Raw genomic sequence first — 72,089 nt, 5'->3', positions numbered from 1 at the left:
CGGAAATCGAGGCAAGATCGTGAGAGAAAAGAGAGAAGTGAGCAAAATTTCCGGAAAGCCTCGCATTCTATTTATAGGAAGGCTGAACCGCCTCGGTACGCGGGGCGTACGCCCGTACGCAGCGCGTACACGTACGTCATGCATGACTGAAGCCTCGACTGCCTCGGCTTCGGATGGGACGGGTTGCTGGGGAGGCGGGTCGGACGGGACAGCGGGTCGGATGGGACGGCGGGTCGGACGGGTCGGGCGCTTCGGACGGGTCGGACGGGTCGGAAACCTCGGATAGGGCGACGTGGACGATCCGAGGCCCTTGATCTCAGTACGCGGGGCATACGAAGGTACGCTGGGCGTACTTCGGTCCTATCCAATGACTCCCCTTCGGATAATACCGGGAGTTTATAATTAAATTTATATTTATTTTAAATAAACTTCAAGAATTCATATCTCCCTCATACGAACTCCGTTTTTGACGTTCTTTATATCCACGTGAAGGTGAGACCAAGATCTACAACTTTCGTTTAGATCCCATTGGCAAATTCCAAAATTATTTTTATTATTTATTTATTATAATGACGTGATTAAGGAATTTCTTCAAAAATTCATAACTTCCTCATCCGAAGTCAGATTTGGACGTTCTTTTTATGTACGCAAACCTTGATATGATTCCTACTACTTTATTTAACCCAAATAAGATTTTAGGAAGGTTATATTTTGACCTAAATTTGATTGGTTTTACATTACATTGACTCGAAATATCGGGTTGCCACATGCAGCGTCTTGTTTTCCTTCCTAATTGAAAGTTACACCCTTCTGTGTCAGGGTGGTGAGTGGTTTAGCAATTTTCGAGAAGTTTTGTATAAATCTATGGTAATAGCCAACAAGGCCCAAGAATTGTCGGATTTCCATTGGGGTTCTTGGAGCTGACCAGTTCTCGATTGCTTTGATTTTGGAAGGGTCCACGTGCATTCCGTCTTTGCTAACCACGTGACTTAGGAAATCTACCTTCCGAATCCAAAATTCGCACTTGGAGAATTTTGCGTATAGCTTCTCTTTTCTTAGCGTTTCCAAGCCTTGTCGGAGGTGCTGACTGTGATCCTCTTTAGTCTTCGAATAGAGGAGTATGTCATCTATGAATATGATCACAAACTTGTCTAGAAACGAACGACACACCTGGTTCATTAAGTCCATGAACACTACTGGTGTGTTTGATAATCCAAAGGGATCACTACAAACTTGTAGTGACCATAAAGAGTTCGAAAAGTTGTGTTGGGAACATCTCCTTCCAAGACTCGTAGTTGGTGATACCCGGATCTTAAGTCGATCTTTGAGAAATAACTCACTCCCTGGAGTTGGTCGAATAAGCTGTCGATGCGTGGTAGTGGGTATCGGTTCCCGATAGTAAGCTTGTTAAGTTCCCGGTAATCAATGCACATGCGGAAAGATCCATCCTTCTTCTTTACGAACAAGACTGGTGCTCCCCAAGGTTAGAAGCTTGGCCTGATGAATCCTTTGTTGAGTAGTTCGTTCAATTGGCTGGATAACTCCTGCATCTCTGCCGGTGCTAGACGGTATGGTGACTTAGCTACTGGTGTAGCTCCGGGAATTAAGTCGATTCTGAACTCGACTTGACGTTCCGGTGGAACTCCGGGAAGATCTTCAGGAAAAACATCGGCAAAGTTGCAGACTTCCGGAATGTCCTTGATGTCTTTCGTTTCTTTTTCCTTGTCTACTACATGGGCTAAGAAGGCATGGTACTCCCTACGTAGATATTTCTGGGCTTTGACACAAGAGATGATTTGTAAATTTGTATTGGGCTTGTCACCATAAATGACAAGAGTTTCGCCATTTGGCAGATTCAGGCGAATGGCCCTTTCGTGACAATGTATATCGGCATGGTGTAGGCTTAACCAATCCATATCGATGATGATATCAAAGCTCTTTATAGTTATCGACATTAGATCAATTTGAAATGAATGTTCGTTTAGAGTTAGTGTGCAGCCAATGTACATACCGTTCGTGCTTTTTGTTCTACCATTTGCCATTTCTACTGTAAATATCTTATTGAGTGATTTAGGGTTCTATTTTAGTACGTGCTTGAATTTATGACTCACGAAGCTCCTCTCTGCACCACAATCAAAGAGTATGCATGCATAAATGTTATTGAGGAGAAACGTACCCGTAACCACCATGGGATCAGCTATCGCTTTGTTCTGACCTATTGCCAACACTCGTCCCGTGCCGCCCGCATTCCTTGCCTTAGGGCAGTCTCTTTTGTAATGCCCAGCTTCACCACACCCATAACATGCTCGACCCACACCGACTCCTTGGACTTGGGTGATCGGTTGTGCTGGTGCTCTACAAAAACGGGCTATATGCCCTTTCTTGTTGCAATTGTTATAGTGCATCTCCCGGCAATTTCCATTGTGGTGGAAATTGCATTCGGCGCACTGCGGCAGGTTTCCAGCATATTGCTTTGCTGGTGTAGTGGTAATTGGAGCAGCAGTAGGGGCAGTAGCGGCATGGGCTGCCATAATCTGTTGTTTCTTGGAAGATTCTTGTGAAGGCTGACTCTTCCTTTTGTTCCAGAACTTCTTCTTCTTGTTGTTGTTGGTATTGTTTTTTTTGTTGGTATTCTTTTTGTTGTTGTTGCTTCCTCTGGGTTGCTCCGGAGTGGTAGTTGCGAAGCCTTGACAGATTCCATGGTCAACGAGGGCTTGTGCCAGCTATTTGGCGCTATTGAAAGCGACTGGTTTGGAAGCTAGTACACTTCCTTGAATCTAAGGGGACAGTCCTCAAATGTACCTCTCTATTTTCTTGCTCTCTAGAGCAACCATCCCTGGGCAAAGGATTGCCAAATCACTGAACCTGTTGGTATAGGTCGTGATGTCTGAGCCTACCATGTTAAGGCCCCAAAGTTCCTCTTCAAGCTTTTGTAATTCGCCCCGTGGACAGTACTCTTGCAGTAATATTTGTTTTAAATTCTCCCAGCCCATAGAGTTAGCCACTACTAGTGTTAGTGACTTGACATGGCCATTCCACCATGCCAGAGCTCTTTCAGAGAAAGTACAGGCAGCGAACTTCACTTTGTTCCCTGCCGGACAAGAACAAATCTCGAAGACTGCTTCAGTTTTCTCTATCCACTGTGATAGAGCCATTATTCCTCCGACCCATTAAAAGTAATGGGTTTTCTATTCATGAAATCCTTGTATGTACAATCTTCTGAACGACCTGGACGTTGGCCATTCGTAGAACTATTTACTCCCCCACCAGAACCATTGTTACTCATTTGGGCCATTGCCGCTGTTACTGTAGCTGTTACAACAGCTATCAATGCAGCATTTTCCGTCGATGGAGGCGGTGGTGGTGGAGGTATCGTGCCCGGCCTGAGTCTTAGGTTTGGACGAGGAGGCATCGCACTCCCAAGAAATAAAAATAAAAGATTATAAGTTTTGGTGGTTGAGAGTTGAATGATAATGATTTAACTATCTTTAATAGTTCGAGAATTTGGTTTGACCAACACAGGGCTTTGAGTTTGATTCACCAATGGAGTTTGAATAACAATAAACAAACTCATGAACTCGAATGAAATGCACAGAATTAACACACAAAAGAGGTATGCCCTATATATATTAAACATATGGTTGCGTTACATCCGAAGTTAGAAAATTTTGACCTTTCTAAAGGTCTTTGATTATAGGAAGTTTAAAGAAGGTAAGACTTTTAGCCGAGTTCCTATTCTATAACAAAATTTTGGGATTTGGCAAGCACTACTTGCGACGTAGGTTGCGCTTGGAACTTGACTCCGCATCCGATTGCTTTGCTTCCATAAGACGCCTATCGAAGGCGGTTTGCTGTTCCCTTATTTCAGAGAGGGCTACAATCAGTTGTGATTGGAACATGTTGGTTCGGAGTTGGGCATTATCATGTGCCCTGTCCAGTTGACGGATGTCAGAAGTGTGAACTTGTATTTCCACATTGACTTCACGAATCCGGTTAACTTGAACCCCGGAGTGATAGGACTGGTTGGCTAGCTTGCCCACCATGACTGGGAGTGCTCGATCGGCTGAACCTCCACCGCTGACATCATAGAAGTCTCGACATATGTCGTAGGGAGGGCGTAACCCTTGTTGCTGGCTCCAGTGGTGAAGGTGGCTTCCCCAAACGGGTGTTGGTCCTTGAAAATTTCTCCTATAAGCGGATGGCTGAGCAAGTGGTGGATTGATTATTTCTGGCTCTGAGTCTGTCCCAGATTCTTCCCCTTCTCCCAACTCTATAGGTTCCTCATCTTCTTCGGGATCTTCTTCAACCCATCCCCCGTTACCTTGGTTGAGATAGTAGGGGTCTCCGTGTGGGTTGAATCCAGCCATTTGACTATACGAGAATAGGGTTATAGGAATTGGACAAAATTTGAAACATGTAAAACTAAACATGTCGTTTAAACTATTGCATGTAACAAATACTCCTATAGTATTTAAATTTGTATGTTTGATACTAGTATTTATTTTTGTAAGTTTTGACTTGTTGCTCACTACGACCATTCCTCGGCATACGTTAGTCCAATCTCAGATAAATATAGTTGATCAGGCTATATTCGTCCCAAATCCGATTACATATTTCGAGGCCTAATCGTAGTGTCCAACTTGTCTTAATACTTCTTGTATAGCTCTAACCATGAAAATATATTGTTATATGCATGTATTTGTACTTTTATGACTCAAAATAATCTAAATTAAATGAAACGAGGTTTTAGGTGTAAAAACGTTTTGTCAGAGAGTTTTAGTCCCTTATGCATTTATAGTTTGTATATCTTATGCGGTTCGATATACTTAGTTCACTCTAAACGATGCTCTGATACCAATCTGTCACTCTTATGCGGTTCGATATGACTTCATGTAGTATCGAAATAGTTGAATACATAGTAAAGAAAGTAACACAACCATCATATATATAATTTGGAAGTTTACATTGTAGAAAAGTACTTGTTTCAAAAGAAATTACAATATGATGTCAGAATGAAATTTAACTAACGCCGCAACGTCCCTTCTTCAAAAGCAGAAGTTTACCTGTATTACTGAATCCCTGAGAAATACAAGTAGTTTTGAAAGAGTAGGTCAGCATTTAAGCTGGTGAGTTCATAAGTATTTAGTGACAATGTTTGTATGAAATAGAATGAAAATGGTTTGTACATGTTTAAATGTTCCTAGACAATCCCATATTTTCTACTATAGTAGATGGTAGTTTAATTGTTCCAAAACTGTAATGCAATAGTGCTTTTCATGCCTAAAATGGTAGGTTTATGTATAAATCGCTAAGGCAAATGAAAAACCCCGTAAATCAATGTGTTTTTAATACTCCATGTGAGTCTTATAACCATACTATTTGACCAGGATGCCTATAACAACGTTCTTCAGGCGTTGGAAAGTTATGACGTTTGTCACCCCAGGCCTGCCGGCCTAGCTGTAGCTAACAACTTAGGTGCGGGATTGTCAATCCCGTATAAATCTATACATAAGAATCACGCTCCCCCTACAAGGGATTATGATATACAATATAGGATTTAAAATGCATACTCGAAAGTACGTGAAATGTCTCACAAAACATAGTATAAAACAAATTTACGTATGAAAAGGTCCATTTGTTCTTGTGTATGAAAATATCTCTTTGATATAGTGTATCTAGTATGTAAATGTTCATGATTTTCTCGTAAACTATACCTATTATAGTTTTTCAAAGTGTGTGTTTCGTTCATATAGTAAATCATAGTGTAATGGTCACTTTTTATGTAAAGTATAACATTTAAAGTGACATAAATGATCACATATACTTAAAGTATAAATAAAGTGTTTGATTCGTATATATATATATATATATATATATATATATATATATATATATATATATATATATATATATAAATATGTTTTATTTCCAAAAGACAAGATGTTATCGTGAATATATATTGCATACAAAAGTTCTCATGTAGTAGTTATGAATCACATATGATTCACTTGATAAGAAGAGTATATAGTGAAACTCTGTGTTACACACGATAATAACTGCATGTTTACTTGTATTCCCCCCCTTAAAAGTGTATAAAAAGCATTGATAAAATATTTGAAACTGTAGTTTATAGGGGTATGAACTCACCTGATTGATTGGAGATCAAAGCGAGATGAAAATGGAACAAAATTTTGACTTGGAAAAGTTGATTTTTCTCGGGATTCTCGGGAATCTCGGGAGTATAGAACCTTCCTTCGGAACTTGAGTGTCAAAATCGGGGCTTCGGGAGGGCTTCGGGAGCTTAACCGCAGAGTTTTGGCACGAGAGATAGAAGAATGGAGCACCTAAACCCGACGCCGCAAGAGTTCTATTTATAGGGCACATTTTTGGGTGCCACGTCGTGGCAAAGGGTTGGCCACGTCGTGGTGGTCAAATCTTATCTCCTTTCGTTGATTGGACGCCCTCAGTCACTTGCCGGGCCGCGGCAAACTGTGCCACGTCGTCGCAGACCTGACAGCCTCGACGTTCTTTATATGCACGCATAGGTGAGAATATACTCTATAACTCTCGTTTAGACTTCATCGGCAAAATTTGACTTTATTCTTAATTATTTATTTTTAACGGGCCGGGACATGAAAAGTCCGTTAAAAATCCATAACTTATTCATCCGATGTCCGTTTTTGTCAGACTTTTCACCGTTGCGCTACTAGTGTTGAGACCTTTGATTCTCGTGAAGGTTGTTTCAGCCAAAGTCTCTTGATCTCTATTTCGAGTTTTTAGCTGTCTACTGGTATATCCGGATCTTGTAAAAATCATAACTTCCTCAGACAAAGTCAGATTTGGATGTTCTTTTTATGTACGCTCACGGTTTAATGATATCTACAACTTTCATTTAGATACTTAAGGCTAAAAACTATTGTATTGAAACTTCGTCTTTTTCGTTTAATCGGTGTTGCCGGTTTTGTCAGAACTCTTAGAATGGTCATAACTTCTTCGTTATAACTCGGATTTTAGTGTTCTTAGTATTTCTGTAAACCTTGACACATTATCTAGCATAATAGATATCCATATAGAGACTTTTGCACATTCTATTTTTCGAAGTTAATTTCATTATATCAAAAGTGGTTACAATACTTGACTTTTTAGGTCATTACATAGAGTCGAAATATCGGGTTGTCACATAAATGAACTTGGCCCATGCTATATATATAAGAGTCGATATTTAATTAGTTCCTTTTGATCACTAAATTAATTCTTGATCAATGCTAATTAAATAATATGATTCCATATTAATATATTAGAACTTATAATATATTAATATAAATCATAAACACACTATTCTCAAAAGATTATCCATGTAAATTGTTCCGGTGAAGTGCAACCCAAATGGACCATGGCAAATTGGTTCAAGTACATACCAATTATAGTTATGGACTTAGACACTAATCCAACAATGACCCATATCGAATCCACTCCGCTCACTGTCCGTGGCAACCGCGTTATAAAATCCATAGTAATCTCTTCCCATTTCCAAATGGGATTGTCTAACTGTTGCAGCTTGTCGTGAGGTCACTGATGCTCGGCCTTGACTTTCCGGAAAGTGTAGCACCTCTCAACATACTAGGCCATATCTTACTTCATGCAAGGCCACCAATAGTCAAGCTGGAGATCTCTGTACATCTTTGTTTCTCCAGGATGAATCAAGAACCTCAACTTGTGCGCCTCCTCCATCAAAACATGTCGTGCACCACCCAAAAATGGAACCCACACCCTCCGATGAAGGGTCAATAACCCTCTGCTATCATAATCGAAGGAAGCCACCAGAATCACTATGCGCTGAGTTTTCTGGTGCTCTTCCTTCATAGCTTCAACTCAAGCCTCTCGGATCTACTCAAAAAATTGAATAATCACCATCATCCTCAAACATATATCCCTGATCGGAGCCGAGATTGCCTTACGACTGAGAGCATCGACCATCATGTTGGGCTTCCTCGGGTGATAAAGGATCTATGTTAGGTTGAAGTTTCGTTTAAGGATTGCGTCATTGGGCTCGGCTATTAGTCCAATTGTTTTGTACTCCGGTTTGGGCCTGTCCAACCGTGAGCCTGTTAGGTTTACTATATAAGTATATGCTTGCATGCATATTAGGTTAACGATAGAGAAGTAACGATCAAGAATACAATAGAATTACGATAGCTTTTCTTCATCGTTCCTGTAAACCTTCCAACCCTCTACAGTTGATGTTCTTGATCGAGCTCTTCTGAGGGTTATTTTATAATCATTCGACACGTTTGATTCATTCTTGAGTTGTTCATTATTTTTGTGTTCTTGCTGTTTAATCTTTATTTACCTGTTTAAGATCTAATCGATCTTCTAGATTAAGTTTTAATCTCATCAATTGGTATCAGAGCAGGAGGCTGTGTAATCGATACACTTCTTTTCTGTGAAAAGGTTTCAATTAGGGTTTTCCGCAATTACTGATATTTATTGAGCCGTCATCTCATTATTGATGTATCTTGATATTTATTGTTTTGCCCTAATCTGATTTATTACAAGTCTGATCTTTGAACAGGTTATTCGATCATTATGGACGAGTTGCAATCGAATCCCATCAATATTTCCAACAGCATTGGATCAACCACGAAGATTCCCATCCTATACACCCATGATTATGAATTCTGGGCGCATCACTTTGAAGACTATGTTATAGGATCTGAGGATAATGGATACCTCATCTGGGAAGCAATTATCAATGGACCATTTTCTCACTCTGCAACCTCAAGGATTATTAAAACTCAAAAGGAGTATAATGATCTGCTGAAGGATGTCAAAGATATTGCGCAAGATGAAAAAGATAAGTTCCAGTGCAATATCAAGGCGTTAAGATTGATAAGATTCGCCCTTCAGTCCGACACTTTCAGGTTGGTAAGTTCATGCACGACGGCAAAGGAAGTTTGGGATAGGCTTCGTGAATTGTACTCTATAGACGAGGATCTTGAACACTCTATCCAAACCTTACTCTTGTCTGAGTTTGGAGAATTCAGGCAAGGAGCCGAAGAAACTGTGACCCAAACATTCGATCGCTTCAATCATCTTCTCAGCAAGATGATCAAACATGACATCGAAAGGAAGCTTATCGAGCAGAAGGTTATGTTTTTAAATGGTCTAAGATCAGTGTGGAGAGCAGTGGTGTCTACAGTTAAAGCCCATGAGCAGTTTAAATCATATTCTTTGGCGAAACTTGTGGGTATTCTCAAGTCTCAGGAGAAGATTGTGCTGCAGGAAAAGAATGTTGTCTCAAGCCTAGGTTCGCTGGCCCTCCTGTCAAAAAGTAAAGCTGTGATGGAGGACGAAGACCTCAACTTGGAGGAGTATGACCTCACGTCTGAGGATTATGCTATGATGGTGTCTAACCCCAAGAGGTTCATTAAGAAGAGATTCCCCAGCAACAAAAACCGAAACTGGCAGGGGAGTTATAGTTCAGAAAAGGTTAACAAGGAACCGAAGGCAGAAGGTGATTCTGGAGTAAGCTGTTACTACTGTGGAGGGAAAAACCACTATGCTAAGGATTGTGTCCTCAAAAAGATGGCTGAAAAGGATGAGGAAAAGGATGAGGAAGCTTTGCTGCAGAAAAAGCTTGATGAGATGAGGAAGAAGAAATCTACCGCTAAACCTTCCATGAATGCTCTAATTGTGCAGGGTTCGGTTGCTGATGACGAGTTCGGTGGCGTGGAAGTTTGGTCAACCGACTCTGAAGATGATGAAGTGAGGAAGCCTTCACATGGAAAGGCTTGTGTGGCAAAAGAGGAGAGCAGTGGAGGAAGGTGCTTGATGGTGTCTGAAGTATCTCAGATGAGGGGATACAACACTGATGGTGGAAGCAATGAACCGAAGGAGCAGCAGGATATGTGCTTTACAGCCAAACCGCTCAGCGTGCAGTTCAACGAGCTCGATGAACTGATCAAGAAGGTACAATCGGTTTTTGTTTCATTTAAAGTACCACAAAGCTCATATGAAAAAGAACTAAAAAGTGTTAATTCTTGAATCTCTCATCTAGATAGTAGTTTAACTCAAACTCGAGTCACCAATTCTAACCTAACTGATCAATTAAGCAGGGTGTCTTCGAAGAATGAGGAACGGCGCATGTGGATCGAGTTGAAGGAGTCAGAATTAGTTAAAATAAAAGACGAAAACATTTATTTACAGAGAGACAATTTAAAGCTGTTAAAACAGCGAAATGTTTTTTGTTTGATTGCAAAACGTGTTTACACTAATATTACTCAGCTTCACTTGGACTGTGAAATAGGTCAAAAGATTCATCGCATGATTTTTCCCTTCCTTGAGTTTAAGGAGGATGAAATTGATGCTGAAGCTTATAATTGTGAGAGTATGATATCATCTGATGACGTCAATCCGACCTATATGTATGGACTGGACAAAATAGAATCTTTCATTAAATCCAAGGACCATAAGGACATGCTTAAAAACCTTTTGGATGAAAATGATAGACTTAAACTGAGAACCGAAACCATACAAAAATTTGACTCTTTAAACGCCAACTTGAGCTCAGAAAACAAAATTGATGTTGAAAATGCATCTGAGCTTAACGAGGATGACAATATGAGTGAAATTTCTGTAGAGGACACGGTTGACTGCTCAAAATTTGTGAAAAGCGAACCTGAAAACCACAAGAATCTAATTTCAGAAAATTTAGTGGATTTCGCTCGATTGTCCCAACAAAAGTCCCCGATCTTAGCAGAAAAAGCCGTTGTATATCAAAAGGTTAGGACCACTCCAAATCAAGTGTACAAGGTCACAGGAGTAACTGAACATCAGACTGCTGAACTCACAGCAATTGTTAACGAAGATAATGTTGATGGCTGCGATGAGTTCTTCTGGTCAGCTCCAATCGATAATGCAGATGAAACGGTAGGCTTTTCAGAAAGGACCTCATGGATAAGTAAAGGTAGATACATACAAGAACCTTTGAACAAGCCAGATAATTTCGATGTGCCAAGTACCAGTGGTACGAAAGACATTCCTCAAGATAATGGAAGCTCGGCAAAAGATGAAGTTCCCTCTAGTTCCTCAGTTCAAAGTGAAACTTCCACAGTTCAAAGTGAACCAGCCAAAGAGAAACTGAAAATGAAAGCCAATATCCATCATCAACCGAAGCAGATGAGGAATCAGAAACGTCAAAGGAACCAGAGATACAGGAAGAATCTCTCTGAAAGGAAACAATTCTGGCAATCCCAGAATGCATATTTCTCACATCAAGACAAGAATCTAAAGTTTGAGAATAATCCTGTTAAAAGGCACGAGAACCACAACAACCGAAAGCCAAGGTTCGGTTCGGAAAAGAATACCAACCGAAAGCAAAGGTTCGGTTCTGAAATCAAAAGAGATCAAAACTCTAAGTTCAGTCCCACCAATGATCAAAAGCAAAAGGGTCACCTAGAGTCTCCAGCCAAGAAGTCATCTCAATCTAAGCCTTCTCCTTCTCACTCATCTAATTCATCTAATTCTTCTAATTCTTCCAATTCATCTCCATCTCGCTCTAAAGTTCACTCAGTTCATTCTCAAAAATCTCATTCGTCAGCTGAACAAAAGGGCAAACAGAAGGTTTCTGCATCCAAACCAGAGTCTAAAACGAACGCACCTAATCCTAATAAAATCAAAGTATTTACCATCAAAAAAATATGAATCAAAACTAATAAAACGAACATATCTTGTTGACATCTCTCTTACTATTCCTGTACCTGTGAAAGGCTCACGAGGACCCAAGAAACTTTGGGTTCCTAAATCTGCTTAATTTTTGCAGGTTATAAGTGACGAGCAGTTTGACGAAGAATGGTACATCGATAGTGACTGCTCGCGTCACATGACAGGGAGGAAAGAAGAACTCAGAGAATACAGGTCTCTTTCAAATGGTGGCAACGTCAAGTTTGGAAACAACTCTTTCGGCACCATAAAGGGATACGGAATGATTACTAATGGTGATTTTACTATAAGGAAGATGGCATACGTGGAAGGACTGCAACACAACCTCATCAGTGTATCTCAGCTTGTTGGAGGTACAGGTCTCAAAGTCTCATTCGACGATGAAGGTTCTGAAATTATTGAGAAGAAAACGAAGAAAGTAATTCTCAAATCAGAGCGTAAGGGTGAAATGTTTCCTCTAAACCTCAAACCCATCAAAGGAAACCCAGCTATATGCCTGTTATCAAAAGCACAATCTGACGAAAGCTGGTTGTGGCACCGAAGACTCTCTCATCTCAACTTTAAAGATATCAACAAACTTGTCACTGGAGGTCATGTTCGAGGTCTTCCATTGCTCAAGTTCGACAGAGATCATTTGTGTGCTGCATGCGAAATGGGGAAGCAGAGTCGTCAAAGTCATCCATCTATAATTAACACGAAAGTTGTTGAACCACTCGAATTACTTCATATTGATTTGTGTGGTCCATCATCTATCGAAAGCATCGGTGGTAGCAAGTATATTCTTGTTATTGTTGATGACTTTTCGCGATTTACATGGGTGTTCTTTCTAAAGCTCAAATTTGAAGCGAATCATAAGCTGAAAGTGTTCATCAAGCAGATTGAAGTACAGCTCAAGAAGGTCGTTCGCAACATCAGGAGCGACAATGGTCTGGAATTCAAAAACAGAGAATTCGTAGAATTCCTAGCAGAAAAGGGAATAAGTCACAACTTCTCAGCTCCCTACACACCTCAACAGAACGGGATCGTCGAAAGACGAAACCGATCTTTGTGTGAAGCTGCCCGAACCATGCTAAGTTTCGCTTCCTTACCTCTTTATTTTTGGGCTGATGCTATTTCTGCTGCTTGTTTTACACAGAACAGGTCATATCTCAACAAGCGATTCACGCTCACACCTTATGAGATTCTCAACAACAGAAAGCCAAATGTGAAATTTTTCCACGTGTTCGGTTCACGGTGCTTCATCTTTAACTCTAAAGAACACCGCAACAAGTTCGATGTCAAAGCCGACGAGGGAATCTTTCTGGGCTACTCTCTCACTTCCAAAGCATACAGAGTTCTAAACAAGCGTTCGAGAAAAATCGAAGAGACTTATTACGTGACTTTCGACGATAGCTATGTCAAAAAGCTACAGGCCAAAGAAGACACAACTGGGGAAATCTTTCCTCAAACTGGCCAAGTCACAGTCTCGATCGCTAATCTATTCGAGAAGTTTATAGAGCTATTTGACGAACCAGAGAAAGCTACTCTCTCAGAAGCAGGCGCAGAAGACAACAAGGTAGACCACATGAAGCAAATTGTCGAAGAAGCTGCCAGGAGAATGAATGAAGGGGGATCGAATTCTGACGAATCTCCATCCAACGATGCTTTAGTCGAGGGGGAGCCAAGCCCACATGTGGAGGGGGAACCAAGCTCTCCAACTGCTCCTGAAAGTACTTCTCCAACCGAAGGTACTCCTCAAACCGAAAGTGCTTCACCATCCGAAGGTGCATCAACGCATGAAAGCCCAGCACCACAAGAAACCTCTGAACCTCAAGTTTCTCAAAGCATTCCATAAAGCTCATCTATCGAGGGGGAGCAAGCTGATATGTCATTCGACTACGAAACCCAATCTGAACCAGAAGAAATGATCAATGCTGAACTGGACCCAACCTTTGATCCAAACTACCCTCCTCTTACCAAATGGACCAGAGATCATCCTGTCTCTCAAGTGGTTGGTGATGTCTCCGAAAAGGTTCTGACCCGATCACAACTGAAGGCAAAACAGACATCCTTATTTTCCAAAGTTGAGTTTTGTATGTTTAACTCATTCGTATCAAAAGTTGAACCGAAGACAGTTAACACTGCTCTCGATCACTCCGATTGGGTTCAAGCGATGCAAGACGAACTAAACGAATTTGAAAAGAACAAAGTCTGGCGCCTCATTCCAACTCCTCCAGATGCCTCAGTTGTTGGTCTCAAATGGGTCTTTAGGAATAAAATGGACAAGGAAGGGAACGTTATAAGGAACAAAGCTCGTCTGGTAGTAAAAGGATATTGTCAGGAGGAAGGGATTGATTATGAAGAGACTTTCGCTCCTGTAGCTAGGCTGGAATCTGTAAGAATATTTCTTGCTTATGCTGCCCACAAAAACTTTGAAGTTTTCCAAATGGACGTCAAGTGTGCCTTTCTTAATGGAGAACTCGAAGAAAGAGTGTACGTGGAGCAACCTCCTGGTTTCGTGAACGAAAAGTATCCCAATCATTGCTATATTCTGGATAAAGCCGTGTATGGACTCAAACAAGCTCCGAGAGCCTGGTATGAAACGCTAACTAAATTCTTAAAGATGTCCAAATTCAAACAAGGTTCGGTTGACCCAACCTTCTTTCGCAAAAAGGAAAGTAACCACCTTATGATCGTTCAAATTTACGTCGATGATATCATCTTTGGCTCAACGAATCCCAGCCTAACAGCTGAGTTTAGAAAACTGATGGAGACTAAATTTAAAATGAGCTCAATGGGTCCTATTAACTTTTTCCTTGGTTTAAATATTAGACAGGGACCCGAAGGCATCTTTATTAATCAGGAAGCTTACACGAAGACTCTCCTAGCAAAGTTTGGTATGATGGGAGATTGCAAAGTCAAAGTCCCAATGGCTTTCGGCACCAAGCTAACTCCATCCGTAGACAAACCGGCTGTTGATATCACGCTTTATCGTCAAATGATAGGCTCACTAATGTATCTTACTTCTAGCAGGCCTGACATCATGTTTTCTGTGTGTTACTGTGCTAGATTTTAGGCAAACCCACGCGAACCTCACATGCTTGCAGTGAAGAACATTTTACGCTATCTCAAGCGAACCGCCTCCTTAGGTCTATGGTATCCTTCCAACTCCGGCTTCTTCATTCAAGCCTACTCAGATGCAGATCTTGGAGGATGTGGACTCGACAGAAAAAGCACCACTGGCGGCTGTCAATTCCTTGACGGGAAGTTGGTTAGCTGGCAATCAAAGAAACAAACGTGCGTGTCGTTGTCTACTGCCGAAGTTGAATACATAGCCGCTGCATCCTGCACCTCCCAAGTGATTTGGATCCAGAGTCAACTTCGAGACTATGGACTCAATATGAAGAAGATCCCACTATATTGTGACTCTGAAAGTGCAATTAGGATCTGTCATAACCCAGTGCAACACTCTAAAACCAAACACATAGCACTGAGGTATCACTCCATCAAAGATCATGTGGAAGATGGAAACGTTGAAGTACACTTTGTTGGAACCACTGATCAACTGGCTGACGTCTTTACCAAAGCTCTTCCTGAAGCATCATTCAACAGAATTTTACAAGGGCTAGGTATGATGGAATCAGAGTCAGTACCTCAAACTACCTCTCAACCTCAAACGTAAGAAGCGAAATTGACCGAACGTTCAGGTTCGGTTAAATCATCTGACTCGCTCATCACTACATAGGTAGATTTCTTGGTTGTATATTTCTTGTACAAAGTTGTTTTTCTTATTGTCAAAAGTATTTTCTGATTGCATGTCTCAATTCATTGGTTTTCTAAAATTTTCCAAAACCGAAACCTACCGAAGGTTCGGGTTCGGTTTTCTAAAATTTTCCAAAATCGAAACCTACCGAAGGTTCGGGTTTGTTTTTTCAAAATTTTCTTAAACCGAAACCAACCGAACGCTCGGGTTCGGTTTTTCAAAATTTTCTTTAACCGAAACCAACCGAACGCTCGGGTTCGGTTTTTCAAAATTTTCTTTAACCGAAACCAACCGAACGCTCGGGTTCGGTTTTCCAAAATTTTCTTGAACCGAAACCAACCGAACGCTCGGGTTCGGTTTTTCAAAATTTTCTTAAACCGAAACCAACCGAACGCTCGGGTTCGGTTTTTCAAATTTTTCTCAACCGAAACCAACCGAACGTTCGGGTTCGGTTTTTCAAATTTTTCCAAAGTTTTTTTTTACTCTATCCAAGTCTTATTTTTTTCCTTACTTATTTATTTTATTTTATTTTATTTTCTTTTATTTTTTTTATATCAAAAACTCAAAAATATTTTCTTATTTAATTTATGTGTTCGTTCGTTTATGGGGATATAATTGTTGGATTACTTAAGTGTCCCTAGAAGCATGCTGCTGTATGTGTCCCAAGCCTCATAAGATTTTGAATAATAGCCTTAATGACTTGGTATAAACAAACCTTGTCTTCCCAATTAGGCTATCATATTTATTCTAATCATGAGCTACCTCACTCTCTTCTCATATGAGATAAGAGTTTTCTGCTTGGTCCTTATTTTCGTAGCAGAGATACTTTACTTTCTTACACCATCTCCATTACATTTCTCCATTACATTCGTTTCATCAACGTAACCCTTGAGACTCTCAGAAATTACCACTGAGGTTTATGGTTACACAACAACTGTGTTTATGATCTCAGTTTCGTGCCACTACGAGCTGAGTGAAACCCGAAATTCAACACCAAATCTGAATTGACGGTGAACAATAAATTTGCTCACGTTTTCACCAAAGAATTGACGGATATATCTTACTGAAATCTCAAATTTTTATTTTTGTGTGATTCCTATGAAATTGTTAAACACCATAACATTTCTTCCCTTGGGATCCAGTTTTTAATTTTTTTTGAGATTTTATACTTTCCAAGCCAATTTAAAATTAATTCCTACCTACTTGTTCAACAGACTACACCGGTCTCACAAGTACTTTGTTCACTTTCTTTCTTATTTCAAGATTAGAATTGTTGAATCAAAGCGAAAGCCACCCTTAAGTAGCCTAATTAAAAGAAGCCTTTCAACATTTATTAATAAATGTTTGATCGTCATTTAACGGGAAACCACATTAACACTTTAAGGTCTCTCTTGATCTTGAAGGAAGAGATTCGTGCCCGGGATCATTTGTTTCGTGTCATTATTGACATCACAGTCATTCCTAAAAAGAGTTGCTTTATTTCTTTTCTTTTTACACTCTTAGCACGAAAATCTTTGATTTTCCAAAATTCCAGTACTAATAATTACAGGCTGTATTATTGCTTTGGTGGTTAATTATCGATTTGTGGTCTAAAATCATCCACGTGGGAATTTAATTCGAAAGATTCCATTTCAAAGATAAGATGAAGGGTTGCTGACTCAGGCGGGAGATCAAAGGATAAAATTTCAAACGGCGGTTAAAAAGGGGACGCCTGCGAATTTCAAACGCCCATTCTTTTACTGACCTAATGGACGCGTGTGCGAATTTCAAGCGACTCCTCTCTGGCACTTAAAGGCGCGTGTGGATTTGAAACGGTTTTTTCTGAAACGGCGCTTGTTGGGCGGCGTGTTCCTAGGAATCTGACACTCTCTCTCCTACGTGATCATCGCATGCCTTAACTGTCACGCATCTGTCATTCCGGAAAACCTTTTCGTATTTCCATAGAAGATTTGAACCGATTTTTCTCTCTCCTTTCACCCACTATAAAAGGCAGTCTACACTCCCATTTACCTCTTTACTGCATCCGAATTTCCAAGAGAGTAAAAATTCCCAAAAGCTTTCCTGTTCATCTTCTTCTTCCTACCTTCAACAATGGCAGAATCATCTTCAGTCCATGTCACATCACACATCCTTCCCATTCGCCCACAACAGTGTTTGGTGATTGACCTAACCCCTCTGTCGTACGATTCCTATATGACTCCTATCATCGAGTGCCTGAAGTACTCACAGATCGCTCCTGCACTTTCTAGGGTTGAGTCTGTGCCCATAGAGATCCTATCGTAGGTGTATGCGACTGCACATTACGATAAAGCAGTCGAGCGGGTGTTCTTCGAGGTTGCTGATCACAAGACCTCCATTTCTCGACAACGATTTGGCACACTGCTAGGGTTGGCTGCTGACCCTTCAAGAATTAATCCGGAGACGATTCCGATTGGGCATCTTTACAACATGTTTTATAATATGGGGTACACGGAGGCGCTCACCTCCGTCACGAAGTTTAAGAAATCCTGCTTGCCGCCACAGTGGAACGGCATGTTTACAGTCCTCTTCAAGGGCTTATCTGAACGGAGCTCAGGATCCGATGGTTCTAGTCGACTGTTCTTGTCGATTATGTATGGCATCTACAACGGAGTCAATCTTGACTATGGGTTGGTTCTCTGGCAACAACTCATCCAGAGCCTTTCTTCTTCTTCACGACACTCTGAGGTGTCGTATGCCTGGTTCTGGGCACTCATCACAAAATGGGCGATGGATAAATTTGATGTTCCCACTGCTGCTGGTGCATCGATGTCTTCGATCGGTACTTTTCATACCACGAAGATCATCGTCTCTGATGCATCCAAATTTTCTTTCATTGGCTCCATTCCGGAGACAATGTACGGCGATGTTCCATCCGACAGCAGGATCATCCGGACCATTAAAGAGTTCAAGGCGTCTGGACCTAGGGTACTCACACAGGAAATGCTCAAGTCCATCCATGACGCTGACAAGCCTGTTAATAGGGGCAAAAAGGCGGATAAAGGGAAGCAAGTGACCAAAGCTCCTAAAGGTCCTTCTCCCAGGAAGAGGAAACCAACCAAACCTGCATCGTCCCCGCAGCCGAAGAGAAGGAAGACTCAACCGAAGCGAAAGCTTATCATCGCTTCCTCTTCGAGTGACTCAGAAGGCGAGAGTTCGGGTTCGGACGGCTCTCAAAGAGGCGAAACCCCTCACAGAGGCAACACCCCACCCCGATCACCTACCCCAGACATGGAAATTCATGTCTCACCTATTCCCTCTCCTACTCAAACAATCCCTACTTCCATTCCCACCATAAACCCCACTACCACCATTCCTAAAACCTCTTTCTCTATACCACCACCCATTTTTACAGATACCACTACAACAACTGCAAAGGTTACAACCAACGTATCTGATACGGGGGTTCATACCGATGCAACCGAAACCCAGCATACAACCGAACCTACCCACACTCAACCACCACCCGAAACTACCCCTACCAACACTCAACCTGAACTCACACATCCCACAACACCCTCACCTTCCCCACCCCCAACATCTCCAGATCATGCCTCTGATGGAGATAACCCTTTCCTTGGAGGGGAAAATATGACCTTTGATTCGGTCTACTTTAGTCCGTTTCAGGTTCAAAGCGACGATGAGGACGATGCTCCAGTAACAAAGAAGCATCTTAAGGAGCTAAACGAGAAGGTTGACTTGCTTCTTGCTTCATCCTCCAACACTCAGTCCTCTCTCTCTGAAGCCGCTCTTCAGAAGATTGTTGATGCCTTCTCCAGGGCTCAGCATGATTCTGTCGCTTCAGCCACAGCCGCCATAGACGCCTCCACAAAAGCTTGTGAAGCTGCGACCACAAAAGTCAATAAACTATTCTCTGAAGCCTCTTCCCTGTTGAAGTCTTTACATGAGAGCGCTGATTCTACAAAGACAACGTTGGAACCAATCGTTCAACAATTGGCCACGTTCGTCTCAACGGAGTTACAGTCGTTCGCTACCCTTCGCCAATCCATCAGCGACGACAACTCGGCCCTTCGTGCCTCCATTGACGAGCGCCTCGCTAAACTTCAAGAGGATCTCGCTGCCGAAAACTCGTTAATGGACGTTCTGGCAAGCAAAACCACCGCCCTTAAGGTCAAGAGCACTCAGCTTTCAAACTATCAGCAACAAATTGAAGCTCTTCGATCCGAACGGGAGGTTATCAAAACTTGGGTTTTGGATGTACACGCTGCCCTATCCAACATCCTGGAAGCACACGATCCGATTCTCAATCATTCGGTGAGGCGAACCCTTGCTGAAAAACTTACTCCTGCCATGGACCTTCTCAGCAAAATTGAAGGCCTACCTAGTTTCGTGTCCAATCCGAAACAAGGGGGATAAGGGAAGTCCGGATCGAAACCACCTCCTTCCTCAAAAGCTGCTCACACAACCGAACCACCTCCGACTGGTCAAACTTCGGGTTCGGGCGTGAAGGATAAAGGAAAGAACATAGCTGAGGAAGAAGATGAAGATGATAAAGAAACCATTGCTGACTTGCTTAAACGCAAAAACAGTCGCAATGTTGAAAATGACAATGTTCGTGTGGCGCGAGAAGCTGAAGAAGCCGAACGCAAGAAGAAAGAAGCCCACGATCTCCTCGAGAGCAGGAAGACTCTTTTCCCTGCTTGGACTCGGGAGAGAATGATTAAGGAGGCCATAGATACTCCTAGCATCCTATGGCTTGAACCGGTGATCTCCTTCGACTACTACAATTCTGTCGATTCGCAGTTCGATATGCCGTTGACTCGAAAGGCGTTTATCTTCCACGCCTTCTCCAACATTTTTGAAGTCCCTCATCCGAATCCTGAGGTTGATAGGGAGCTTATCGAATTTTATCTGAAGGCCGCTCAACCACAGTACCAAACATGGAGCGCTCAGAAGATCGTTAATGTTTGGGTTTTGAAGCCGTATACCGAAGGGAGATTCATCAACGTTCGGTTCAGGGTGATCAGAGGGTCTGCAAGAACCGAACTTCTTATATCCTTGGCAGATCTACCGAACCTCAACCCTCATGATTGGATCGTTTTGCACAACATCCTTTTGACGAATGAAGCTGAATATGGTCCAATTATTGACCATCTCAAAAGGATGATAGTCTGTTACATCATGGAGGTAGCCTTGATGGATCAGGAGATAGCCACAGTCTTCTAGAAGAAACCGAAGATAGCTCCTGTGGGATCGGCCAGTGATCTCAATCAAATGAAGATGGGCAAGATTGACCCGAAGCATAATTCGGTCATGTTCACTAGAGCAGAAGGACAGAAATGCCTCTTTGCTTTAGCGGATAAACATCTTTACACCAATGCTTGTCTTGAGCATGTATTGTCGATCATCCGTCGGTGTAAAGAGAATGCAGCAGACGATGTCAAATACTTCAACGATATGATCCAATGGTACATCAGATTCAGACAGACGATACTTGCTCTTATCTCTCGTCTGTTTCAGACTGTGAAGAAGAAGGTACCTGCCGCTGCTGCTGGCCCAAGTAACAAGTGAAGATCTCGCTCCAATTGACGCAAAGGGGGGAGATTGTTAGTTTGAAGTTGCGTTTAAGGATTGCGTCATTGGGCTCGGCTATTAGTCCAATTGTTTTGTACTCCGGTTTGGGCCTGTCCAACCGTGAGCCTGTTAGGTTTACTATATAAGTGTATGCTTGCATGCATATTAGGTTAACGATAGAGAAGTAACGATCAAGAATACAATAGAATTACGATAGCTTTTCTTCATCGTTCCTGTAAACCTTCCAACCCTCTACAGTTGATGTTCTTGATCGAGCTCTTCTGAGGGTTATTTTATAATCATTCGACACGTTTGATTCATTCTTGAGTTGTTCATTATTTTTGTGTTCTTACTGTTTAATCTTTATTTACCTGTTTAAGATCTAATCGATCTTCTAGATTAAGTTTTAATCTCATTAATCTAATAATCATAATCCTTCACCACATCTAACCATCTACGCTGCCTCATGTTCAAATTTGATTGATCCATCAAATGCCTCAGGCTTTTTTTGATCCACGTAGATAGTATAGCAGACCCCGTAGAGGTAATATCACCAAATCTTGAGGGGAAAACACCACACCCCCGACTCCAAATCATATGTGGGGTAATTCTCCTCATGAGGCTTCAACTGCCTCGAAGTGTAAGAAATAACACGTCCCCACTGCATCAACATTGCTCGCAAACCTGTGTTCGACGCATCACAATATACTACAAAATCCTCAACACCCTCCGGAAGGGTCAAAATCAGAGCCTCGCATAATCGCTGCCTTTGCGTCTCAAAAGTTGCATGCTGCTCAGGCCCCTAATGAAACATTACGAACTTCTTTGTCAACCGAGTTAAAGGAACCACTATCTTGGAGAAATCCTGAATGAATCCCCGATAGTATCCTGCCAATCCAAGGAAACTCCAAATCTCAGATGGAGACCTCGGGACCTCTTACCTCATCACTGCTTCGACCTTGGTTGGATCGACTAGGATACCCTTCTAGTTTACAAAGTGTCCTAGAAACTGCACCTTGTGCAACCAGAACTCTCACTTGGAGAACTTCGCAAACAATCTCTCCTTCCTCAGAGTCTCCAATATGTCCCTGAGATGCTACTCATGTTGCTCCTGAATCTTGGAATAGACCAGGTTGTCATCAATAAATACAATCGCAGACGATCCAACATAGGCCTACATACGCATTTGATGATATCCATAAAGGTGGCTAGAGCATTGGTGAGCCCGAAGGGTATCACCACGAACTCGTAATGACCATAACAAGTCTGGAAGGCCGTCTTCTGCATATCCTCCCCTCTCACCCTCATCTAATGATAACCCGAACACAGATCAATCTTGGAAAACTAAGATGTACCCTAAAGTTGGTCAAATAGATTGTCAATCCTCGGGAGCGGATAGCGGTTCTTCACCCTTACCTTATTCAGGTCCGGGTAATCGATACACGTCCGATGCGACCCATCATTCTTCTACACGAACAAAATCGGTACTCCCCATGGTGAGCTACTCGGCCGAATAACTCCATTGTCTAACAGCTCCTGCAGCTGTATAGACAACTTTTGCATCTCTGGAGGTGCTAACTGATAAGTTGCTTTGGATATCGGAGCCGCACCGGGAACCAAGTCAATTCGAAACTCTACTTGCCTCTCCGGAGGCACTCCACAAAAATCCTCTGGAAATACATCTGGGTACTAACAAACAACCGCTACATCATCCACACTCGTCTTACCTTTCTCATGAGTATCCATCACATAGGCAACAAACCTAGAACAACCCTGCTGAAGATGGTGTCTGACCTTAGCCGCTGAACATAAAATCAGCTCGCACTGAACACCCTTGCCCTAAATCACCAATTCTCCCCTACTTAGGGTCCGGATACGCACCAACTGCTTCTTGCAATCAATCATTGCTCCATTGGGGCTCAACCAATCCATCCCTACAATAAACTTGCTCCCATGCAAGGGAATAGGAACATCTGATTGTACAATCGGCCTTTTTATGGCCTGCTAGACTTGTACAATCGGCCTTTTTATGGCCCATCTGATTGCAATGGAACCAAATCAGAATCGATCCCTGGGTAGTGGTTGTGCAATCCCAAAGAAAGTGCCCAATCATGCCACACTTATTGCAGCCTGAACCACCACCCCTGTAAGCTCCATCGTGCCTCTTGCCACACTTTTCACAGCGGCCCCAACCCCGTTGGCCTCTCATTCTCAAATAAAAAACCCTGGTGTTTTTTCCTGAACCCTCTGAACTCTAAACTTAATCTGGCTTCCTCTTCTTCTCCATTTCCAAGTCAATATCCCTCTCTCCGGCTTGCGCTATCATATCATCAAGTGTCTTGCAACTGAATTGGCTCACAAACTGCCTGATATTGCTCCTCAACATCTTATGGTATCTCTCCTTCTTCATCTCCTCGTCGGCCACATATTGTGGAACTAATAATGCCCTCTCATAGAATAGCAGTGATCTCTGCCACCGTCTCAGTAGTGTGGCAAAGGTCCTGAAACTCCCTCGCCAAGTGCTAGACCTCAATCATAGGCGCAAAATCAACCCAAAACCTCGTCACAAAAACCTCCCAAGTCATATACTCAACCGCATTGCCTCCTAAGGTGTTTCGAACCTCCTCCTACTAGTCTCAAGTTGTGTCATTTAGAAGACAGTATGCAAGTCTGACCTTTGCCTCCTTCGGGCAAAGGCTAGATTGGAAAGCGTTCTCGATGTCTGCCAACCAATGTCTGCTCACAACAAGGCCTTCTTCCCTAAGAACTACAGAGCCCTACATGCCTGGAACTCACAAAAAGTCAAAGAGCAGTCTCCCACCATCTTAAAACGAAAAGTGGCCAAACGTTCATCCAGAATCTCCATAATACCCTCCTTGACCCTGCCAAAGATCACAAGACTTTGCTCAAGAATACTACAAGTAATCTCTGTTGAAATGAACTCATGCATCTGATCGTCCATATGTCTGGCTCTAGAGCCCAAACTCGAACATCACGGTCACCAGAACCTCCTCGAAGGACCACCATATTGAAAATAAGCCATATAAACCATCAGAATATACTCGAAGAATCCTACATTCTGCAAGCCTCCTGTTATCATTGTGACTTTCCTTGGCTCGAATATCAAATAGGAATTGTCTTTATATGATTTCCAATGAGATCAAGTAGGTTGGAAGGAATCTTCTTTTAGTAGTACGAGCCCATACTACCTTCCACATCTATTCGTACTTTCCTCAAGGATCGTCTCAAATCCTCCAAGTCACTCCCTTGTCAATCCAAACAACCCTCAACAAGACAACGCTCTTGGCACCAAATTGCCTCCTGGGTTTCCTAGGGCAACCACCACACTACTCTCCACCATCAGCTGCAGAAAGAACTCTCCTAACACCCTCTAACTAGCTGACGAATACAATTACATATCATTGACACCCGATAACTCTTCAAATGAAAGGTCTCATGCTACAACAGTTGGACTCAAATAAGAGATGCACAATTGAGCTAAAATCTAACCTTCTAAAATTATCTTGTCTTAATAATATGTAACTTCACATATTCACTTACTAGTTAGCTGATGTTTATGGGAAATCCTGAAAAACACAAAGCAAGTATCATTCGAGCATCGAGTAATCAGAATCAAGCATAACCTAAGCAGGCCATCCTATCACCGTTTGATCAGTACTAACATGCAAGTCTACAAGCTTATATGGCAGGCATTTAAAGGCATCTCTCCTAGCATTCTACCATGGAATCCTGAGTAGATCCTTAGCCTTAATTTAGCATGCGATTTACAACTTCAAAATTTAAAGCAAAACATAAACATGTATGCGTATTTTGGTAAAACATACTTGAGCTTGGTCGATTTCATGTACCACACCCCTTTCTTTTATTAGAAAAACTATTTTTGTAAAACATTTCTTTTATACAAAATATACCAAATGCTCAGTTTGAGTTCAAACACACCCAAGAGTATGCCTGAATCCCTTAAACCATGGCTCTGATACCAACTTGTAACGTCCCAAAATTTAAAACCAAAAATTTTGTTTTCATAATAAAAAATCCATCAACCAAAACATGTTCATAAAACCATTAAGGAAAATCAGAGTATGTTAATCCATCATCTCAATACATCAAAGTAAAATAAAATGGAAATTATGGTGGGTACGATGCGATCATCCTAAGTTCTTCCCTTTCGATCCGGAAGTACCTGAAACATAAACTGAAAACCGTAAGCGTGAAGCTTAGTAGTTCCCCAAAATACCACATAACATACATATCTAGTAGCTCAAGGCTGTTTTGGGTCTATTTCACCCTTGGGTCTATTTCACCCCTAAGTCTATTTCAACACATGTGTTGGCCTAAAGCTGTACCGGGTCTATTTCACCCCCGATTCTATTTAACCCTTGAGTCTATTTCAACTCATATGTTAGCCGAAGGTTGTACCGGGTCTATTTCACCCCTGGGTCTATTTCACCCCACATACATATAGCAAATAGGAACACAAGCATATAACACATATAATAGGAGTCACAAAGACTGGAAGCGTATAACACATCCTAGTGCCCTACAGTATAATGAGCAAACTCACCTCTCGGTCGATAATCAACTATCACTGCTCTCACGGTCAGCTACACCAGTGCTAAATCACACCTAGATAATCATACAAGGAAAACCCTTAGTCTACCCTTTAAAACCAAGAGTTGACCAAAATTCAACTCTGATTAAAAGTCAACGCCTAAGGTCAATGGTCAACATTCCCATCAGTTCACCCTCACGTTGTGACCTTGATAACATCTATTTTATGCATATATTTATGACATTTTCTTAGTATTTTATATTATGTTTTTATGTTAGTAAGAACTAAAAGATACTTATACACTTACAAATGTTCAATACAGTTAAAATGGGAGCTAGAATGCAGAAGGAGGAGAAAAGAGTTAAAAAGATGCAAAAAGGATTTTGCCGGATAGCTTGACCACCAATTAGTTTTTTGGCCATATCTCATGAACCGTAACTCCGATTGACGAGATGCAAAATGAACTGAAAGATAGACACAATTTCGGACGATTTTCGTGTTCTAAGAAAATGATGATTCCTAATTACCATGGCGTGGTGACACCACCACGAATTGGTAAATTGAAACTTCGTGAGCATTAAGACTGAATTGGAGAATACGAGATATACACGTGGACCAAGATGTGGTGCCATTACCACGTCGTGGTTCAGATTTTCAAGAATCTAAATATTTCGAGCATGTGGACGATTTTTTGAGGGGATTTAAGACTTTTATTGATCTTTGGTCGACAAGAAACCTCAGAGAAGCTGTTTTGAGGGTCTAAAAGGCAGACATAAGGCCATTAAGCTGACAGGAGCGAAGATCTAAGGGATTCAAGAGTAGATTCATGTCGGTAATCATGTGGTTGTTATCATGACCATGTTAGCATTCCATTGTGATGCCATTATGTTTTTACTTTATGATTTAGGTGTTAAAACCTTTCTACTTTATGTTTATGACTAAATGAATCTTCGAATTATTGGTTTAATTACTATTTGGATTATTTATTCTTATTTAATTTATTTTTTCAAGTTTGATTGAAGATCCATATGTGTTGAAGATTGTTGTGTTTGTTCCCTATTGCTGAACTAATAAAGTTTAGATGACTTTCTAGCTGTTTAAGTTTGGGGTGATTTGATAGCTTATTTTATTTCCTTCTTTTTATTAGTTTATTTTAGTATTTTTAGCTCTTTTTATTAGTATTGCATTGTATATTCTTTATTTTCTTTATCATGGATCGTGTCGAGTACTTTCTATTTTGCATTAGATTTTTTGCAGGGTTTTAGAGCCCGTTGTGGTTGCGGTTTGACTGCAGTTGGGCTTAGTGGGATTTTCGATGCATTATTGGGCTTTACGGATCCATCAAAGGAGATTTAGGCTTAAAAAGTTGAAGATTTGGATGAATTGGGCTTTTGAAGATGGGACATGGATTCTTATTTTGGGCATGGACTATCTATATTTAAAGCTTGAAGGTGATTGGCCAAATTCAAATCATGTGAGTTATGCAGGGGACCAAGAGAATCTTCGGTAGTGGAGAAGAACTGATCAATAGCATTCCAGCAACACTTGCGGGGCTGGAGTCTCAGTCGCACAACACTTGCGCGGGTACTTGCACAACTGCACACTTTTGGGCATTTTGGTCATTTTGTTTACCATTTACCTTGGGGGATTGGATATTTCAGATACACTTCGATTTTCCACCATTGGATACCATTAGAGGCAATTTTTAGAGCTTGATACTCATTCTTCTCATCTTTCTAAGTAATTGGTAGTTTCTTGATGCAATTCTACTTTTGTGATTGTTATTTTGTTTCCATGAGTGGCTAACTTCTCTATTTTTGTTAACTTTGGCTAAAACCCTTGTATATTTGTGGTTTTTTGAAGGATTCATGCTTAATTGTCATTTATGTTATGTTTATGATTCTAGTTCATATTTCTTATGCTTATTTAATACTTTGATCATGAGCTTGGTACTTGAATGAGCAATTGTTGGTTTATTTCTTTGGTTTAGCAATGAATCATTGAATTTACTTAGAACAAGGGCTTTATGATGGTAGAAATCATCTCTAGCTTATGAATCATGACTCCTTTTGTGGATGTGTTAGCATTGACATCCTCTAGGAATTGGGGATTCCTTGATTCTTAAGGCTAATCAACTTCTTGGGTTCAATTGCTTCAACTAAATCCTTGATTTTGATTAAGAAGGTGTGTTGTAGGCTTCCCCAACCTTCATACTACCTATGAGGAATCTTGGCATATCATGCTTCATGATTGCTATAACCAATTTGGGATGAATGATAAGCTTCATACTGAATCCTAATGATAAATAGACAAATGTTCATTGTGTTGAACTGCCTTGGTTAACCAATTCTCTCCAATATTTGAGCATCTCACCATCTTGCTTAATTGCAAGCTTTTTAGTTATTCAAGTATTTTAGTTTTCAAGCAATCACACCCCCCCCCTTGTAGTTTAATTGTAGTTAGATAGTTTATTTACACTAGTTCTATTGGATTGCATTGGTGATTGAATACAACCATTTTCCTGAGGATCGATACCCCTTTTTACCATTATATTATGTTTTATTTGCAAAGAAATGGTGTAATTTGTTTGGTGGACTTGACATCTCATCAATAATTTACATTAAATTCCTTAAATTCCTTATATATATATATATATATATATATATATATATATATATATTGGAACGATAAAAATATAAATAAAAAAGAGAAACCCAAACCTAACAAGACACTAGACGGGACAAAGCATATTAGTAAAGTTCAAATTATATACAAAGGAATGGTGATGCACACCAATCTGCCCAATTGATCCCTATTTTCCCCTTGTAAGTGTACTATAAAAATACAAAAACTATAATAGTGTCAGCTACCTTAGTGGTAGAGATAGTATAGTGGTTAAATATCCTCTCATTTCATGCCTTCAATATTTTCAGCAACCTTAGTGTGAGAGATGGTATAGTGGTTAAATATCCTCCCATTTCATGCCTTCTATATCAACCAAAATGTACCATAACATGTTACCGTTAGAAATTACTTTTTTTTTTTCAAACAGTGCCCCCAGGTAGCAACATAATTTATTATCTCCTCCACCTTTGTAATTTAGACAACACCAATATCATACCATTTGAAGATCTAGTCCACGGTGATGCTCGCAAAGTTACAACTTATGAGAATATGATCTGAGCCTTTGATCGCCAATGTGCAGTAACAATAAGTGTCAGAGTCAATATTGACTCTACGCTATCGAAGGGCATCTGCTAAGGGGGTCCTACCTATAATAGCCTTCCATATGAAATAAATAACATTGATTGACTTCTTTCAACCGGTAAACTTTTGCACCAATAGGAAAAAGAGGAGATATATCAAATTTGATCTAACAATATATACAAAGAACTTACCATCAGTTGCCAAATTACAACTTCAGGAATCATTCACCTTCGTTACAATGTTGCTCACTTGAAGACCAACTTTGAGTATATCACATTTTGCCCCAACTATATTATTCCATACCCAAGTCATATATTTTTAGATAGATAATCGAGTGGTTTATACCACTAATAACACAACACCACAGGGAATTCCTATCTGTACGTAGCCTCCACCACGTCATAAGAGAGATGTTTATGGGGTGTAAGGACCTGACACCTAAACCACCTTTATCTTTTGAAGTGATTACCTTTTCCCACGAGACCCAATTAATTTTGGCCTTATCCGTTAAGCTGCCCCATAGAAGCCTCTTATTGATCTTTTTTGGTGTCTCAATTACACCACATGGGGCCTTAAACAGAGAAAGATAGTATGTGGGAATATTACCCAAAATCGCCTTCACTAATATTAGTTGATTGCCGAATGAAAACGTTTTTGCCTTCCAAGTGGATAGTTTGGATCCAACTTTTTATTAAATTCATGTTTGTTCCAACCGGAACCCCAAGGTATTTGAATGGTAAGTTACCTGGTTCACAACCAAAAATGTTAGCCTACCTATTGGTTTTCCTTTCCAGAGCTCCAATACCAAAAACCTTGGACTTATAAAAGTTTACCTTCAAACTTGATGATACGTGGAAACATCTAAGAATTTTGTCAAGGTTCTTGAGATTGGATCTTAACCACTCACCAATACGTCATCTGCATAAAATAAGTTAGATAAGATAGGACCATTATTCGGGATGCTCACATCATTGAATATGCCTTGATTACACGTTGATTTCATCACTACATGAAGCCCTTCCATGGCGATGATGAAAAGAAAATATGATAAACGGTCACCTTACCAGACACCCCTAGATACATCAAACTTATCCGAAGGAGAATCTTTAATGATAACTAAGGCTTTATATGAACTAAGGCACTCGCAAATCCAACAACACCATTTAGACCAAAAGCCCATTTGAGTAGGCACATATCCAAATATTCAAAATTTATCGAGTCAAAGACTTTATTAAAATTCACCTAGAATAACAAGACTTTCATTTTAAGCTTTTTAGCCCATCAACCTACCTCATTAATGATCATCGGACCATCGAGTATCCTCCGTCCTTCACATCCTTCACAATACGTAGATTGAACTTCATATATAACATATCCAATAACAACTTCCTTATAGATATTATAAATATTAACATCTTAAAAATAAGTCAAATTTTGAAGTATTGATATAGAAGACACAAATTTTGTTACTATTAAACTAAATGAAATGAAAATGGAAAACTTCAATGGGCGCAAAGATATATAACATGCATATTTAATTGTCGTCAAAAACGAGAACAATAAAATTTACCAGCAGTATATTTTAGACCGGACATAACAATTTTTCTTGTTGCATTAAAATGTTGTACAAAATTCAAGATTGCAGTTCCGGTTTTCACACAAGAATAATTCAATTATGACGACAAATGCAGATGAAAATACTGAAAATTAATAAATACCCTTTATTGGCATTAGATGAACTGAGCATAAAAGAGAAGGCACAAGTACACAATAGAATGTACAAGATAAGAAATATGCTTGGCTCCTCATACGCCATCCACAAAGGCCATGGATACGTCGATGAGCTCTGCAAATGGCATACAGGGAGCCAGGCATATGTGCATATCACCATATCATAAACAAAAAAACAATGTATAATCTGCCTAGGATCACTTTTCTTGGCTAAGCATGATTCGTTATATCAAATTGGTTGTCATATATATACCCATACTCACGCGTATTTAAGAAAAGATCAAAAGACGTGTCTTTAGAACGACATATAAGTTCCAAGAAATTTGGCAAAAAGGGTGGCTTGTCTACAACAAGAGTGGTTTTCTCTGCTAAAACATAGGAAGGAAGAAAGAATATATGGGGTTTGAGATCCACCCTAACTTTGGCATATATATATATATATATATATATATATATATATATATATATATATATATATATATATATATATATATATATATATATATATATATATATATATATATATATAGAGAGAGAGAGAGAGAGAGAGAGAATGTGTGTGAGTGTGTGTATTTTGAAGAGAGAGAAATAAAAGTAGAGGGGTTGGAATGAAATCTCATAATAGCTTATTCTTTCTAGGGTGGTAAAGTAGATATTGTTTTCTTTTTCTCTTTTCTAAAGCTCCTTTGTCTGTGAGTGCTTGGAAAAATATGGATTCCTCATAGACGGCCCCCTCTCTCTGGTTTAGTAAATTATGGATTTCTTCAAGACGGCCCCCTCTCCTTGTGCTTTCATATCGCCCTATTCAGCTCCCCGGGCCCCGACTTCCATATATATAAACAAGGGTCAGTTTACGGATCCCAAATGAACATGCATTGAAAATTTACATTTTATGTATTAAATATGTATTAAATGTGAAAATAAATTATCACGAAATACATGAAATATGTACATTCTAGATATTTAAAATAAGAATCTAGTTTTAGATTTGCCATAATATACAATTAATGTTTTTTTTTTTTTTTTTTTTTTTTTTTTTTTTTTTTTTTTTTTTTTTTCAAAAGTAAGTTTTGATAGTTTTGTCATTAATGAGTTATCTTTTTTGCCAATGTGTTAGTTAATACACCGTTAATGTGTTAAAGTATTTAAAATATATTGATTTCTTTATAGACAGTTTTAAATATTTTATACTAAACATCCACTTTTTGTATTTAAAACATAATGTTGGATTTCATCACCAAAATCCCCTTGGTTGGTTGTTGTACAATCCAAAAGGTACATTTCTTTACAACACCATAACATGTAAAAACATAAAATAAAATAATGCAACAAAATTTAAAAGTATTTTTTGTTATTCGTTCCTTGAGTGTAGCGCATTTTCCTGTTTATCATTCTTACTCCATCTATTTCATTGACAAATTGTTAGGAATTTGCAAGATCTCGGTTTCTTTAAAAGAATATTTCATACGAGATTCAATTGACCTGACGCAAATACATGGAAAAAAGTTATTGTACCATAAATAATTAGATATTAGTATGTATATTTAAATACACACAAGCATATATATATATATATATATATATATATATATATATATATATATATATATATATATATATATATATATATATATATATATAAGTTTTAAAGGTTTCAATCAGATGATCACTTTATTCATGTGAACGATTGTTTAAATTCAAAAGGGACCCTTGGTCAACAAGAAAAGAGAATTCTAATCAATAAACAAAACAGTACCAACTTAGGCTAATAAAATAAGGAATGTTAATATTTCCTTTACTCTCATTTAAGTTGGAGCGTATAAATTTTGAATGCGCAACTTTTCCATTAGAACCTATGTCGCTGAGTGCCCAAAGTTTTGGTAAAAAGATAATCACTGATATTGATACTAGTAGTTTTAATTTCTTTAGATTCTATACGTTCACGTACAAAATAAGAATCAATTTATACGTGCTTGGTTGTAACCTCCTATATATACCGAATAAAAAATTCATTTTAAATAAGTTAAAGCCATTAATTCATTGTTTCAAAAGATGATCAGAGTGAAAGTATTTTAAAAAATCAGAGTAATCTATAAATATTCAGTTCAGAATAAAACTCTAGGGGATGCAGTGCAATCAATCCAGACCATTCCTTTGGAAAACGGAAGTACATAAAACCATGAACATAAACGGTAGACACAAAGCTTAGTAAGTTCCTCAAAGTACGACATACCATAAAAAATGATTGGGCCCAACCCTAGGGTATGTTTCACCCCATTACCCACATTGGGCCCAGCTCTGGGGTATATTTCAACCCAATACAAATCATTGGGCCCCACCCGAGGTATATTTCAACCCAAGATACAATAGTGGGCCTAGCCCTAGGTTCTATTTCCACCCAACATATAATAATGAGCCAACCTTGGGGTGCATTTCAACCCGACATATAATAGTGGGCCCATCCCTGGGGTGTATTTCAACCCAAAATACATGTAAAAGTCACAAACATAATTAGCGCAATCCAATGGTGCCTTCGACCCACGAGTACAATGAGAAGACTCATCTCATAGTCTGAAAGAATAGCTGCACCGATCACTGCTCCAAAAGCTTTCTCTATCGGTCACCTTTTGAAGTTGAGAAAAACAATGTAGGCTCTAGATCCACAAGCTTGACCTTCAACAATCAACAAGCTTGAACTTCACTTTCATACAAAATGCACTCAAAACACATAGAAAGGCTCAAGATTTGATCTAGGGGCTAGGGTTTCAAGTTGGAGGCTCAATAGGGTGGAGGTTGATGTTAGGAAGGACCTCAAGGGGTTAGAGTCCTTAAATAGGTGTAACCTCCTAAAAATTATAAGGTAAATTTTTTATTTTTACTTCAACTAGAAACATTAATTATCCTTTTTCCAAACATTTAAAAGTATTTCAAAATAAAAGCAGTTATTAGAGTACGGTCCCAAAATCGTATAGTTGCGGAAACATGGGTGGATGTGTTGCCATCAAACCGGACCCTTCCGTTTCGAGCCTAGACCTTCCTAATCTATGTGCTCGGCCCAACATACAAATGGGCCTAGCCCAACATACCATGCAAGAGTCACAAAGACAACTTAGCATAACAATCCTAGTGGGTCGGTATTGGTGCCTTCGACTCACAAGTACAGTGAGGAGACTCACCTCCATCCGAGATGACCAAGATACACGCGCTACTACTGCCGGAAATCTCACACTGAACATAACCAAATATCCTTAATTAATACTTAAGGTTATTTCCCAAAATCCAACATCCAAACCAAATCCTATCCTTCTAATGGGTAAAAGACCATTTTACCCCTCACATATCTGATCCACCAACCCATGGCCCAAACTCCAAAAGTCCCAAGGCCTAAAATAAGATTTTTGGCATATGCCCTGCATACCAGGTCGGTACGCCTCACGTACCGCTTTTTGTTGCATAAGTTACAACTCATTTAAGCCTAAGAACTGGCACTCTATGCATTATGTTGAGCGTCCACATACGTACGCCCAACGTTCCCACCTGGGGTCCAAAACTTTAATTAAGCACTTAATCCTTAAGACCAAAATATCTAAACTTAGGCCTAACATCTAAATAAGGTCTTAATCCATACAATTGCCAACTTTACTCCTTTGCATGTCTTAATAGGACCCAAAACCCGTTTTTATCCAACTAAACCCATAATATGAACACCAACTTTAGCATGATCCATCAAAACCCATCAAGATGACATTTTTATGCACCAAAAACCTCCTAAATGTTAAGATCTAACATGCTGAGCTCCTGGAGTAGCTATTACTCACAAAAATGACTCTAGGGGCCATAATAACCCCAAAACAAGCCCTAAAGTAGATCTAACACATAGAGTCAGCAAGTTAGAAACTTTATACCTCCTGGAAGTTGATGAAGATGATTAAAGGTTGGATACACAAGCTCCAGGCCAAGCAATGCTTCTTACAAGATCTCCTTCTTCTCCAAAGCACACCAAAAATCACACCAAGGCTTGAAATTCACACAAGAGAGGCTAGGGTTTTGAAATTAGGGTTAAGGGTGATGGTGGATGAAGATAAGAGGGTTTGAGAATGAGTTAAGGGCGTTAAATGGGCCCCAGGACCCTAAATTAGGGTTTAGAACCGAGTCGCGTACGCCCAACATACGCGAAGGAGCCTTCATGATTACTCCAACCATGTACGCCCATCGTACATTCCTTGTACGCCCAGCGTACATGACATGCTGCTTACCGATCAATCTTCTGATGGCTAGAACTTTAGCATTCCAACTCCGATTCTGACGATCCTTATATCCACAAAAAAGTAATGAGGAGCTTTACAACCCTATCTAATTACTTTTAACTTAAAACAAATCAAAATAGAATCCTTAATCCGTGAAAGGCTCGAACCATCGCTTTTACCATTATACCATCGGGATCCGAAGTTGTAACGACCCAATTTTCACGTCCAAAAATTTCGTTTTAAAAACATTACTTTAGAAAACATTAATAGTTAAAAACATTGTTTGATCAAACCATAACACAACGTAAACCATGTCTAAACGCCAAATCATACAAACCATCAAAATATCATAGTATAAATCCCAGAGAATCTTGTAAGTGCGGAAACCAGTGTGTGTGTGTATGATGTGCCGCTACCGCGCCGACTCTTTCCCCTTTGACGAAGAGGTACCTGAAACGAAAACTGTAAACTATAAGAACAAAGCATAGTGAGTTCCCCCATCGTACCACATACCATACAACCACATAACACACATACTGCCAGGCTATTCTAGGGTGCCTGACTACCCGGTACGACCATTCTGGGGTGCCGACAACCCGTGTCAAGCCATTCTGGGGTGCTGACTACCCGTGTCAAGCCATTCTGGGGTGCTGACTACCCATCGGTCCTAACAACCGATCCTCGGGGACTAGTCCCCTCCTACTACCTCTATCGCATATAACATAACAGGCCAGCATGCAAACATATCATCACGTACTGTCTGACATTTCTGGGGTGTCTGAACTACCCTTCGGTCCTATCAACCAATCTCTACTTCTATCTCATATAACATATCATGCTAGCATATAACATATCAGGTAGTAGCAACCTAGATGATATCATAAAGACAATCATCTAACATACGACTCCTACTGGTGGGCCGGCATTGTGGCTGTAGACCCACCGCTACTGGAAGGTAACTCACCTCGAAGTAGCTGCTGATCTGATCGGGAACTGACTGTCTACTGCTGCTGCTGCTCCGGAAATCCTCCGGCTGCAATTCCCACAACATACTCAATCAAACACTGCTAACTGTCCTTTGGGTAAAATGACCATTTTACCCCTGATCATGCCCTAAGTCAAAGTCAGAGTCAACTCTCAGTTGACCCGACTCGCCGAGTTGGCTTTCCAACTCGCCGAGTCCCTACCCAGATGATTGTCCTGAATCCCATTTCTACTCGTCGAGTTAGGCGACGACTCGACGAGTTCTCCTTCTAAACTGATATTCAAGTCCTTCATCCTACTTGCCGAGTTGTATGAACAACTCGTCGAGTTCATCTTCATCCGATGAACACTTATGCTAAGACTCGCCGAGTTGTATGAACAACTCGCCAAGTCTATTCTTGATCTAAGGAGATTGCCTTGAAGTCGCCGAGTCAGGGCACTAACTCGCCGAGTTCCTCCATAGATGAGTTCAGCTTCCGACTCACTGACTCACACCCCGTGACTCACTGCTCACTCGACACTACGAAAAGGGGACAAACTCGGAGACTCGTGAACAGACTCGCCGAGTCACATGAACGAATCGCCGAGTCGTTGCCATGCACCCACTAAATACACAGATATGCTCGATTCCAGTCCATGCCATTCACAGATCTGGACTCCTAGAACACGAATCACACGTAAAGTTTCCAACTTTACGTGTAGATATTCACCAATACAAATTTTAGGGTTCAAAATGTACTTAGAATGATAGATCCAAGGTATTCAAACAATGAGGGTCCATAAAGGCTATAGATCCGAGCCCTTAGAGCCCAAACATGCCTAGATCCAAAGTCCCTCAACACTATAAGCTCACTACACAAAGGTCAAGACTAGAAGAAGCCTTGAAATGGGTATCACAAGCTCTCAACAAGATAATAATGAAGGGACAGAGAGGGTTTCGAGTCCAATACCTCTAGAAGTCCTGAAATGGCACAAAGATTCTGGATCTTCTTCCTCTCCTCTTGATCTACCTTCTTCTTCTCTCCAAAATTTCAAAGAAACTCACCAAAATCACCCAAAATACCAAAAGAGGGGTTAAAGCTTTGAGAGGGAATGTTCTGGATGCAATGGGGGCTGATATGAGGCACAAAACGTCGTTTAAATAGGGTGCAACCCCTAAAAATTAGGGTTTCATCCAACAGCGGTGACTCGCCGAGTCCGGAATATGGACTCGCCGAGTCGCCAACTTAAACATGTCCTGGGTCCCGTCTTTACTTGGCGAGTCGGACCTATGACTCGCTGAGTCCAAGGCTAAAAAGATGGAAAATTCTCAATAAGATTTACATACCGGGAACCAGGTGCTACAAATCTCCCCCACTTATTTTAGACTTCGTCCTCGTAGTCTGCTGCTCGATCCTGAAACAGCTAGGGATAATGCTCCATCATCTCGTCCACCGGCTCCCAAGTCCATTCCGAACCCTTGCGGTGCTGCCATTGCACCTTCACTAGCTCCACCCTCTTGTTTCTCAAATCCTTCGACTTCCTGTCAAGGATTGCCACTGGGCGCTCAATGTAATTCAGGCTGTCATCGACCTGAATATCCTCCAAAGGCACTACTGCTGAATCATCCACCAGGCACTTCCGCAGCTGGGAAACATGGAAAGTGTTGTGGATCTGGCTGAGCTCGACTGGCAGATCCAGTCTATACGCCACCTTGCCCACCCGGGCTACGACCCTGAACGGTCCGATGAATCTCGGGCCCAACTTGCCCCGCTTCCTGAATCGAATGACGCCTTTCCAAGGCGACACCTTCAGGAGAACCATATCCCCGACCTGGAACTCCAAGTCGGATCGACGCTTGTCGGCGTAACTTTTCAGCCGACTCTAAGCAGTCTGAAGCCTGCTCCGGACCTGCTGGATCCTCTCGGTCGTCTTGAGCACCACTTCGGTGCTCCCCATGACTCTCTGGCCAACTTCACCCCAGCATATCGGGGTCTTGCACCTTCGTCCGTACAACATCTCAAATGGGGGATAGTCAATACTCGCGTGGTAGCTGTTGTTGTATGAGAACTCGGCCAGGGGAAGATAGGTATCCCAGCTACAACCGAAGTCTAGCACGCACGCCCGCAACATATCCTCCAGAGTCTGGATGGTCCGCTCGCTCTGACCATCCGTCTGCGGGTGAAAGGCGGTGCGAAAATGCAAACGAGTGCCCAACTCATCATGAAATCTCTTCCAAAATCTGGAAGTAAAACGCACATCCCTGTCCGAGATCACCGATATCGGCACCCCGTGCCGCGCCACGGTCTCCCTAATATAGATGTCGGCCAATTTCTCGGCCGATATGCTCTCCTGAATCGGAATAAAATGAGCACTCTTGGTCAATCGATCCACGATGATCCAAATCGAATCCACTCCACGTGCGGTCCTGGGAAGCTTCGTGATAAAATCCATTGTGATATCTTCCCATTTCCACAGTGGAATATCCAACGGCTGCATCTTGCCATGCGGTCTCTGATGTTCATCCTTGACCTTCCTGCAGGTCAAACACCGCTCAACGTACCATGCCACATCCCGCTTCATGTAGGGCCACCAATAATCTAGACGAAGATCCCTATACATCTTCGTCGCCCCGGGATGAATAGAGAATCGGGACTTGTGCGCCTCTTCCATCAAAATCTGGCGCACGCCTCCGTGATACGGCACCCACACCCTACGGTGTAATGTCAATAGTCCTCGACTATCATAATCAAAGGAGGAAACCTGACCCACCACACGCTCGCTCTTCCGATGTTCCTCCTTGATAGCCTCCCGTTGAGCCTACCGAATTTGCTCCAACAGGGGAGTCACCACGGTTATCCTCATGCAAACATCCCTGATCGGTGCCGCCTTGCGGCTAAGCGCATTGGCCACCACGTTGGCCTTCCCCGGGTGGTAAAGGATCTCGCAATCATAATCCTTCACCACATCCAACCACCGACGCTGCCTCATGTTCAGATTCGGCTGATCCATGAGGTACCTCAGACTCTTGTGGTCCGTGTAGATGGTACATCGAACCCCGTAGAGGTAATGCCGCCAAATCTTGAGGGCAAAAACCACCGCCCCCAGCTCCAAATCATGCGTCGGGTAGTTCGCCTTGTGAGACTTGAGCTGCCTCGAAGCGTAGGCAATGACATGCCCCCTCTGCATCAGTACCGCGCCCAACCCTGAAATGGACGCATCGCAGTATCCAACAAAATCCTCTACGCCCTCTGGCAGGGCTAAGATCGGTGCCTCGCACAGTCTCTGTCTCAGCATCTCGAACGCAGCCTGCTGCTCGGGTCCCCACCGAAAGACCTCGACTTTCTTCGTCAGCCACGTCAGGGGCACGACTATCTTGGAGAAATCCTGAATAAATCTCCGGTAGTAGCCTGCTAAACCCAGGAAACTCCGAATCTCAGATGGAGACTTTGGAACCTCCCATCTCATCACGGCCTCGACCTTGGCCGGATCGACCAGAATCCCGTTCTGGTTGACAAGGTGTCCGAGAAATTGCACCTCGTGCAACCAAAACTCACACTTGGAGAACTTGGCATACAAGCTCTCCCTCCTCAGGGTCTCCAACACCTCTCTCAGATGCTCCTCATGCTCCTCCTGAGTCTTGGAATAAACCAAGATGTCATCGATAAAGACTATCACAGACCGATCCAGCATCGGTCTGCATACGCGGTTCATGAGGTCCATGAACGCGACAGGAGCATTGGTGAGCCCAAACGGCATCACCACAAACTCATAGTGGCCATAGCGCGTCCGAAATGCGGTCTTCTGCGTATCCTCCTCCCTGACCCTCATCTGATGATAACCCGAACGCAAGTCAATCTTGGAGAACCAAGATGCTCCCTGAAGCTGGTCAAAGAGGTCATCAATCCTTGGGAGTGGGTAACCGTTCTTCACCGTTACCTTGTTCAGCTCCCGGTAAACTATACACATCGGATGCGACCCATCCTTCTTTTTCACAAATACGATCGGGGCTCCCCAAGGCGAACTGCTCGGACGAATAAATCCCTTGTCTAGCAGCTCCTGCAGCTGCGTAGACAACTCCTGCATCTCGGGAGGAGCCAACCGATACGGTGCTTTGGCTATCGGAGCCGCACCAGGAACAAGGTCAATCCTGAACTCCACCTGTCGCTCCGGAGGTATCCCAGGTAGCTCCTCCGGGAAAACATCTGCAAAATCTCGAACCACTAGAAGCTCGCTCACTGTTGCCTTACCCGCCTCCCGGGTATCCATCACATACGCGACATATCCTGCGCATCCCTGCTGAAGATAGCGCCTAGCCCTCGCTGTTGAACATACAGTGGGTCCACACTGCAGCCTCTCGCCATGAATCACTAACTCTCCCCCGCTTGGGGTCCTGACCCGCACTAGCTGCTGCGCGCAATCTATCACCGCCCCATTAGGGCTCAACCAATCCATGCCAATAATCACCTTGTTCCCGCGCAAAGGAATGGGAACCAAATCTACCAAGTAACGCTCCTCAAACAAACGCAGAACGCAATCTCGAAACACCATCGATGCTCGCACCGATCGATCATCAGCAATCTCTACCTCTAAAGGGGAATCTAACTCGCCCGAAGTCTCATGAAACTTCTTGCTAAGCGCAAGAGAAACAAACGATCGGGAGGCACCCGAGTCGAACAATACCTGAACTGGGATGCCGTTCACATGGAATGATCCTAATGCATACATATACATACGGAGCACATATCAATATCATAACATCATAAAAAATAAGATAGAAGGAAAGAATCATACCCTTCACCACATCGGGTGCGGCGCATGCCTCCTCGGTAGTCAACTAGAATGCTCGGCTCCTCACCACCGGAGCCTCTGCCTTGCCCTGCCGGCCATCCGTGATCCATAGGGTTGCTGGAGCTGGCGCCTTCACCGGACCTGAAACTGTCAACTGGGGGCAATTGGCCTTCTTGTGGCCCCTCTAGTTGCAGTGGAAACACAGCAACTCTAATGTCTGAATAACTGCTGCCGGAGCAGTGCAATCCCTGCTGATGTGCCCAGACTTGTCGCACTTGTAGCAGCCTGATGATCCCAACCTGCACGCCCCCTCGTGCGGCCTACCGCATTTCCTGCAGCGACTCGGTCCTGACTGGCCTTTCGGCCTACCATCTGATCCCTTGGGCTTCTTCCCCGAAGCCCCTCCTGCCTGTCCCTCCTCTAATTTCCGTTTCCGGATGTGCTCCAAATCTATCTCCCTCTCCCTTGCCCTGGCAATCATAGAGTCCAAGGTAGGGCAAGCCGAAAAGCTAACATGCTCCCGGATGTCAGCTCGTAGCATATCATGATAACGAGTCCTCCTCATATCCTCATCATCAGCATACTAGGGTACCAACAAAGCCCTCTCCCGGAACTTGGCGGTGATCTCCGCCACAGTCTCCGTCGTCTGTCTCATGTCTAGAAACTCCCTGGCCAGTTGCTGAAGCTCGACAGCCGGCGCAAACTCCTCCCTGAACCTGGTCACAAAGTCTGACGAGGTCATAGCCTCGATAGCTGAGGCTCCCAACGAGTCACCCACTGACTCCCACCAATCCCGGGCTCGGTCCCGTAAACACCCTGCTGCATACCTCACCTTCGACCCCTCGGGGCAGAAGCTAGTCAACTGTGCAAACTCGATGTCTGTAATCCATCGCCTGGCAGCAATGGGGTCTTTCACCCCATGGAAATCCAGCGCACCACTGCCCCTGAAGTCCTTGAAGGACAGTGTGCAAGATCCCGACTGGCTAGATGCCATATCACTCCTGAATGCCCGAAGGCAATCCTCCATCAACTCCATGATCCCTTCCTTGATCAACCCAAAGAGGATGGGGGTCGACTCAAGGATGCCTCTGGTGATCTCTGACGCGATGAACTCGCGTAGTCCCTCATCTACCGGCTCGGAACCTGATCCCGAACCAGACCCCTCTCCTGAACCGCCATCTACCGGCCTCGATCGAAGTACCACCATTCTACAATACGTCACAACAATCATTAGAGATACTGATACTTCCTGAGGGATCACAACTACTTACAAGTTCCCTGGTCTTGTCTTGGCCTTCCTTGGTTCGGGTACGGATCCTCTGCTTTCAGTAGTACGGGCCCATACTACCTTCCACATCTATCCGTACCTTCTTCAAGGACTGCCTCGACTCCACCAGATCCCTTTCACTATGGCTGATCACTACTATACTCATCCCAGGCTCGCCCTAGGGAAATCTCCGACTCTACTCGATCCAGTCCTCAGCTGCTGCAGACCTCCTTGTAATGCCAGTTAGCCATCACCCGAATACCGTCACACGTGACGAGACTCTGATAATCCTTCGAGTGCCCGACTTGTCCCTACAACGGTTGGACTCAAACAAGAGCTGCGTAGTAGGATCAAATCCGGTACTCTAAGATTATTCAACCCTGATCACATGTGACGTGACGTATTCGCCTAATGGCTAATTCCCATTATTCGGAATCCCACATAGCACGAAGCAAGCAGCATTCAGACAAGGGAAACAACCTCAAGCAACTCCGTTATCATAGAGAGAAACTGAACTAGCACACAGTACTAACTCATACTATCAGGCACAACCCTAACAGGCTACCCTACTGCTGTCTACTCGATACTAGCATGCAATTCTCATACAACTGAAACACATAAAGCAGGCACATAAGGCATCACTCCTAGATCCTTAGTCCTATTCTAGCATGCTGTTCTACAAAAGCTGATAAACATAACATAAACTTGTATGGGTACTTTGGGGAATACTTACTTGATCTCGGCCGGTCACGCACATCACACACTTCGTTCTTTCTCAAAACTCTTTTCTCAATTTTTTTGAAAACATTTTCTTTTAGAAAATCTTTTAATCCCTCGATTTGAGTTCAGACACCCCCGAAGGCGAGTCCGAATCCCTCAAACCAGGGCTCTGATACCAACTTGTAACGACCCAATTTTCACGTCCAAAAATTTCGTTTTAAAAACATTACTTTAGAAAACATTAATAGTTAAAAACATTGTTTGATCAAACCATAACACAACATAAACCATGTCTAAAAGCCAAATCATACAAACCATCAAAATATCAGAGTATAAATCCCAGAGAATCTCGTAAGTGCGGAAACCAGTGTGTGTGTATGATGTGCCGCTACCGCGCCGTCTCTTTCCCCTTTGACGAAGAGGTACCTGAAACCAAAACTGTAAACTATAAGCACAAAGCTTAGTGAGTTCCCCCATCGTACCACATACCATACAACCACATAACACACATACTGCCAGGCTATTCTGGGGTGCCTGACTACCCGGTACGGCTATTCTGGGGTGCCTAACTACCCGGTACGGCCATTCTGGGGTGCCGACTACCCGTGTCAAGCCATTCTAGGGTGCTAACTACCCGTGTCAAGCCATTCTGGGGTGCTGACTACCCGTGTCAAGCCATTCTGGGGTGCTGACTACCCATCGGTCCTAACATCCGATCCTCGGGGACTAGTCCCCTCCTACTACCTCTATCGCATATAACATAACAGGCCAGCATGCAAACATATCATCACGTACTGTCAGACATTTCTGGGATGTCTGAACTACCCTTCGGTCCTATCAACCGATCTCTACTTCTATCTCATATAACATATCATGCTAGCATATAACATATCAGGTAGTAGCAACCTAGATGATATCACAAAGACAATCATCTAACATACGACTCCTACTGGTGGGCCGGCATTGTGGCCGTAGACCCACCGCTACTAGAAGGTAACTCACCTCGAAGTAGCTGCTGATCTGATCGGGAACTGACTGTCTACTGCTGCTGCTCCGGAAATCCTCCGGCTGCAATTCCCACAACATACTCAATCAAACACTGCTAACTGTCCTTTGGGTAAAATGACCATTTTACCCTTGATTATGCCCTAAGTCAAAGTCAGAGTCAACTCTCAGTTGACCCGACTCGCCAAGTTGGCTTTCCAACTCGCCGAGTCCTTACCCAGACGATTGTCCTGAATCCCGTTTCTACTCGTCGAGTTAGGCGACGACTCGACGAGTTCTCCTTCTAAACTGATATTCAAGTCCTTCATCCTACTCACCGAGTTGTATGAACAACTCGTCGAGTTCATCTTCATCCGATGAAAACTTATGCTAAGACTCGCCGAGTTGTATGAACAACTCGCCGAGTCTGTTCTTGATCTAAGGAGATTGCCTTGAACTCGTCGAGTCAGGGCATTGACTCGCCGAGTTCCTCCATAGATGAGTTCAGCTTCCGACTCACTGAGTCACACCCCGTGACTCACTGCTCACTCGACACTACGAAAAGGGGACAAACTCGGAGACTCGCGAACAGACTCGCCGAGTCGTTGCGATGCACCCACTAAATACACAGATATGCTCGATTCCAGTCCATGCCATTCACAGATCTGGACTCCTAGAACACGAATCACACGTAAAGTTTCCAACTTTACGTGTAGATATTCACCAATACGGATTTTAGGGTTCAAAATGTACTTAGAATGATAGATCCAAGGTCTTCAAACAACGAGGGTCCATAAAAGCTACAGATCCGAGCCCTTAGAGCCCAAACATGCCTAGATCCGAAGTCCCTCAACCCTATAAGCTCACTACACAAAGGTCAAGACTAGAAGAAGCCTTGAAATGGCTATCACAAGCTCTCAACAAGATAATAATGAAGGGATAGAGAGGGTTTCGAGTCCAATACCTCTAGAAGTCCTAAAATGGCACAAAGATTTTGGATCTTCTTCCTCTCCCCTTGATCTACCTTCTTCTTCTCTCCAAAACTTCAAAGAAACGCACCAAAATCACCGAAAATACCAAAAGAGGGGTTAGAGCTTCGAGAGGGAATGTTCTGGACGCAATGGGGGCTGATATGAGGCACAAAACGTCGTTTAAATAGGGTGCAACCCCTGAAAATTAGGGTTTCATTCAACAGCTGTGACTCGCCAAGTCCGGAATATGGACTCGCCGAGTCGCCAACTTAAACATGTACCGGGTCCCGTCTTTACTCGGCGAGTCGGACCTACGACTCGCCGAGTCCAAGGCGAAAAAGAAGGAAAATTCTCAATAAGATTTACATACCGGGAACCAGGTGCTACAAAAGTGCAAACCGAACTTTTGGTACCCATAACCTAACGTATCCATGTAACACCGAAAATTTTCAAACAAATTTTTTGTTTAAAATCACATAATTCTAATAACACATTTCACAAAAATCTCATTTATTAAAATTTCAAGTCGCAAATCCATAATTGTTTGATTAAAATCCAAGATCCTCAAAATATAACTTTTTCACTGGTGTGTATAATGAAGCCGGTGCCTTCCTACGGTCCTGAGAAAAACCTGAAACACATAACACATAACACGGTAAGCATGAAGCTTAGTGATTTCTCCAAAATACCACACATAGCTCATTAGCTACTCGAGGCTATAACACAGTAAGACCCTCAAGTCAATGTGTCTCAGTGGGACCGTTCGGATCCATAACTCGGGTGGACCCTCTGGTCTCATAACTCGAGTGGACCCTCTGGTCCTAACTCAGTAAGCACAAAATAATACACAACATAAATCACATAGACATAATGCAGGATATCTCACTACTCAATATAAACACATAAGACATCTCAGTCACACAAAGATACCACCCATGGTAAGTATAGTGAGAAGACTCACCTCGCAAGCAAGCAAGCAAATAACCTCGTACTCGAATCTCGAACTAACCTCTACGTAACACAAAGCATGAATATCTCTAATTAATACTATTTTCATGACTCTAATACCCGAAGGCTATTCTTTTTCTCTCTAACTCTTGAAGTGCATAAAAGACCATTTTACCCCTCCATGATCTCCATTACTCATGTTTGACTTTACCCTAAAGTCAATAAAAGTCAAACTCGAGTCAACAACCCATGTTTGACCCGACTCGTCGAGTGCATCTTTGTAACTCGTCGAGTCCACTCGTTTTCCTCTGAAGTCTCGTGAAGGTCCAGCGCAACTCGTCGAGTTGACCCCCAACTCGTCGAGTTATCGCATGATCAAGCTCATTGGGACAAACCCTCATCGACTCGTCGAGTCCATTCAAACTCATTCATTATTCAGACGATTCAAAGCAGTCTACCACTCCAAACACTAGATCTAGCATCTCAAGACTCATTTTTCACGAAAAGCTTCAATCTTTACATTTATGTATGGTAAATTTTGCTCCAATATACCAAAACATGCTCTCACAAGGTGTTAAGCACAATAACCCTCATGTGGATGAATAAAGTTGGGACCTTTGGACTCTAAGGACCTTACAAGGTCCAGATCTGAGGTTTAAACCCCATGATAACTCTATATGCTCGAAGTCCTAACAAAAGGTGGAAAAAACCCTAATCTTCCAATATAATGAGATCTAGGCAAATAAATGAGAAAGGTGCAAGCTTTTACCTCCCACTGAAGCCCTAGCATGAAGAAACTCTAGATCCAACCGATTCTCTTGCTTCCTTGTTGGATAATCTCCTCTTCTCCTCAAAAGTTGCACTAGGTTACTCCAAGTTTAGCTGTTGGGTCTAAAATTTGGTTTATACTTTGCTTTTCTAAGTCTTAATAGTTTTCGGTTCATGTAGTGTGTGAGTTTAAGTGTGTTCACGACCCAATGGGTGTTTATGGCCGTGAACTGGTTCACTACCATGAACCTGTTCATGGGTCATGTTCCATATAATTAAATGTCTAGTCTTAGAGGAATCATAAGAGTGTACTGGCTAGAAAGGAGCTTAAGTGTATGTACTCTAAGGTGTTCTAGAGAGAGAAAGTAGAGAAGGTACAAGTGTGCGTGAATCTTTTGTTGGATCATAACTTCTATCATCAATACATTGAAGATTCATCTTATTCTTCTTCTCCGTCTTCTCTATATTTATCTTGCATCATCCACTTGATTGGGATTCCGCACCATCAATTGGAGCTAATTGATACGTCATGCAAATTTGGGACTTACAATTGGTATCAGAGCTTGGATTGTATCAATCAAATTGGCCAGATATGGAGCATATTTAATCTTTTTCTTGAAGGGTTTTTTCGTTTTTGGATAGATCTTGGCAAAATAGTGGGGGTTTGTTCTTTGTGTTTTTGATAAATACGAGTTTTTGATTGAGTTTTGGAGAAAAAAGAGATGAAAAATGTTGTTTTTCACGTCATCTGCGAAGTGTTCACGGCCGATCCGAAGAAGGGTTCACGACCTCGAAAGAAGGGTTCACGGCCGAGTCCGAAGAAGCTTTCACGGTCCGAGGTCTCGCATAGATCACGGCCTAGCAACGTTCATGGTCTTCGCACGTTCACGGTCCTCTCCTAGGGTTCACGGTCAGCCTTGTTTGCGGTTGGTCGTCGCGTTCTCGGCTCAACAGCCTCGTGTGCGGTCAGCTTCGTTCTCGGCCCTGCAACGTTTCCTCGCATTCACAGCTAGCAAATATTCAAAAAAAATTTGGGGTTGCTAGGATTCGAACCCAGGTCACCTGTCTCCACAACCCATGCGCCTTACCAGTTGATGTAGCTTGCCACACGGTTCTTTACTTCCCGATTTAATTAATAAAGCTTCATTGCTTCAATCCAATTTTGCAATATTGACACTTTTTGCCCAAAAATCAACTTTTCAAATTTTTAAATTTCATTTTCAACTAAAACTTTTGACTTTTAATATTTGGCTTTCTAAATTGATTTTTGACTTAAAAAATTTGACTTTGACTTTAAAGTTTGACCTTTGACTTTAAACTTTGACTTTCTCGTTTAACTTTAAAATTTTCAAATTTAGCTTTTCGGTTTGACTTTTATGTTTGACTTTTTAAGCTTGACTTTTAAGGTTGATTTTTGAGTTTTTAGTCAAAGGGCATTTTTGATAACAATGAGTTCTTCAAACATTCGAGTCAATGAAGTTTCATGTACTTCATCTTGTGAAGCTACAATTTAATTTCTTCGCGAACAAATTGATTTGCTAAAAAGGAAAAATGAGGACCTTAAATATGAAGGCTATACTCTTAGGAAAGGTTAGAAACCCCTGAAAGAACAATTAGAGGCCAAAACAAAGGACTTCCGAAAACTTCAACAAGATTACAACAACAAGTGTGAGAATTACAATTTCGTTAAGAAACAACTGCTGTTGTAACTGAAGAACTCGACACATTGAAAAATCGTTTTGAAAATGCTGATTTCCATTTTAAGAAATATGATGTGTCAAGTGAGGTAGTTGCATCAATGATTAAAAAACAATTAAGTTTTAAGGATAATCAAAATAAGGGTCGCGGGTATCACTGTGTATCACCTCCCTTTAATGACAACTCTAACCCACCCTTTGAAACCAATGAGGTAGAGACACCTGCTCAGTATGGCCAATCCCCTGCACCAGCTTTAGTTAAGACTGAACAATCAAGGCCAACTGAGGGTGTTGAGATGAAAGATACTAATGCTTTTACTTCATGTGCAGGTAAAGTACTAGAAGATGAGAACAAGGAGAACACTATTGAACAAACCAATGACTCCTTGAACACTGAATTTGTTGCTTCTAACACAATTGCTTCTAACAAACATGTTGTTGACAAATACTGGCCACCAAAACAAGCGAAGAAGACTACTTGCTGCAAGTGTGCTTGTAGGAACAATCAGAGACAAGGTATGGGCACGCTACCAGGGGCAGGAAGAAACAATTCCTACATGAAGAAAACAACATGTTTTCACTGTGGAACACCTGGACGCATTTCCAGAAATTGTCTAAATCGTGCATACATTCCCTACTATGCACAAGGCTAGCATAATGCGCAAAGAGGGAGATCCTCCAAAAGAAACCCTTCCAGGTCACAATCGCGAAATGGTGACTGGAACGCGCAGAAGGCCAAGAATCAAAATCCCAAAGTCAAGAAGGGAATGTCAGCCAAGAAGTCCAATCCAAGAGATGCTCCGGTGAAACTAAAATCAGTTAGATCAAAGTCATCTCGGTGATCGACTTCGAGTTCCAAAGTAAGTACTGAGCCACCCATTCAATCGAACAAGAAATGGGTTAAACCAAACTACAGATGGGTACCAAAGGTTCAATCTCCCAAATCTTCTAATGATTCTAATATTTATACATCTTCTGTTTGTGATAAGCAGGATATGTCATGCGAGAGAGTACCTTCAAAGGATGAAAAAGGTCGACCCAGTTTCAAAATGGACTGGGTTCCAAAGACCAACTGATCCCACTCAGTGTCGAAGCAGCTATGGAGGCATATCATCAAACTTCGGTTTGTTGATAGTAGCTATTCCAGGCACTTGATATGAGGCATCTCTTAACTTTACAACATCAAAACTTTGTTTGAGAGTATGTGTCCTTTGCGAGAAGGGAAGTAAGGATTGGATCACACATGGGGTTTGTGCTTAATGATGTGAAGAATTTTCAGATCTGTTCTAAGATAGAAACATGTGTGCTGTTCTCAGACCTTCTGGATGCAAATTCAATCAGTGACTTACGGTTTTAATTTTTCTTCTTGATACTCCTGAGTTTTTCTTACAATGATTCGTTTTGAAGATAATCTTTTATTTTCTTATAGTCTTTCGTTAGTAGGTATTATTGGGAAGTGATATAAAGTCTAGTGCTAAAGGGCAATTTATGATGCGTGTAATGCACTAAAGCCGAATTGTCTAGACTCTGTGTTCAATGTGATGGTAGGCATGAAGGATTCAAATAGACTAGACTAGGCATAGGTGGACTGTGAAAAGACTAGACAATATGGACTTAGATAGTTCTATTTGGACTAAACATACGACGCTCGGGTAGATTGAGTCGTGAGATAAACATGGGAACCTGCGAGGTACACTAAAAGTTAATTATCTAGAACTATGGCTCAACATTTCCTCGATATATGGTCTCATGTCCTTAATTCCGGTATTGATAGGATGACTGGGGGGGGGGGGGTTCTGATAAAGTAGGTCTATAGGAAATTATTTTCTTTCTTTCTATCTTTCAGCTATATGTTGCTTCCTTTGCGTGATTGGAACATATCCGACCTGGAATGCAACATATGCAACTCTATCTCTATCTGTATCCTTTTCTATGAAATTCTTTCTGTCTGTTAGTCATATGCTTTCCCCTTTGCATGATCGGAAGATCTGACCTGGGACACAACATATGCATCCTACTACCTCTCTAACCCTCTATCTATGTTAGTCATATGTTGTTCCCTTTTCGTGATTGGAAGACATCCGACCTGGGATACAACATATGCATTTCTATATCTGTCTTCTCTCTTAATGACTGAATACTCACCTAAAGAAAGGATTTATTTAGAAGTTGTTGATTGCCAGGGTATACCGGGAAGTGGGGAACACGTTCTAGTGTATCTAAAATTGAACCATTTAGTAGGTTGTCTGTAGATCTCGCTGCTTAATTCAAGTGGACAACAATATCCTTGGTCATCGTCAGCCAAATGGCCCATTTAGGAATATATATCACAATGACCTTTCATTTATAATCTGTCAGATCTGTCCATACCCTTCATGTTTAAGTGGACCACAATACCGGTGATTGACAAGATCTAGACATGTAGGTGTGTGCTGATAAACGATATTAAATTGGTTGACAACTTCGATCCCAAATATTCTTGTTTTTTATTAAATTTTTTCATAGTTTTCCTCTATGCATAAATTTAGGGGGAGAATTAAAAATTTAAAAACAAATCCAAAAATAGTGTTGTTTCTGTTTTTTATTTATCTTTCAGAAAAATCAAAAAAATCCAAAAGTATTTTCATTTCTATTTTATTTTTTCAGAAAATATGAAAAATACAAAAATATTGTGTGCTGAATTTGTTTTTAGTTTTTGTTTTTATCTCAAATTTTCTTTTTCTTGAAAAGTGAATTCAGATGTAGATGAGACTTATGGAGACTGTATCGAGATTTCTGAGCCAAAGCTTCATCTGTGATCATCGAAGAATTCTCATTCGAAGGAACAAGAAATGAAGATTATTCTTTCAACACTCAATCTTTCAACCCCAGAAGCAAGGTGAAGTTGTTCTTGAATATTATGTGACAGATTGCATTGAAGCCTCCTCAATCAATTTGCTGCTATCTATGAACCTACTGAAGTGATCCAGAAGATTCATTCTCTCTGATATTCTCTCTGAATATTCTCAAGCTGAAAGCGCTAATTGTCAAGAATCTCTACAAGATGCCTCCTCACCCAATGTGCGTTCAGAGTCAAATTTTGAAGAAAAGCTCATCCATTCAATATGAAGTCATTCAGCTAGAAGATTCAGTTGTTCATCTTGAGGTTGTGAAGAAATTGAAGATTAAAGCTGAAGCCAAGCTCCAAATGAAGATTGTCAAGAAAAGCCAACTATGTTCTTAGGGGGAGCTTGTTGGGTCAAAGAAAAGAAAGCTATAAACCAAGGGGGAGATTGTTGGGTCAAAAATATGGTTTATACTTTACTTTTCTAGGCAATTATATTTTTCAGTCTAGGACCATAAACAGCCTGGTGTTTACGGTTGTATGGGTGTTCACGACCGTGAACCTGTTTATGGCCGTTAACGTGTTTTCGGTCATTTAATGAGTTTTTGGTCAAGGCCTTGTATTTTGGGATTAGCATTAGAGGAAGTGAGGACATAAGAGGTGCACGGCTAGAAATGAGCTTAAGTGTGTGTACTCTAAGGTGTTCTAGAGAGAGAAAGTAGAGGAGAGAACTAGTGTGTGTAAATCTTGTGTATTGTTCATCATTCCAATCTTGAATACATCATAGATTCATATTATTCTTTTTCTCTTTCTCCTCTATTTTCATCTTACATCATCCAATTGATTGGGATTCCACACAATCAATTGGATCTAATTCACACATCAAGCAAATTCGGCACTTTACAATTGGTATCAGAGCTTGCATTGTATCAATCATTTTGGGTAGATCTGGAGCGTTTTTGCACTATTTCTTGAAGGATTTTGCATTTTTAGATAGATTTTGACAAAGTAGTGGGGGTTTGTTCTTTGTGTTTTGTAACACCCCGTTCTTTAAGTGTTTAATTATGAGTCCCTGAGATTTAAGAGGAAGGGTAATTCTGGTCCTTTTTGCGAGAAATGAGTTTTATCCAAGAAGGTTTTGGGCTGGTGTATGTGTTAGAAACATTGGGCTTCTCGTCACCCTCTTATGAATGTAAAGTTATTTGGGAGTAGGTTTAGATTAGAGGAGTTGCGGTGTTTTGAAGTTGATCATTGTTTATAACTCTTTGTGGTATAAGTGGAAAAAGGGTCCCATGCATGCATGGCATGCATGTGTTTTGAAGTCTGGCTGGGTACGCCCAGCGTAAGCTGGACGTACGCCCAACGTAATGGTGTGATGTATGCGGGATGGCCGGATGAGTACGCCCAGCGTACTAGAGGTACGCCCATCGTACTCTCAGAAACTCCAAACCCTAATTTAGGGTCAGCCACTATATAAGGAACATGTTGGTTCACCCCTTAGCTTCCTTATGCTCATCCTTAACCTCAGAAAACCCTAGAACTCGTATTCCCTCCATTATTGGGTGTGTTTGACCTTGGAAAGCTTATTTTGGCAAAAGAAAGGCTTGAAGGAGAAAAGAGAAGTTGTCAAGGAAGAAGAGGAACGGTTCGAGCTTGTAGATTTGAAGAGATACCATCCTTTGGAGCCTATTTGAGGTATAAAGCTTCTTGCTTGACATTCATATTGTGTAGATCTATGTATTTTGAAGCTTTGACACCATTCTTGTACCAAAAGTCCTCACCTTGTTGCATGTTTCGAATTAGTCAAGATTATCTGTCCTTTCAGACCTTTGGAGAGGTCTTGAGTGAGAAAAATGAGGTCCCAAGGGCTATAGTTGTTCCATGTGTGAGATATATAGGTCTTAATGGATTAAGACCTTGGATTAAGAGCTTAAGGACGTCCCAAGTGAAAAAGTTTGAGACTTTATGAGTTCTAATCATTTTTGGCTTAAGGATATGAAGTTTGGGCTTAAGAGCTTAAACCATTAAGTCATTATGTGGATTTGTTGAGCATCAGGGTTACGCCCCGCATAGCATTAGAGTACGCCCCGCGTAGCGGGCCAGTGCCCCATTTTCTTTTTTGTAAACATTGCAGTACGCCCAGCGTACCAGAGAAAGTACGCCTAGCGTACTCCCCCTGATTGGATCTTAATTTTGGGCCTTTGAGTTTGGGCCGTTTGTGGGTAGTTGATTATTGGGCCAAGTCTGGGAATTTATGGATAAAGTATTTTGGGCCCAATTATTGTTATGGACATTGGATCTAGGCTCATTTGGTGAGGTGGGCCCAATTTGGTAAATTGGGCCAATGTTGGACTTTGTATGAGATTTGGACTTTGGTCTTGGTACGATAGGTGGATGTATGATTGGCCTAATGTTTATTTTGTTATGATGGTTAGTTTGGGATTTGCGGTGAGTTGGTGATTCGAGAGTCTGCTTCTTCAGTTTAGAGTATCGGCATTCGCGAGGTGAGTTATCCTCACTATATCAATAGGGTCTAAGGCACCAAGGCCGGCCGTTATCGGATTGAGATCCGGGTATTTGTTGTTATGTTATTGCTTTGATATGTTTGCATCCTGGTAGCTAGGATGGTATATGATAGAGACGTGATTGAGATCGGTATCCTGAGAGGTAGGGTGATGCTATGCTAGTGACCGGTTAGGTCGGTATCCTGTTTAGGATCATGATATGTTATGTGATCTGTTTGATCGGCTTGTTGACTGTGAATTACTATATGATTATATGTTTATGTGCACATGGTTGTTTGGACTGGAGTTGGGTTGCGGCGCGTCTTGCTTTGTGCTGTAGGCCAAGATACCCAGGGTGGACCGGTTGCTCCGAAGGCCCAGTGAGCGGTCCGGATAGGCTGCAGGCCCCAAGAGGGCGGACCAGACGTGCCGAGGCTCGGAGAGTGGACCAGGCCGACTGAAGGCCCGGTGCGGGCGGAGCAGTCACACTGTAGACTCAAAGAGTGGACCAGGTGGATTGAAGGCACGGTGCGGGCGGACCAATCACATTGCAGACTCTATGTATGTGGCTAGACTCGGAGGGTGGACCAGGTGGACTGTTGGCCGGTGCGGTGGACCAGTCATACAGTAGACCCGAAGTGCATGGCTGTTCTGTGATCGGATATGTTATGGCATGTTATGCGTGTATGGTATATGTGGTTGGTATTTTGGGGATATCTCACTAAGCTTTCAGGCTTACAGTTGTGGTTTTATGTTTTTCAGGTTCTTCAGGAGACCGTGGCAGGGCAAAGGCGTGATCGTACCGCTCCTCATGTTTTTGGTCGTGATGTGATTCTGGGAATACTTTAAATAAATTTTATTGAAAACCTTTTTGTAATAATTTTTAGTGGAATCGGGTTGTTTTGAAAAATTTAAATTGGTTGGAATTTTTCGGTCGTTACATGTTTTTTCATAAAAACGAGTTTTTGATCGAGTTTTGGAGCAAAAAGTGGTGAAAAACGGTGTTTTTTCGCAATCCGAAGAAGGGTTCACGACCGAAACGAAGAACCTTTTACGGCCTGCCTTGCACGTGTTCGGTCCTCCCATTTATGGCTCAACAACCTTACTCTCGGCCTTGCACCTCGCAAGTGTTCGGACCAACTCATATTTGGATCCCAACTTCGCATACGCGGACCTGCAGCAAATAAATCAAAAGATCTGGGGCTTGCTAGGATTCGAACTGGCGACACTCACTTCATCAGCCCACCGCCTTACCAACTCCTCTAGCAAGCAACTTGTTCTATACCTTCGCGATTTAACTCAAATATTAAACTTTCGATCCTAGTTTCGCATTTTTAAGACTTTCAGCCCAAAATTCAATTTTTTTTTTATTTTAAAATTTCATTTTCAGCTCAAAATTTTGGTTTTTAATTTTTGACTTTCATTTTTGACTTTTGACTTTGACATTCACGTTTGACCTTTGACTTTAAACTTTGACTCTCTCGCTTATCTTTTAAATTTTCAAATTTAGCTTTTCTGTTTGACTTTTAAGTTTGACTTTTCAAGTTTGACTTTTTAAGTTTGACTTTTTAAGTTTGACTTTTTAAGCTTGACTTTTAAGATTGACTTTCTCGGTTTATAGTTAAAGGGCATTTTTGATTAAAAATGAGTTCCTCAAACATCCCGGTAAATGAAGTTTCATGTACTCCATCTTGTGAAGCTACGATTAAATTTCTTCGTGAACAAAGTGATTTGCTTAAAAGGGAAAACGAGGACCTAAAATATGACGAATATACCCTTAGGAAAAGCCAAAGACCATTAAAAGAACAATTTGAGGCCAAAACTAAGGATTTTCGAAAACTTCAAGAGGAATATAGCAACAAATGTGAGAATTATAATTGTATCAAGAAACAACTTGCCACTATGATTGATGAGCTTGACACATTAAAAATTCGAGGGTAAATTACACCAATCGTCCCTCGTGCAGGTGCCAGAAAGCATGTTTAGTCTCTATTTTCAAAAATTAACTCTGAACGTCCCTCGTTTGGTTAAAAGTTGCACACTTCATCCCTCTTGGCATAAAAGGACCATTTTTCCCTTATTTATTTATTTATTTATTTTTATCTATTTTTCTATTTTTTTGTAATTATTAATTATTTATTTATTAAAAAAAACTTTTAAAAAGAAATCGAGGCCCTAAGCAGACATTCATAACTCGTCTCCCAAACCCCATTCTTCTTCGAAACACCTCCTATCCACGATCACCATCCACAGTCGCGACTCCGATGACACATTCTGCCGACTTCATTACTCCGGCGACTTCTCCGGGCGACTCCACCAAGCCACCCCCTTCTCTTTCCCCAATTTCCTTTCTTCATCTTCTTCTTTGAATTCGATCGTTCATCTCCGCCACACACACACATTCTCTCTCTTCACTATCCTCTTTCTAATCTCCGACACCTCCATCTATCACCGCTAGCACCTCCTGTAACCAGCACTAGTCATCATTTAAATATAAAAAAATGAACCCTATACTTGTAAATCGAAGAAGAGGGAGATTCAGATCGGAGAAGCAAGCTCATATCGAACCCAAATCTTCTCAATTGACGACAAAGATGGAGAGGGGATCACATTCCATGCGGTGTTTGATATGATTTTCAGGCCCTGATTTTGTGGCAGTTCTAGGCGGTTTTGGTGAAGGTGAGATTCAGAAATGGATTTCAGTATTCAACAACAAGTTTGATTGTTAAGAGGTGGCATTTGAAGGCGACAATTTTCGAGGGTGGTTGCAGCAATGGTTGCTATTTTCGGTGATGTGGAGGTTAGAAGCAGGTGGTGTAGAGATTGGGTTCCTGATGGGCAACCGATGTTACCGGTGAAGTGGTTCATGTTAAAGGCGGTGTTCAGGAAAAAAATGGTTGATGGTTCTATGAATACGGGAGGCTACAAAAAAAAGTGGCCGAATTTTGACTTTAAGGGGTGTGCTCCGGTGGTGGTTGGCCGGAACTGGTGGATCTGTGGTTTTGCAAGAATTAACAGAAGATGGAGGAAAAGAGATGAGCAAAAGGAAGGTGGGGAGGGGGGGTAGGGGTAGGGTGGTAGGGATGTTTGGGTTTTTCTTTAATTTTTAAATTAGTAATATTTATTATAACATCTAAATTAATTCGAAAATAAATACAAAAGGGCATAATAGTCATTTTATAACTCGTAAGGGATGAAGCTTGCAAATTTAAACTGACGAGGGATGAAGCGTGCAAATTTTAATCATACGAGGGACGGTCCAAGTTAATTTTTGAAAATAGAGACTAAACGTGCTTTCTAGCACCTACACGAGGGACGATTGGTGTAATTTACCCAAAATTCGATTTGAAAATGTTGATTTTAATTTCAAAATTATGATGTGTCAAGTGAGATAGTTGCTTCTATGATAGAAAAACAACTAAAATTTAAAGATAATCAAAAGAGTAAATTACACGAATGGTCCCTATGGTTTAGGGTAATTTGCACGTTTGGTCCCTAACTTATTTTTTTAACTAGGAAGGTCCCTACTTTTTGTTTTTGTTACGCGCTTGGTCCCTACTGTTAGTTTTTGTTACGCGCTTGGTCCCTGTCTTACCTAAAAAAACTGTTATTTAAATAGAGAAAAAAATGGCAAGATAGGTAAGGTAAGGTGAAGAGGCGAGGTTGTGGGAGCGTTTATTTAAATAAATTAAAAAATCAAGGAAAAATAGTTTTTTAGGTAAGACAGGGACCAAGCGCGTAAGAAAAACAAACAATAGGGACCTTCCGAGTTGAAAAAATAAGTTAGGGATCAAACGTGCAAATTACCCTAAACCATAGGGACCATTCATGTAATTTCCTCTAATAAAAAATAAGGGTCTAGGCTATCATAGTGTAACGCCCGTGTTCCTGGGCTAAGCATTGTAATAGTCTGGGTCAACCATTGTAACTCGTTTTAAAGTAATAAAGATGAATTACTTGAATATTATGTGAATTATGTGCTTTTGTGTGCTTATTACTTGTTTATAATAATATAATAAATAAAGGATAGAAATATGCGTCAAAAATAAAATGTTAGATAAACCAGATATCTATGAAGAAAGTTGTAGTGGTCGTGACAAGGATTCCGGATATATAAAGAACGCCAAAATCCGAGTTATAACGAAGAAGTTATGGTCTGTCGAAGTTTCGCGACAGAACCGACACGACAATGCGTGATGTAAATAGTGAATTTACAATAGATGGCTTTTTAGCCCTAGCAATCTGAATGAAGTCGTAGTGTTCATTAACCTGAGAGCGTGCATAAAATGAACGCCCAAATCTGACTTCGTATGAGGAAGTTACGAATTTTCAAAGTTTCGGATCCGCAGTGCACAACCCGAAGTTCGAATTTTAGATCGAGCGACTTTTGGCCAACGCAACCTAAATGAGAATTGAATATCTCATTAATAGGAGCTCAAAGATAAAAAGACAGACGAAAACGGAGCCCATATGTAGAAGTTATGAATTTTACGCGGTCATTTAACAGTATATAATCTCCTCCTACTATTAAATTAATGAATAGTCGAGAATTAGCCGATGGAGTCAAAAGGAAAGTTGTAGATCTTGTTTTTACCTACGCGTTGATATAAAGAAAGTCGAAAACGGAGATCATATGTGAAAGTTACGAGTTTTAGAAGTCGTCAGGGTGCTGCTGCAAAACGGGTGACGTGACACAACGTAGGCCACACACGTTCTGCCACCAGAATGGTGACACCTGGCCATGGACTCGACGAGTTGGGCTGCCAGCCAGCCTATAAATAGAGGTGCCGGGTGCAACACTTTTCTCAGACCTTCCAACTTCTCTTTCTTTCTTTAAGCCCCCAACCCCCCCCCCCCCTCCCAAAAAAAAGCCTAGGAAACTTCCCTAGCACTTGAACAAAGCCTCGGAGAACCCTGAGTCTTCGAGAAAATGAGTTTTTCGGTTTGAAACTCTGCCCCTGCGGAACCCGGTTTTCAAGTAAACTTCCCAGTTTCGTCAAAGAAGATTATTTTAAGAAGCGAAGTGTTGTCCAAATCACTCCTTATCTGGTGAGTGTATAGTCACTTTCATCTTACACATAGATATGATGTATTTTATATAAATTACGTACTATGTGTATAAATATATGATGTCTGTTTACCTGAGATGTTTGTTGGATGGAAGATCTGAACCTCTTTCTTTTCAGATCTGAACTTCTTCCTTCAGATCTAAACATTTTCTTCCAGATCTGAACTTTCTCCTTCAGATCTAGATTTTTCCTTCGGATCTAAACTTTTTCTTGTTAGATCTAATAGTTTTCTTCAGATCTAAATGGTATATGTATTTTTTTGTCAGACCTAAACCTTTTCTTTCAGATCTGAACTTTTTCCTTCCGATCTAGACTTTCTCACTACATATTTGAACTTTTCAAGTCTAAACCTGATATATGGATGATTTATACTTGAGATCTATGTTGTATGAAAGATAAAAAAAACTTCGTTTTCATATCTGAGTTGTATATGTGTTTTATATCTACAAATGTGTTGGGTAAAACATGGGTAGATGAAATAGTTGGTGTGTGATGAAATTAAATGATGAGAGGCCTCGATGTTGATGTTGATCCAGTCATCTAGCGGAGTATGGATGACGACCATGGACTTTTCTAGAAAGTCCAGTGGAACGCTAGAAGGCTCACAACCTGTAGGTGTTTGTGAACGATATGTTCACCGGTGTACTCCATCCCCCCATGGTTGCCTTACGGACACATATGGCTGACGAATCCCTTTAGCAGTAGAATCCATCCCAATGAAATTCCTTATGATAGGTCCCTTATGAGAGATGCTTTAGGTATGTAAGGTGAGGATAACGAGAACGGGTAATCGGGTTTAATGATTGTTGAAATAATAAAATCGTTTTTATGGGTTGAAAACCCTATATGCTAGCTATGCTCCCCAGCCTGACCCACTCAATTTCAAGTATTACAGGTAGTGGCAAAAGCATAGTTGGATTACTTGACGAGAGATTATGAATTTTAAGCAAGTAGAAAATAAATGGAACGTTGTAAGGCCTATGTTGTTTTGAGGCCATATTGTGTTTTGGGGCCATATTGTGTTTTGTGGCCTATGAAATTTTTGGTTTATGCTTATGATCTGTATCGATGATTGACATCCCGAGTATTTGTAATGTAATGAAAATACATTTATTTAAGAAATGCTTTGATAAATTTTTTTCATATTTTGTATTGGGAACAAATTCCGCAACACTTTTCTTAAGAAGTTACTCTGATTTTTATTAAAAAACATAAATGAAATCGGTCTTTTCTTGAAAGAACCTGAACTTTCTAAACCTTCATATTCCTGAAAGACCCAAACTTTCATACTGCACAATATTGTTACTCCAAACCATTATACATGCATATTCATAAAACAATATTTTACATTGATAGTTTATTTACATAGACTGGATACAAACCGACTATTAAGATTTTTACAAAGTTATATATATATATATATATGTATATATATTACATAGTTTCCCAGGAATACAATACAAAAGTTATAATATTATCTATTCTACATTTTCTACCAGTATAAAACTATACTGGATGCTTATCACCTGCAATAGTTTAAACATTGAGAGGGATAAGGTGGTGACGCTTAGTGAGTTCAATAACAGTTACAATATAACATTATGCCATATACATATCAATATGATAGAAGCAACGAGGGACAAGGAACAATAAAGGAAAATGAATATCATATGATAGGCTTTCCATATCATCCAATAATCAGATTCAAAGATTTGTAATCAATGAGACATAACAATTTCAATACTTCATATACATCAATAAGACTTCAGCCCAAGTGGCGTAGAAAATATAATTTCAGAATATCATTTTGCTAGAATACACAGGCTTTCAGCCTTGCCTTTGTATTCTGCTATTGCCAAAGTGATGCTTATGTCATACATTTCATGGCCAAAGGCTACATACCAGTACCCAAGTAATGCTTATGTCACACACTTTGTGGTCAAAGGAATAGCTCATTATCATAATAACATGGGAAAGCACATTGAACATATAACACATCTTGCGCGGGCAAAGTTTCAACTTGAAAATATTATTTTCTCGGGTCTTCGGGGCGTTGGGACTTGCTTCGGGTGTCGAGGATGATACCGGGACTTCGGTGGGTGTTTGGAGAGTTTGAGAGAGAGAGTAAAAGGGTAAGAGAGAGTTAAATTGTAAACTAAATTAGGAAGCCTTTGGTTACTATTTATAGGGTTCAACAGTTCACGTTACGTTGGGCATAAATCTCCTGTACGTTGGGCGTACAGTGAGGCGGTCTACTACACTGGGCGTACGAGGTGGATCAGATCAGCTGCATCAAGCCTACGACACGTGGCACTCTTGTGAAAGAATAGGGAGGGTGACGGACTCCGGTTCTCTTAAACGAATACGTTGGGCGTACTCATGTACGTTGGGTGTACTTTGATTTATCAAACTTTTAAAATCCATATTTTTGCACAAGAGCTCCATTTTTGACGATCTTTATATCCATGTGTAGGTGAGATGATACTCTACAACTTTCATTTAGACTCCGTTGGATAATTTTGAATTTATTTTTAAAGTTATATTTTTAACGGCCCTGGACAGGAAAAGTCCGTTAAAAATTCAAAACTTCTTCATCAGACATCCATTTTCATCTGTCTTTTTGTGCTACTATTAACGAGATCTTCGATTCTTGTTTTAGTTGTATCGGCTAAAAATCAATCGATCTTTATTTTGAGTTTTCAGCTATCTACTGCTATACCGAATCTTTGAAAAATCATAACTTGCTCATACGAAGTCAGATTTGGATGTTCTTTTTATGAAAATTCTCGATTTAACGAATACTACAAATTTCATTTAGATCATAAGGGCTAAAAAGTAGTTTATCGAAAACTCACTTTTTACGTCATATGATGTTGTGCCAGTTCTGTCGCGAAGCTTCAAATAGTCATAAGTTCTTCGTTATAACTCGGATTTCGATGAGGTTTTCGCCTAAATGTTTCTAACGAGATTCTTTACAACTTTCATTAAATAAAATTTTACTTATTTCAAATTTTATATTTTCGTTAAATTTCAATATTTGACATTAGATTGGAATCTCATAAGACATCAAATATTTTCCGAGTGATTCTAAACATAGTTTTACTTCAATTCTATTAAAAACTATCTGTTAGAACTCAACACTCAAAATCACATAATATTTCATAATATTATTCACTTTTAAATTTTACATAACATGATAACTAAACATGTATGTTAAAAATACCTCCTCCTTTTGAGGATTCCGTCCCCGAAATTACAACGATTTAAAAAATGGGGATATTTCTCTCTTATCTCATTCTTATTTTCCCAAGTATAATTTGGGCCTCGATGGTGTTTCCACTTGACAAGCACCAACTCCACTTCTTTATTACGTAGATTAGTCGTTCTTTCATTTATGATCTCTTCAGGCTCTTCTACATATGTTAACTTATTATCCAGTTTCACCTCGGATGACGGGACTGCTTCATCATATATGCTTAAACATTTTCGCAGATAACTCACATGAAACACATCATGAATACATACCAAATCTTCTGGTAATTCCAAGCGGTATGCTTGCTTACCAATTCTCTGGATGATTCTGAAAGGACCAACAAATCTAGGACTTAGTTTTCCTTTCTTCCCAAATTGCATAATGCCTTTCCCTGGGGATACCTTCAGCACTATGAAATCATCCACCTGGAATTCTATGGGTCGTCTTCTCTTTTCCGCATAGGACTTCTGTCGATCCTGGGCAACTTTTATTCTTTCTCGTACGATTTGAATCTTGTTGGTGGTGTTTTGAATCATTTTAGGGCCTCCAAGGATTTTCTGTCCTATTTCACGCCAACATAATGGAGTACGACATCTACGTCCATATAGTGCTTCATATGGTGGCATTTTGGTTGAAGCGTGGTAACCGTTATTATATGAAAATTCGACAAGAGGTAAATACTTATCCCAGTTACCACCAAACTCCAAAACGCATGCACGAAGCATATCTTCTACTGTTTGGATTGTTCTCTCCATCTGACCATCTGTCTGGGGATGATAAGCTGTGATGAGAGCGATCTGAGATACTAATTCACGTTGCATACTCGCCCAGAAATGAGAAGTAAAGCGAGTATCACGATCGGAAATAATATTTAGTGGCGCGCCATGTCTCACAATGATTTCAACTAAGTATACTTGTGCATATTTCTCCATAGAGGCTATTTCACTCATGGCGAGAAAATGGGCGCTTTAGTTAGGCGGTCGACAATTACCCAAATTCTATCATGTTGTCTAGCAATCGTTGGCAAATTGGTAATAAAATCCATGGACAACTCCTCCTATTTCCACATAGGGACATTAATACCTTCTGGACTACCATACGGCTTTTGATGTTCCGCTTTGTCTTGTAAGCATACTAAGCATTCATGCACGTACCTTCTAATGTCTCTCTTCAATCCAGGCGACCAATAATCGGCTCGTACATCATAGTACATTTTACTTGTACCAGGATGTATTGACAGCTTAGACTTATGGGCTTCATCTAAAATCATTTGTCTTAATCCACCAATCTTTGGAATCCATAGTCGATTCTTAAATACTTTCAGTCCACGTGGATCATCAAGTAAAATATCATCATAATGCATCATCCATTCTTTCTTCACATTTTCTGACTTTAGAGCCTCTACTTGCCATTTCTCTAGTTCATCAAGAATAGTGAATCTTACGGTAATGTGGGAAATAACATAACACACACACTATTATGATAAATCTTTCTGCTAATTGCATCAGCAACTACATTGGTCTTTCCAAGATGATACATAATTTCACAGTAATAGTCTTTGATCGGCTCCATGGCTCGTTGTAGTCTCATATTCAAAGTCTGCTGACTGAATATATACTTGAGACTTTTGTGGTCGGTAAAAAATTGGCATTTGGTACCAAAAAGATAATGTCTCCAAAGTTTTAGGGAAAATACCACTGCAGCGAGTTCGAGGTCATGGATGGGATAATTCTTTTCATACTCCTTCGGTTGTCTTGAGGCATAGGCTATCACTTTACCACGCTGCATCAACATGCAACCGAGTCCTAACCTTGAAGCATTGCTATATACCGAAAAATCATTATCACCTTCTGGAAGTGATAAGATCGGAGCATGAGTCAAAAGATCTTTTAAAGTTGAGAAAGTTTTTTCTTGGGCTTCACCCCATTCGAATTTCGCTTCCTTTCGTGTAAGACTCGTGAGAGGTACGACTATATGCGAAAAATCTTTAATGAATCTCCGGTAATATCCCACAAGACCCAAGAAGCTGCGAATTTCAGAAGCATTATGAGGCGTTTCCCAATTCTGAATGGCTTCGATTTTGGTAGGATCTAAGGATATATCGTCACCAGAAATCACATAGCCGAGAAATTGATCTTTGCGAAGCCAAAATTCACACTTTGAGAATTTAGCATATAGTTTCTCCTTTCAAAGAAGTTCTAATACCTGACGAACATGAAGGGCATGATCAGATTCAGACTTGGAATAAATGAGAATATCGTTAATGAATACGATGATAGATTTATCGAGCATTGGACGGCACACACGATTCATCTTATCCATGAATACAACAGGAACATTTGTCAGACCGAACGACGTGACAAGGAATTCGAAATGTCCATAACAAGTACGACAAGCAGTCTTCGGAACATCATGCTCGTGTATTTTCAACTGATGATAGCTAGATCTCAAATCAATCTTCGAAAAATAGCTAACACCCTGAAGTTGATCAAATAAGTCGTCAATGCGAGGTAGTGGGTACTTGTTCTTGATAGTCACCTTATTTAGCTCACGGTAATCAATACACATTCACATTGATCCATCCTTCTTCTTGACAAACAACACTGGAGCACCCCAAGGAGAGGTACTCGATCGAATAAAGCCTTTGTCAAGTAATTCCTGCAGTTGGATCATCATTTCTTTCATCTCAGCTGGCGCAAGACGATAAGGAGTGTTCGCAATCGGAGCAGCACCAGGCACCTATCCTGAGGAAGTCCAGGAAAATATTTGGGGAAAACATCAGGATATTCATTGACAACAGGAATGTCATTCATAATTTTCTTCTCCTCTTCTGAGATATCAACGGTGTAAGCTAGATAGATAGAACACCCCTTTGATATGAATTTACGAGCTTTTAGGAAAGAGATTATTTTTAAGTTTCTTTGTTCACCGTAGACATAAATAGGATTCTCCCCTTCAATAGGAATACGTACTATCTTTTCATAGCATAAGAGTTCTGCATGGTTCTTTGACAACCAATCCATGCCGAGAATAATATCAAAGTTGGGTAAGGAGATATGAATCAGGTTAGCAAGAAAATTATAGCCTTCAATTTCTACGAAACAATTCCTATAGATTTTATCAGCAAGTAATGATATACTTCCGAAAGTATCTATGTGAAATGGTTGCGCGAGTGCATAGCAAGCAATTTGAAAGGAATGCGCAAATTCATGAGACACAAAAGAATCTGAGGCACCCGAATCAAATAAGATGTGAGCAGGCCTAGAGTTGACAAGAAATGTACCTGTCACAACATTTGGGTCCTCACGTACCTCCTCTGTGGGAATCTGGAATACACGACCCTTAGCTTTTGGCACCTCCTCATTTTTAGTTGGAGTACTCTTTGATTGTTGAACAGGAGCTTGACTTCTCGCTGGTTGTTGAACAGAAGCTTGACTCCCCATGACCTGACTAGTAAGAGTAGGACATAAGCGCTTCATGTGGCCAGTAATACCACAAGAAAAACATGTAACATCCTTCATTGGACAAAAGGGCTGCTTGTGGCCTATTTCACCACATCCAAAATAGACCACTGATCCTTTTCTAGTCTGCATTCGCCCGAATGATTCTTTCCACAATTTCAACATGATGGCGATTGAAGTCAAAAAGATTGTGACTTACCGTGGCCACAAGAGGCATTATGATATTGCACTTACTTGCTAGGTTCAGTTCGAACGGGTTGAGCTGGTGGAATAGAGGAAACAGGAACAGTTCGATCGATACGTGGATGCTTTGAGACAGAAATAGTGGGACTACATATCTCGAAGTCATGCTCTCATTTTCGGGCATACTCAACAACTTTAGCAAATTAAAGAACATCCCGATTACTCACGAAATCATGGATTTCATATCGTAATCCTTCCATGAATAACTGAATTTTATCATCTTCAGTTGGAATATACTTTGTACCAAACCGTGCTTTTTGATTAAATTGCATTTCATATTCGTTCACGGTCATTCCTCCTTGTTTAAGTTCAAGGAACTCCTTTTCCAATCTTCTTCGCATATATATATATATATATATATATATATATATATATAGGACAATACTTTTCTAGTAAGCAAGTTTTTAACATTCCCCAAGACAAATTCTCCTGATTATACTTTTTAAGAGCTTCAAATGTTGCTTCCCACTAGACCAGGGCTTCTCCGGTGAACATAGCGGAGGCATAATTAACTTTGTCTTCATGTATCACATGAGAGATATGGAATACTTTTTCCGTATTCTGTATCCAGGTAAGAACAACAATAGGATTAATGGCAGCTGAAAACTCTATAGCACCACTACTCTTGAAATCTTTGAACGAGGGACGCTTCACCTCTCCTTTTAAAGATTCTCTAGTGGCTTTCTCTTTTCCTTTATCATTATCCTTCTTGTGTTCTTCGGGAGTCTGCCAAATAATTCCAGTAAGTTTACCCAAGAGTCGCTCCTCTCGAGGGGATATTGGAGTATTTACTTCACCAGGTTTAGGATCTCCACCCACTTCTGGTGTATGGCTACCTTCCAGTTCAGCCATTCTTCTAAAAATTTGGAGCAACATAGTATTTAGAATATTAGGATTTATTATTACCTAATACTTTACTTAAATCTTTCCTATGGTTGGTATCCATATACTCCTAAGGAATGCGTTCATATATTGAAATTCCAACGGTTGAAGTCTAAATACCAATCCATGATATTTAGTTCACTTAAACTATTGCTCTGATACCATGATTGAAAGAATCTGAACTTTCTAAACTTTCGTATTTCTGAAAGACCCAAACTTTCATACTTCACAATATTGTTACTCCAAAACATGCTATATGCATATTCATAAAACAATATTTTACGTTGATAGTTTATTTACATAGATTGGATACAAACCGACTATTAAGATTTTTACAAAGTTTTATATATATTACATACTTTCCCAAGAATAAAATACAAAATTATAATATTATCTATTCTATATCTTCTACCAGTACAAAACTATACTGGATGCTTATCACCTGCAATAGTTTAAACAATTAGAGGGATAAGAGGGTGACGCTTAGTGAGTTCAATAACAGTTACAATATAACATTATGCCATATACATATCAATATGACAGAAGCAAATAGGAACAAGGAACAACAAAGGCAAATGAGTATCATATGACAAGCTTTCCGTATCAACCATGAATTTCAAATATTTGTAATCAATGAGACATAAAAATTTCAATACTTGATATACATCAATAAGACTTCAACCCAAGTGGCACAGAAAATATAATTTCAGAATATCATTTTGCTAGAATACACAGGCTTTCAGCCCTGTCTTTGTGTTCTGCCAATGCCAAAGTGATGCTTGTGTCATACACTTCATGGCCAAATGCTACATACCAATACCCAACTGATGCTTATGTCATACACTTCGTGGTCAAAGGAATAGCTCACTATCATAATAACATGGGAAAATACATTGAACATATAACACATAACATACAATTATCCATATGTTGAACTCACCGTAAAATAACCGGGGATTTAAGTATTAATTTGAGCAGCACTTCGATTTTAAATATCATTTTCTGTGATGAAACCGGGGATTTTAATTGAAAACTGGGCATTGCGCGGGCAGAGTTTGAACTTGAAAATATTATTTTCTCGGGTATTCGGGGTGTCGGGACTTGCTCCGGGTGTCGGGAATGATACCGGGACTTTGGAGGGTGTTAGGAGAGTTTGAGAGAGAGTAAAAGGGTGATAGAGAGTGAAGTTATAAATTAAATTCGGAAGCCTTCGGTTTCGATTTATAGGGTCCGACCGTTCACATTACGATGGGCGTAAATCTACTGTATGTTGGGCGTACAGTGAGGCGGTCTACTACGCTGGGTGTACGAGGTGGATTTGATCAGTGGCACTCTTGTGAAGGAATAGGGAGGGTGACGGACTCCGGGTCTCTTACACGAGTATGTTGGGCGTACTTTGATTTATCAAACTTCTAAAATCCATATCTTATGCATACGAGCTCCGTTTTTGACGTTCTTTATATCCACGCGTAGGTGAGATGATACTCTACAACTTTCGTTTAGACTCCGTTGGATAATTTAGAATTTATTTTTAAAGTTATATTTTTAACGAGCCGGGACAGGAAAAGTCCGTTAAAAATTCATAACTTCTTCATCTGACATTCGTTTTCGTCTGTCTTTTTACCGTTGTGCTACTATTAATGAGATCTTCAATTCTTGGTTAAGTTGTATCGGCTAAAAATCACTCGATCTTTATTAAAATTATCGGATTAACGAATACTACGACATTCATTTAGATCATAAGGGCTAAAAAGTAGTGTATCAAAAACTTACTTTTTACGTCATACGACGTCGTGTTGGTTCTGTCGCGAAACTTCAAATAGTCATAACTTCTTCGTTATAACTCGCATTTCGATGAGGTTTTCGCCTAAATGTTTCTAACGAGATTCTTTTCAACTTTCAATAATAAAATTTTACTTATTTCAAATATTATGTTTTCGTTAAATTTCAATATTTGACATTAGATTGAAATCTCATAAGACTTCCAATATTTTCCAAGTGATTCTAAACATAGTTTACTTCAATTCTAGTAAAACTATCTTTTATAACTCAACACTCAAAATCACAAAATATTTCATAATATTATTCACTTTTAAATTTTAAACAACATGATAACTAAACGTGTATGTTACATTTTTGGCCGTAAAAATGGGGATATCACAGTTGGTATCAAAGCATTAGTTTAAACGAACTAGGAATTTGTAGGATTTCTAGACTTAAACTTAGAATGCTAAGCGATGATCGTGAGATGAGTGTCTTCCATATTTTAGACACGAGCACTAGTTTATTTTAGCAAAGATGCCTAAAATGGTTTTATGTGCTAAATGCTTTATATTTGCCTTGTATGCAATTACTTGTTTGGATCTATGGTCTATTGCCGACCGGATCCGGAAACCTTATGTATTTAGGATTCTAAGCGTTCGAGTACGATATTAGAACTACCATGTAACGTTTTGGATTGATAAGGATAATTTAAACGTCCATCGTGAATAAAGATCTAAATTCACCTAATTTGGTGTATACATCGGGATGGCAAGAACCCAAAGTGGAGCTGGAGACGCAAACGGAAACAGGAATCAACGACCTCAACCCCAAGTGATTGAATAGGTGCCGATTGTAGAAGCTGCACCTGAGCCAGTCACAATGGCTGGAGTACAAGCCATGATTCAGGCTATGATGACTGAACAGAGGGAAGAAATGAGACAATTGTTGCTGAATATGTTGGGATTATTATGTTGCGTCATGGGCTCGGTCCTTAGCCCAGTTTTGATTGCCGGTATTGGGCCTATCCAACCGTGCATATTTTTTTCTAGGGTTTAGTATATAGGCTGCATGCATGCAGTATTTGTAGTTAACGCTTTCATTATTTTTCTCATTGAGTTTTGTAAACCCTAGCTCGCCTCTACAGTGGAAGTTCTTCATCGAGCTCTGATGAGGCGTGACTTTATTTGAATCATAAGCACATCTTTGATTCCATTATGCGTTCATATCATTATTGTGTTTGTCTTGTTTGATTTTCATATTCTTACCTGTGAAAGATCTAATCAATCTAAGATTTATTTTCATCAATTGGTATCAGAGCAGGAGACTGTATAATTCATACACATCTCTTCTGTCGAAGAAGTTATTAGGGTCTTTAATTCCGCATTAATTGATATTAATTGAGCCGTCATTCCATATTGATGTATCTCATTAATCGTTGATCTAACCCTAACGATATATTACAAGTATGATCTTGAACAGGTAATCGATCAAAAGTCATTACAATGTCCATGGATGATTCTCAAACCAATCCAATCAACATCTCCAACAGCATTGGTTCTACGACAAGGATTCCAATCTTTTATACTCAAGATTATGAAGTTTGGACGCATCACTTTGAAGATTATGTGATTGGACTGGAGGATAATGGGTACTTGATCTGGGAAGCGATCACTGTTGGCCCATTTGCTCACTCAAGTACCTCAAAGATTGTCAAAACTTAGAAGGAGTACAATCAACTTGTTAACAATGTCAACGATATTCCTCAAGATGAGGAGGAAAAGTTTTAATGGAACATCAAGGCCTTGAGGATGATTAGGTTTGCTTTGCAGTCAGATACGTTTCATTTGGTAAGTTCTTGTGCTACTGGTAAAGAGATTTGGGATAGATTAAAAGAATTGTATTCCACTGATGAAAATCTAGAACATTCAATTCAAACTCTCCTGCTTTCTGAATTTGGTGATTTCAAGCAGAAGCCCGAAGAGAAACTGGTTCAAGCGTTTGATTGCTTTAATCATATTTTAAGTATGATGATAAGTCATGGGATTGAAAGGAAAGTTATTGAACAAAAGGTTACTTTTATGAACGGTCTTAGACGCGAATGGATGGCTGTTGTATCTACTGTTAAAGCACATGAGCAGTTCAAGTCGTATTCTCTAGCAAAACTAGTGGGTATTTTGAAATCCCATGAAAGTGCACTGTCTAAGGAAACGGGTGTGGTTTCCAGTTTGGGTTCTTTAGCCCTTGTCTGTAAAGAAAAAAGCTCTATTGAAGAAGAAGAGGAATTGGATCTTACTGATTATGATCTAACCGGTGAAGAATATGCCATGATGGTATCTAATCCTAGAAAATTCATTAAAAGGAAATTCCCAGCCTACAATAACCGAAATTGGCAGGGAAGTTACAACGCTGAAAAGATCAAGGAGGAACCAAAGATGGGGTCGAAGTCTGAAGTGTCAAAGAAAGAAGTGAAAGTTGGTGGAGACTCAGGATTTGATTGTCATTACTGTGGAGGCAAGAACCATTTTGCAAAAGACTGTATGCTGAAAAAGAAAGCAGAAAAGATAGATGCTGACGATGAGGAAGCGAGCCTCCTGAGAAGACTGGAGGAAATCAAGAAAAGAAAGTCTGCTACTAACAATACTACTATGAATGCTCTGATTGTGTAGGATACAAACAATCGCGATGAATTTGGTGGTGTGGAAGTATGGTCCACAGATTCAAAGGATTAAGAGGTCAGAAAACCCACTCATGGGAAGGCGATGCTGGTGAAAGAAGAACCTGTAACAGGAAGGTGTTTTATGGTGACCGAAGGTGTGTCTCAAATGAGAGGATATACAACCGATGGTGGGATAGAAGGCGAGAAGGAGCGAGAGGACAGGTGTTTTGTTGCTAAACCTGTCAGTGCACAGATCAACAAATGTGATGAGTTGATCAAGAAGGTACAAAATATTCTTGCTTTTCTAAATAAACCTGTTACTAACTATGAAAAGGAATTAAATAACTTAAAATCTAAATTTTCAAGCATAAGTAGCAGTCTCACCCAAACCCGTATCACAAATTCCATCTTAACTGATCAAATTAGCAGGATATCGTCAAAGAGTGAGGAATGGAGGATGTGGATTAAGCAGAAGGAGAAAGAGTTGATTAGGTCTAAGGATGATTCGATTTATTTGCAAAGATACAATCTTAAACTTTTAAAACAATGAAATGTGTTTTGTTTGATTACTAAAAGACTTTATTTTAATATCACTCAGTTGCATCTTGATTGTGAAATAGGAAAGAAGATACATCGTATGATTTTACCTTTCCTTGAGTTAAAGAAGGATGAAATCGATGATGAAGCCTACAACTGTGAAAGCGTTGTATCTTCTGACGAGGTCTCTCCTGCATATAAAATTGGTGTTGACACAATTGAATCCTACATAAAGTTCAAAGACCACAAGGACATGCTTAAAAATCTGTTAATGATAGATTGAAGCTAAGAACCGAAACTATATAGAAATTTGACTCTTTGAATGCCAAATTAAGTTCAGAAAATAAAATTGATGTTGAAAATGCATCTGAACTTAATGAGGATGATGATCTGAGTGAAATCTTTATAGAAGATTTGGTGGACTGTTCAGAATATGTGAAGAGCGAACCTGAAACACGTAAAAATTTGATTTCTGAAAATTCTGTTGAGTTTACTCGCTCGTCAACAGACAAGACCAAAAGTCTTAAAGCAAAAGCTGTTGTGTATCAAAAGGTAGAAACCACTCCAAATCAAGTCTACACGGTCCCTAGTGTCACTCCACAACAAACTGCAGAATTGACAGGTATGGTGGAAGAAGATAATGCTGCCGGATGTGACGAGTTCTTCTGGTCAGCACTAATAGACAACGCTGATGAGACGAATGGCCTATCTCAGAAGACCTCTTGGAGAGTGAAAGGTAGATATGTACCCGAACCACTAAATTAGCCTGCAAGATATGATGTGCCAAGCACAAGTGGAACCAAAACTTCATTGGGCGAACCTGCGCAAACCACTAGTGAAACATCCTTAACGAAGAGTGACAACTATGCTCCTGCTTCAAAGAAAAAGGCTAACATCCACAGAAATCCAAAATAGGTGGCTGATCAAAAACACCAACGAAATCTGAGATACAAGAAGAATCTCTGAGAAAGAAAACAGTTTTGGAGATTGCAAAATCCTCACTATGTAAGGAT

General features: G+C 40.6%; 1 long non-coding RNA gene across 1 annotated transcript; it reads right to left on the bottom strand.

Moving 5' to 3' along the window:
* Nucleotides 1–28,321: 28,321 nt before the first annotated feature.
* LOC145076831 (uncharacterized) lies at nt 28,322–30,948 on the bottom strand. Its single transcript, XR_013692818.1, has 2 exons — nt 29,630–30,948; nt 28,322–29,541 (listed from the first exon to the last, which is right to left on the bottom strand). It is a non-coding gene; the product is annotated as an uncharacterized LOC145076831 (long non-coding RNA).
* Between the last annotated feature and the right edge of the window lie 41,141 nt (nt 30,949–72,089).

This window comes from Lactuca serriola, chromosome 9 (assembly GCF_051521515.1).
Source record: "Lactuca serriola cultivar US96UC23 chromosome 9, Lser_US96UC23_V15, whole genome shotgun sequence".
In the NCBI taxonomy this organism is placed as follows: Eukaryota; Viridiplantae; Streptophyta; class Magnoliopsida; order Asterales; family Asteraceae; genus Lactuca; species Lactuca serriola.
The sequence above is the reverse complement of the archived record's forward strand: the minus strand, read 5'-3'. Positions and strand labels throughout refer to the sequence as shown.